The 63,496-nt window shown below is 40.3% G+C and overlaps 2 protein-coding genes across 4 annotated transcripts in view; both read left to right on the top strand.

The window, feature by feature from the left end:
* The first annotated feature begins 7,006 nt into the window (after positions 1 to 7,006).
* Positions 7,007 to 36,746, top strand: hnrpkl (heterogeneous nuclear ribonucleoprotein K, like). Of its 3 annotated transcripts, XM_061927294.1 has the most exons (16): positions 7,007 to 7,148; positions 10,177 to 10,248; positions 12,766 to 12,863; positions 12,962 to 13,018; positions 19,886 to 19,929; positions 20,954 to 21,026; positions 22,632 to 22,745; positions 22,832 to 22,960; positions 23,088 to 23,386; positions 23,474 to 23,518; positions 23,608 to 23,647; positions 28,810 to 28,825; positions 32,655 to 32,684; positions 32,772 to 32,839; positions 35,016 to 35,185; positions 35,272 to 36,746. In XM_061927294.1, the coding sequence occupies exons 2-16, from the start codon at positions 10,188 to 10,190 to the stop codon at positions 35,300 to 35,302; spliced, it is 1,275 nt and encodes a 424-aa protein (XP_061783278.1). In that variant the 5' UTR covers positions 7,007 to 7,148; positions 10,177 to 10,187; the 3' UTR covers positions 35,303 to 36,746. The 3 variants fall into 3 exon arrangements, with proteins under 3 accessions (XP_061783278.1, XP_061783279.1, XP_061783280.1); XM_061927295.2 differs by lacking the exon at positions 32,655 to 32,684 and having other exon boundaries at positions 7,014 to 7,148; XM_061927296.1 differs by lacking the exons at positions 7,007 to 7,148; positions 19,886 to 19,929 and having other exon boundaries at positions 10,197 to 10,248.
* Positions 36,747 to 55,814: 19,068 nt separating this feature from the next.
* The window catches only part of LOC133574918 (guanine nucleotide-binding protein G(q) subunit alpha-like), a 39,524-nt gene continuing 31,842 nt past the window's right edge, over positions 55,815 to 63,496 (top strand). The window contains exons 1-2 of the mRNA XM_061927267.1: positions 55,815 to 56,103; positions 56,241 to 56,401. Coding sequence (XP_061783251.1) covers positions 56,266 to 56,401 — 136 coding nt within the window. The 5' untranslated portion in view covers positions 55,815 to 56,103; positions 56,241 to 56,265. The remainder of the gene's footprint in view (positions 56,104 to 56,240; positions 56,402 to 63,496) is intronic.

Below are 63,496 nucleotides of genomic sequence, written 5' to 3'. Positions count from 1 at the left end.
ATTTAATTCCTATATGACATATTTCTGCTCAAACTCTTAATGGATCTGTCCCAATACAACATCTACATGTACACATAAATGTACATAAAGTAAAAAAGATAAATAAATAATTTAGAAAATACCTCCCTTTACCAAAATGTAAAAATAGAGATTAAGACATCATGTAATGAAAAAGCTGACATGTTGATACTGAACTATTAATGAACAAAAAAAACTAATACTTGTCTTTAGATATATGGATAACGTTTATGTATAGCCTTTTTATTACACATTACATGATGGTATTACGTTCACACCCCAACACTGTATTACCTAGCAATCAGTAATCATGATTTCATTATTGATAACAAATAATCTTAATTATTATTTTGGCCATAATTGTGCAGCCCTATGTGTAAGACTAGATTTCATATATGAACACTGTTTTTATCTACATATCCTTGTCCATGTAACACATGGACAAAAACTGCAGTTATGACTTATGGCCATTAGGTGCCATCTTTCAAGCCACATGTTACATCAACGTGGCTTCATAGTTAAAGAGTGCGTGTACGAGACTGGCCTGCCTGTAGTCCAGACCTGTATCCCATTGAAAATGTGTGGCGCATTATGAAGCCTAAAATACCACAACGGAGACCCCCGGACTGTTGAACAACTTAAGCTGTACATCAAGCAAGAATGGGAAAGAATTCCACCTGAGAAGCTTAAAAAATGTGTCTCCTCAGTTCCCAAACGTTTACTGAGTGTTGTTAAAAGGAAAGGTGATGTAACACAGTGGTCAACATGTCCTTTCCCAACTACTTTGGCACGTGTTGCAGCCATGAAATTCTAAGTTAATTATTATTTGCAAAAATAAAAAATAAAGTTTATGAGTTTGAACATCAAATATCTTGTCTTTGTAGTGCATTCAATTGAATATGGGTTGAAAAGGACTTGCAAATCATTGTGTTCCGTTTATATTTACATCTAACACAATTTCCCAACTCATATGGAAACGGGGTTTGTATATATATATATATATATATATATATATGTATATTATATATATATATATACCTGTATGTATGTATGTATGTATGTGTGTGTATATATATATATATATATATACCTGTATGTATGTATGTATGTATGTGTGTGTATATATATATATATATATATATATATACAAACCCTGTATGTATGTATGTGTGGGAAAAAAATCACAAGACTACTTCATCTCTACAGGCCTGTTTCATGAGGGGTTCCCTCAATCATCAGGAGATTTTAATAGAAGCATTCACATACCATGGTTTATATAGGGCACAGAGTGGGTAGGTACAGGCTGGCTTAGGGGCTTGGTGATTGGCTCATGTGTTACCTCAGAGGTGTTTCCGTCTGTGACGGCATGCTGATACAATTTCGCTGCGCTTGTTGAGGGATGACAGGTCTGGACGGTATATAATAAACAGTTTCTCTTTCAAGCATAGGTTGCAAGAAGCGCATATGCCAAATTTTCAAAGAGAACGGCCTACGGATCATATATATATATATAATGCAGCAGCTGAGATAGGCTCCAGCACCCCCCGCGACCCCAAACGGGACAATCGGTAGAAAATGGATGGATGGATGGATGGATATATATATATATATATATATATATATATATATATATATATATATATATATATATATATATATATATATATATATATATATATATATATATATATATATATATATATGTATGTGTGGGAAAAAAATCACAAGACTACTTCATCTCTACAGGCCTGTTTCATGAGGGGTTCCCTCAATCATCAGGAGATTTTAATGGAAGCATTCACATACCATGGTTTATATAGGGCACAGAGTGGGTGGGTACAGGCTGGCGTAGGGGCGTGGTGATTGGCTCATGTGTTACCTAGGAGGTGTTTACGTCTGTGGCGGCATGCTGATACAATTTCGTTGCGCTTGTTGAGGGATGACAGGTCTGGACGGTATATAATAAACAGTTTCTCTTTCAAGCATAGGTTGCATCTTTTATTACCACTATTGTAAGGTGTGCTGGATGCAAGAATTTGCCATGTTATTGAATATTCAACATTATTGTCTTTGAGGTCCCAAATGTGTTTGCTGAGTTCTGTGGTATTCCGCAGGTTTTGGTTCCTGAAAGAAGCCTTGTGATTGTTCCATCTGGTTTTAAACTCTCCCTCGGTTAATCCTACATATGTGTCGGATGTGTTAATGTCCTTGCGTATTACCTTAGATTGGTAAACAACTGATGTTTGTAAGCACCCCCCGTTGAGAGGGCAATCAGGTTTCTTGCGGCAGTTGCAGCCTTTGTTGGTTTTGGGGTCGCTCTGTCTGGGGGCCGACGGCTCATTTGCAATTGTTTTGTTGTGGTTTGAGATAATTTGTCGTATATTGTTCATACAGCTGTAGCTCAATTTAATGTTGTTCTTGTTGAATACTTTTCTTAGGGTGTTGCCTTTGGGGAAGTGTTTGTCAATCAGAGTGAGGAATTTGTGGCCAATGTTAGTTGAGACGTTTTTGCTGTATGGGGGGTTGTACCAGATGATGTTGTTTCGTTTTCTGTTCTTTTTTGGTTGGTTTCCTGGCGTGGGTTCATAGGTGAGGGTGAAATTGTATCCGCTTTCATCAAGTGCTTTTTGGTACGGGGGGGTTGCTTGGTCAAATTCAGCTTTGCTAGATGACAGCATCGATAGCCTTTTATTAATTCCGGTAGGTATTCTTTTCGTGGTAGTGGGTGGGTGGTTGCTGTCATGGTGCACGTATTGGAGTGTTGTGTTGGATTTCGTGAATGGTTTGTAGCTGTTATTTCTCAGGTTGAAAGTGACGTCGAGGAAGTTGACGGTTTGCTTGTTGGCTTCGATCGTGATCCGTAGGCCGTTCTCTTTGAAAATTTGGCATATGCGCTTCTTTGTATTCTCGCTGCTCCTTGGCGAGGCGCAACACACTGCCAGTCCGTCATCACGGTAAATACCAAGGTTCAGGTTGAGGCTAGCGAGCTGGGAGAGGAGGAAACTCCCAATGAGTTCACACGTTTCCGCTCCGTCAAAACTTCCCATGGTGACGTCAAATGTTGAATTGTTCTTTTTTTGCCATGGTGTACTTCCTCGACGTCACTTTCAACCTGAGAAATAACAGCTACCAACCATTCACGAAATCCAACACAACACTCCAATACGTGCACCATGACAGCAACCACCCACCCACCACCACGAAAAGAATACCTACCGGAATTAATAAAAGGCTATCGATGCTGTCATCTAGCAAAGCTGAATTTGACCAAGCAACCCCCCCGTACCAAAAAGCACTTGATGAAAGCGGATACAATTTCACCCTCACCTATGAACCCACGCCAGGAAACCAACCAAAAAAGAACAGAAAACGAAACAACATCATCTGGTACAACCCCCCCATACAGCAAAAACGTCTCAACTAACATTGGCCACAAATTCCTCACTCTGATTGACAAACACTTCCCCAAAGGCAACACCCTAAGAAAAGTATTCAACAAAAACAACATTAAATTGAGCTACAGCTGTATGAACAATATACGACAAATTATCTCAAACCACAACAAAACAATTGCAAATGAGCCGTCGGCCCCCAGACAGAGCGACCCCAAAACCAACAAAGGCTGCAACTGCCGCAAGAAACCTGATTGCCCTCTCAACGGGGGGTGCTTACAAACATCAGTTGTTTGCCAATCTAAGGTAACACGCAAGGACATTAACACATCCGACACATATGTAGGATTAACCGAGGGAGAGTTTAAAACCAGATGGAACAATCACAAGGCTTCTTTCAGGAACCAAAACCTGCGGAATACCACAGAACTCAGCAAACACATTTGGGACCTCAAAGACAATAATGTTGAATATTCAATAACATGGCAAATTCTTGCATCCAGCACACCTTACAATAGTGGTAATAAAAGATGCAACCTATGCTTGAAAGAGAAACTGTTTATTATATACCGTCCAGACCTGTCATCCCTCAACAAGCACAGCGAAATTGTATCAGCATGCCGCCACAGACGTAAACACCTCCTAGGTAACACATGAGCCAATCACCACGCCCCTACGCCAGCCTGTACCCACCCACTCTGTGCCCTATATAAACCATGGTATGTGAATGCTTCCATTAAAATCTCCTGATGATTGAGGGAACCCCTCATGAAACAGGCCTGTAGAGATGAAGTAGTCTTGTGATTTTTTTCCCACACATACATATATTGCGCTCTACTACGGTATCGAGCACTATTTTTTGGATAACCTTATTAAGACATATATATATATATATATATATATATATATATATATATATATATATATATATATATATATATATATATATATATATATATATATATACCTGTATGTATGTAGGTATACATATATATATATATATATATATATATATATACAGTGTTGGGACTAACGCGTTACTGTAACGCCGTTAGTTTCGGCGGTAACTAGTACCGTAATCTAACGCGTTATTTTTTTTTATTCAGTAATTTAGTTACCGTTACTACATGATGCGTTACTGCGTTATTTTACGTTACTTTTGATGTAGTATCGGCTAGAAACAGAAGCGCTGCGCGGTGTCGTTCTTCTGAATCTTCCTCTGTCACAAGCCGGAGAGAAGAAAAGAGGCGCGGTCTATGTGTGTGTGTGTGTGGGTGTGGGGAGGGGATGAGGCACACAAGTTTTTTTTGTTTCATACATCAAACCGCGGATCACGTGATCCGCGGTTTGATATATGAAACAAAAAAAAAAGTTGTTGGCACGTTCAGTCCACACACAGCGTGGTCATGGCGAGCGGAGTAACGGAGGAGCTTGAACGCCCCCGCAATTGAATCGGTGTGTTTATAAGTGCAGACTCGGTTGTGCAAAACGAGGGTTTTAAACACATGCTGAACGTGCTTGAACCACGTTACGACATCCCATCGCGCACCCACTTCAGCAATAAGATTGTGCCAGATCTTTATGAGCAGGAGAAGAAAAAAGTTGTGGATGAACTATCCCGAGCATCATCTGTTGCGCTCATGACAGACGGGTGGACGTCCAGCGGAACTATAAGCGCTCACTTCATCACAGCAGACTGGGAGATGAGAAGACACGCCCCCTCTACGAGAGTCACCTTGCGCAGGTACTGACACAAGCAGTGGAGGACTGGAAGATAAAGATATCCCAGTCACACGTGATAATGCCAAAAATCAAATAATGACAGAGAATGAGGCAGGACTGGGACCACAGATAGGTGCTTTGCACATGTAGTGAATTTGGCATCACAGAAGGGAATCTCAGTCAATAGGATGGAGCGCCTCTTTGGGAGGATCAGGAAGGTTTCTTACTTCCACCCAAGCACAACAGCTGCTCATGTGCTTAAGACAAAGCAAGAAATGCTAAAGCTGCCTGCTCATACATGATGTCCCAACGAGGTGGAACTCCACTTATGATATGTTGGAGCAGCAGGCAGCTATATACTCTGCATTGACCCACAACACCCTGAAGACAAATGTCACCCTGTCTGATGATGATGTGAGAGTGGCAGGTGAGGTCCTCCAGGTGCTTAAACCCCTCAAAAGTGTTCCATCTCTACTGAGCACTGAAACTTCACCATCTGTGTCAATGATCCTGCCACTGAAAACAAGGATTCTACAATCCATGGCTCCAAGTGTGGAAGACAGCAGCATCACTCCAGATGTCAGGCTTTATGTTTCAAGGAAGATGATGTGCCTTCTTATGTTGCACTTTAACTTGTTTTTTATTCATGGTCATTGGTCCAAGTTTAAAGAAAGGAGGAATGCCTTTTTATGTTGCACTGTTTTTCATTAATTATGTTAAAAGGAAAATAAAAATGTATGTCAAGTTGATCAACAGATTGTATTATTCTCCAGTGCAATAACAGTACTGAAATGAAGGCAAAAAGGGCATTAATGGGAGCTTTAAAAAAAGAAAAAAGAAAAAAAGAAGTAACTAAATAGTTACTTTTCACAGTAACGCATTACTTTTTGGTGTAAGTAACTGAGTTAGTAACTGAGTTACTTTTGAAATAAAGTAACTAGTAACTGTAACTAGTTACTGGTTTTCAGTAACTAACCCAACACTGTATCCATCCATCCATCCATCCATCTTCTTCCGCTTATCCGAGGTCGGGTCGAGGGGGCAGCAGCTTAAGCAGGGAAGCCCAGACTTCCCTCTCCCCAGCCACTTCGTCCAGCTCCTCCCGGGGGATCCCGAGGCGTTCCCAGGCCAGCCGGGAGAGATAGTCTTCCCAGCGTGTCCTGGGTCTTCCCCGTGGCCTCCTACTGTATATATACACTATATTGCCAACACTATATTTGGCCACCTACCTTGACTCACATACGAACTTGAAGTGCCATCCTATTCATAACCCATAGGGTTCAATATGATGACATATAACTTAATTTAAGCAGAAACATTATGCACACAAGATGTTTACTGGATTAGTTCAATGCCGCCTGGTCATTGTCAGGGGACTATTATAGTTAGAACACAAAACAACCGATTTCTTTGAATTTTTTTATGGATTTGTTTTACTTGAAACTATAATGATGTATGTATAAATTATCTGTCCCATGGTCATACTGTGACTACAGACAGTTTTATATGATATTTTAATAATTTTCATACAAATAAAAAAGACGTTAAAGGCTCTTCAAAACAATATATTGAGTATTTCAGAGAAACATTCTACTTTTAATAGGATAAACTGAATCCATCCCACAATGGGGAAATTATGTGGTTGCAGTGCAGATTCCAAAAGTCCACAGAAGCACATAATTAATCAGATTTACCTTTGTGGCTATCGTGCATTTTTATACAAAAATTAAATTAAATGCTATTATTAAACCAACATGTCAGTCAAAGTGGAATTGCCTGCCAGTCCTAAATCGGGGAAAATCAACAATAACACATTGGTCGTTTGATAAAGCACTTCGTGTAATCCGAAAAGGCGGTGAGGTTCACAGTCTGACAAATGAGCGCTGTCCCCGCCTGCCAATGTTGCCCTTTTTCAACCTAACAAGCAAACCATTGTGCCAGCTCTCCTCGGCGCCTCCATGCTGTAAACTCTGTGAACGTTTCAAAGCAAGACGCAGTGGAAGGCGGTGGTTTCTTGTAAGTATTTGCGCCATGCATTTTTTTCGGTTAATATACCGACGTTGGTAACATATTTCATCGCTAAAAAACCTCAGAAATGTCAACGTAATGGTTCCGCACAGTCGCAACGTATGAACGGTAGGGGACACGCCTCGCGAGCTCACGAGTGGCTAGCTTAGCTTAGCTGTTAGCATTAGCAAAGTCAACTTACCCGCTGAAAAACATTAGCTTGCTTGTACTTGATGTGATCGTTTGACACTCATACGCGATAACTTTGAGTCTGTAGTGTCGTTATACTGAATAAACATGAACGTCTATATTAAGTAGACTTTTTCAAGCTATATTAAGGGTGCGCTTGTTTTGCTATCGAATCCACAAGTTAGCCTCGTTTCTGGAGGGGCGGGGCTGCTTTTGTTGTGGTGAAATGGCAATAGCGTGTTGTAATGTAATAGACTTGTATTTCTTACTAAAAATACTGCTTCGCTTTTTTTTCCTGACATTACATTATATATGGGGCAATTAGGGCTGGGCGATATGGCCTTTTATTAATATCTCGATATTTTTTGGCCATGTCTCGAATCACGATATATATCTCGATATTTTGCCTTAGCCTTGAATGAACACTTGATGCATATAATCACACCAGTGTGATGATTCTATGTGTCTACATTAAAACATTCTTGTTCATACTGCATTAATATATGCTCATTTTAAACTTTCATGCAGAGAGGGAAATCACAACTAAGTCAATTTACCAAAACTGTATTTATTAAACAATTAAGCAGTGGCACAAACATTCATGTCATTTCCAAAACAGAAAGTACAAGATTGTCAGAGACCTTTTAAAACAAGCTATCAGTGCACTTTTGTGCATGATGTCCATAAGATGACATATCAAAACAACACTAAATTAAAGTGCACTTTTTGTACAGAACGCCACTGCAATAGTTTAAAACAAAGTGCACTTTTGTGAAAGATGTCACACAAGATATTTCAATAACTGTCAAATAAAAATTAGCTCCATAATAGGAAATCAAATACCGTATTTTCCGCACTATAAGGCGCACCGGATTATTAGCCGCACCTTCTATGAATTACATATTTCATAATTTTGTCCACCAATAAGCCGCCCCGGACTATAAGCCGCGCCTACGCTGCGCTAAAGTGAATGTCAAAAAAACGCTGCGCTAAAGTGAATGTCAAAAAAACAGTCAGATAGTTCAGTCAAACTTTAATAATATATTGAAAACCAGCGTTCTAACAACTCTGTCCCAAAATGTACGCAAATGTGCAATCACAAACATAGTAAAATTCAAAATGGTGTAGAGCAATAAATAGCAACATAATGTTGCTCGAACGTTAATGTCACAACACACAAAATAAACATAGCGCTCACCTTCTGAAGTTATTCTTCATTCGTAAATCCTTCGAATTCTTCGTCTTCGGTGTCCGAATTGAAAAGTTGCGCAAGCGTGGGATCCAAAAATGGCCGGCTCCGCCTCGTCGAAGTCATCGGATTCAGTGTCGCTGTTGTTGTGCAGCAGTTCTGTGAATCCTGCCTTCCGGAAAGCTTGGACCACAGTTGTGACCGAAACTATCTGCCCAGGCATTTACGATCCACTGGCAGATGTTGGCGTATGTCGACCGGCGCTATCTGCCCGTCTTAGTGAAGGTGTGTTTGCCTTCGGAGCTGTGTGAAAAAAGCCACCCGGCCTCTTCGCGTAAACTTCCCTTAACCACTCGCTCATCTTTTCTTCATCCATCCATCCCTTCGAGTTAGCTTTTATGATGACGCCGGCTGGAAAGGTCTCTTTTGGCAAGGTCTTCCTTTTGAATATCACCATGGGTGGAAGTTAGCATGGCAAGCTAGAACGTCTTTTTATGAACCGGATCCTTGTCGCGTAGTAGGAGCCATTTTGTGGTCTTTACAGATGTAAACAGGAAATGAAACGTACGGTGATATCCGCGCGTTTTTTCTTCTTCTTCCGGGGGCGGGTGAAGCGCTTCCTGTTCTATGGGGGCGGGTGCTTTCCTTGGCGGTTGCTTGCGTAGAAGAAGAAGCGCTTCCTGTTCTACCGGGAAAAAAGATGGCGGCTGTTTACCGAAGTTGCGAGACCGAAACTTTATGAAAATGAATCGTAATAAAGCGCACCGGGTTATAAGGCGCACTGTCAGCTTTTGAGAAAAATTGTGGTTTTTAGGTGCGCCTTATAGTGCGGAAAATACGGTAGTGTATGTCCTTCGCTATGTGGTAGGTTACTGCGAATGTTATCTCCTTCTGTTGTTGACTTTTTTTTTCATATGTTGTTGATCTGGAAATAGTTGCTTCGGCATTTTGTTGGTGTGGCACCCAACAGAGATGTTGACATGCGGAGTTTCAAGCACACTCCTCATTCTGTAGGGGGTGACTTTTCAAATGATGCTACAAATTAGCAGTGTTGCTACTTTTTGTAGCAAAGCTTTTGCCGCATACTTGACTTATTACGGTTGTCTGTTCAACATCTTTCCGCTTGAAGCCAAACCACTGCCAGACGATGGACCCTGTGCTGTTTTTCTTGGGAATGAATTCTTCCTATGTTTGTTACCAGATTGGCACCTTCTTTCTCTCGTATTACCACTCGTACCGCTCAACTAGCACCACAGCTAACGTTACCTATGTCGTTACCTCTCTGCTCCGCGAGAGCGTATGACAGTATGTGACGTATGTAAGAAGGTGCGCTTGTTTTATGTCTCTGTGAGAAGGAGAGACAAGAAAGAGTGAGACAAGCCTGTAGTCTAATGCCCGCAGCTAAAAGCAACTGCGTGAGAACGTATACTCGAATATCACGATATAGTCATTTTCTATATCGCACAAAGACAAACCTGCGATATATCAAGTATATCGATATATCGCGCAGCCCTCGTTGCAATATGTGTTTATTGAGATGGGTTGCCACACAAACATAAAATATGTCCTACTTAACTTACTGTTCAAATTAAAATATATGCTGTGATGTCTTTGCATGTTTTTGATCAATACATTATGCCCACTTTATTTCCACTGCAGGTGCAGAAGCAATGGAAGTGCAACTTGAACAGTTGGACGAAGACCTCGCATTTAGCAACGCAGATGCTAATGGTGAGATCAGTGAGTTTGGTTGTTTTATGTTTTTTAGATATATGGTAAATGAGTGCACTCTTTGTTCTTCAACCAAACCAAAACAAGCGAGTCTACTCATGGGAGGAGAATACATAAAAAAATCTGGCTGGTTCTATGTAGCATGTGGACCTGCTGTTCTGTGGCTCCCAAGCCTATTTTTTAATCCAGGAAGGGAACACGGTGAATCTGAGTGTACTCCAGTCTGTTTTTGGCTGCCCAGTGAAAGCAAGTCACTGGGGTGGAACATACTGCAGACACAGCACTTCATGTACAGTATATTTCCACATTAGTCAAAGTAGTACCCTTGTACAATTACTGTCTCACTATGGGTACTATTTCTAACATCCCCGTAGTTGTCTACAGACATATTTTTGGTTTAAAGGGGTCATATCATGCTTTTTTTCCTACATTGTAAACACCTCTCCGTGGTCTGTATAACATGTAATGGTGGTTCTTTGGTGAAAAATATAAACCAATCTTCAAGCCAATTTTTGCTCCCTTTTAAAACTTTGAGAGGTGGAGTTGTTAGATGCAATTACAAATTGCATGATGGTATTACGTTCACACCCCAACACTGTATTAACTAACAATCAGTAATCATGATTTCAGTATTGATAAAAAATAATCTTAATGATTATTTTGGCCATAATTGTGCAGCCCTATGTGTAAGACTAGATTTCATACATGCACCCTATTTTTATCTACATGGACAAAAAGTGCAGTTACGATTTATGGCCATCAGGTGCCATCTTTCAAAATTCTTACATTGGTTTTTATTTTTGAATCTTTTATGTCCATTAAGTGGTATCTTGCACAATTTTCACATTTATTTTAGTTATTTGTTTTGTTTTTTTCTGCCATATTACTTTTTTTATAAGGCTTTTGTTGTTTTCATATTTACATTCAATTTCAGTATATTTCTGGTTTAAAGGGGTCATATCATGTTTTTTCCCCCTACATTTTAAACACCTCTCTGTGGTCTACATAACATGTAATGGTGGTTCTTCGGTGAAAAAAAATAGACCAATCTTCAAGCCAATTTTTTGATCCCTTTTTAAAACGTTATGAGAGGTGGAGTTGTTAGATGCAAATTAACCTTTCCTCACCACGCCCCTTCACGCTGTGAGCATTCGCCCCACCCTGCAGCAATCAATCAATCAATCAAAGTTTATTTATACAGCCCTTAATCACAAAAACCCACATCAGGGCAAGAAAAAACTCAACCCAATGGGAACAATGAGAAACCTTGGAAGCGACCGCAGATTTATTTTGAGTGACTTTCACCACAACACAATATCCCAGTTAATATATGTAGGCCAGCGGCTCACCGTGGTTTGTTGTCGGCACTAAGGAAGGAGGCGATGCGGGCGGACGAAAGAGAGGAAGGAAGCTCTGCTGACGTACAGGTCTGGACCTATGCGCTGACTAAGGTTTAACTTCTACTAAGTCCAGCTATCTAATGCTAGGTTCTGGACGTATACATGTGTATATTGACAATAAAAGGCTTTTCTATTATATATCATGTAAATAGCTGCACGCTGCTTCGAGTTGGAAACAAATAGAGGCTCAAGGCTATAAAGTAAGCTACGTGCTACATGGCGAACGTACTAACAGATTATATAACTTACTTGTCCATTACCAAACACAGTAGGCACTGATTTAATTAAAAGTGGTTTTTAGAAAAATCATTCTTAATTTTGCCGCTGGACGATGACGCTATTGTCTTACAGTAGAAGGTAAGTTAGCTACACAACAAATCGAGCTTACGTTGCTAAAGTGCCATTCACACATTTCTAACCTACTGTTATTACAATTTCATTGTGTCCTTCATTGCCTTAAATAGTTGGCACCAAGCACCCCATTAAAAGTGTTTTTCGGAAAATCCATCTTTTTGTGAAGGTTTGTGGGTGAAGCAGGACCCTCGGAACGACTTCTTCACTGTTAAAGGCACATTGCTGCTAAACAAAAAAGTTAGCCAGGCCCTTTAACTTCTTCAGATGAGACTGGAGGTGTGAATGGTGTCCTGAGTTGGGTAACACAACCAATAACATTTTCGTTGTTGGGTTGTGTTTTAGGCATTTTGTCGTCTTATCTACAGATGCGCGCGCATAAACTAAAAATGGCACACGCGCGCAAGGCAGTTTGTGTAGTTTTATGTTATATATGGACAATCCACTGACGATGTTCCCAATTTGTGCACATTCCAAATGGGCAGTTTGGAGGAAGTAGATAGGAAAGCAAAAGTTGTATACATAACTATGCAATTCCTCCACGCTTTTGATTTTCGGGATTTATGCAGATCCCAAATGCACAGCAGCAGGTACCAATAGGTAAGAGAAGTTGGTGTTGCATGATAGGGCCTCTTTAAAACCGCATTCTAGGTGCTAATCGTAGCAAGCCAATATTGATCACCCAAAGCCTTGTTTAACATTCAGTAGGCCCTAATTGTCCCCCCGGTGGTATTCATTACCTCTCATTGACGGTCTTTCCTCACAGGTAAGCGGCCGGCAGAGGACATGGACGAGGAGCACGCCTTTAAACGCTCTCGCAACGCAGAAGAGATGTTAGAATTGCGCGTGCTGCTCCAGAGCAAAGTGAGGACAGGTTCCACCTTCTTCGCACCGTTGTTTGTTTTTGTCTGTCCGTTCAATTTGTTTCCTCTTTCTGAGAATGACCCCCTGCCGTTTCACAGAATGCCGGCGCCGTTATCGGAAAGGGCGGCAAGAACATCAAGGCCCTGCGCACCGACGTGAGTAAACAGACGAAACACTGCATTTAAGTTGCAGCATCTGTTAAATTATTTTTTTAGGCACAATAATACCACCTTGCTGGCTAATTCCCCTAATTAGTTTCCCCAGTTTTTTAAATGTAAAATCCAAATAAAAGAAAAAGGGGTACTTCTAATACATGACATATTTTATCCCCACAAGGTTGAAGATTTAATGAATCAACAGGTTTTCCAAATTAATTTTATTACAGGAACTTAAATGTTTTTAGGGATTTGGATGGTTAATTGTATCCCACCAGTATATATTTGATTTAAACATTTGTACTTTTTGTTGAGGTGGAATCTTGGGCCACCTCACGATTCAATTATAAATCGATTTTTTTATACATGTTTTTTATATTGTATATTATTTTATTGTATGTTATATATTATAAATGCATTATATCAATAATTTTGAAAGGCTTCTCCTTTGGCTGCTGACGTATGCAGTATTGCGTTGTTTCTGGCTATTAGATATGAGCGCGCACAGCATTGCTCCACAGTGGAACCTCGATTTACAAACTTAATTGGTTCTTGAACTGGGTCGTGAATCAAAAAGTTTGTTTAGCGAAGCAAATTTCTCCTGTATTTCTGTCTTGTATGCCCTGCTCTGCCAACACGCGCATACAAACAGAAATCTCTTTGGTGCCCTCACAAATGACCAGGAACCACAAAAATCCTTAACTTTAACAACCATATCGCTACAATAATGAACATTTAAAAAAGATGCATACAAGGAAGGGGGGCGGGGCGAAGGGGCCGTGTGTGTCTGCAGAAAAAGCTGAACAAGAGGTATCTCCTCTTCTCCTTAGCTGTGAACGTAGTCTGCTCTGGCATATTTTTCCAAAAAAGTTTGGTCTCTTCACAATTAAAATTTGCTGTGGTATAAAGCATGCTTTGTCAGTTCTTCCATACTTGCAAGCGCCATTAATGTACTCTTCATAAAATGTATTTTTTTTTTTTTTAATTCCACAACGATTCCCTCCTTCTTTCCATGCTTGCTATCTTTTTGGGACTCATTTTGAGTTAGCAAAATGGACAAAACTCGTCAAAATGGGGGGGAAAATACAGAAAAGGCACACACACAATGAAGCCCTGAGAAGTGACCAGTAGTGTACTGTACTGGGCAGCAAATGACGTGGACGGCCCTGCCTCCCCAAAATGGCCGAGGCCTGCGACACAAAATGGCTGCAGCCTGGACACAAATTCAATGAATGAATGAAGCGTTTATACACAAAGATATGGTTGACACACGGAGGCATATTTGGCCCAATCTAAAAGTTCGGAAACTGAGAAGTAACAAATAGAGGGGTTTGTAAATCGAGGTTTCACTGCTGCCTCTTCAATCGTTCCCTGGATTGACGATTCAGGGACAATCATATTTTATTTAAAACGATGAGCTCAGAAATGATTCAGTGAGTTGAAATCTATTCTTTAACTATTTGGACAAACATTTAACCAATGAGACTGTGAAATAAATACTGGCTACTGAACACTGTAAGTGACGTTTCCTATATTCCTCTTATTTCTTGTAAGGGAATTAGATATGCATGAATTATGGATATAAACAAGCAAGTAAAGTCAAAATCATCTTTAATGTTATTTTGGCAACATGTGCTGGACATACAAGAAAATCTAAAAACAAAACAAATTTATTTTGAACCACGGTCTGAGCTGACTGGGAAAAATGAATTCATGAGGGTCAGGCCCATTACAGCAATTAATGTATCAATAATAATTGTTAGTGTCTATCTCACGACAACATAAACACATCAGGTTTAGCATTAGCATTCGGTTCACTCGGGTTGAGATGATCTACTCAAATGGCGTGTCACTGACCACTTTTATAGCATGTAACAAAGTAAATAGTTAATATTTGATGTGATTTACCGTTGTTTCACTCGTCCTTCATTTCACATTTCTCCAAACTACAAAGTTCCAGTGAGCTGTTCGCCTCGTGGCTCTGAAGTCCGGTTGAATACTTTATAATCCTCTGTAAATACGTTTAAGAGTCCGTTCATTTCTCGTAGCTTTGCGTATTAAAATTAAGTTCGTAAAAATTCATAAACAACATAAACTGCATACTAGTTTAAAGATTACGGCAAAACAATGCAAGATAGTCCCACTGATCAGCGTTCTTCAGCACACGGATCCATCACAAAAAAAGTTTCTGCGAGTCGAATTTCTTTCGTTTTTCTTTCTTGTCGTAATGTATTTTGTAATAGAAATACACAAACGATAAGAAATAAACAAGTCATCTCGCCTACTGTAAAGGCAGTCGTTGTGTTCGAATACAACGTTTTAAGGAATGCCCCAACTGTGTTCAACCAATTAGCCGATGACAGCACAGCCCGCCCCTCGAAGGTTCTTGGAGAACTTTGCTACCAGAAACTAAAAATAGTTCCAATTAATCTAAATCTACTTGGGTAAATTTTGTTGGAAACACAGATGGGTACTTTATTTTTTTTACCCAGCCTATTTTCATTTGTGTGCCTTCTAAAGCCACAGAATATCCCCAGTCAACGAAATATTCGACTTTGCCATGAACACCCATTCATATCTATGGCTGACAGCATTGTCACATTGTGTGGATATTAATCTGTCCTAATTTATTAATCTATTTGCTAATTTCCTCTTCGTAGCAGATTACTCTGTTGTAATGTGGTTCCTGTAAGACTTCTGTTAAACTTTACAAAGCATTTATTTCACTATTTCACATTTAAGGTAGTGCAGCGTCCCTGCTAGCATAGTTTGTCCTTTCCTCTTCCCTCCTCCATGTGTGTCTGCATTAGATCTGCATTTTAGAACAGTCTATTACTTTAACAGATGTGAAAAATAAAAATATTTGGACAGTTGTCCATCGATTTAGAATCGTCCACGTTCCAATCGTGATGCATTGAATAATCAATATTTTGTCTACCTTGATTTGTTTTGCAATATCATTGTAAATGATATTTTAGGCGGAATATTCTGAACTCTGTTGACATTGCCTCTGCTGATTGCAGTCCACTTAATGTTTTCTCAATGGCTTTAATACACAACTTATCAACAATTAAGTCCACATAATCAACAGACCAATAAATCCGTAATTATGCCCAGCTAAAAAATTATATTTAATGCAATGCACCAGTTGCTGTTTCACTAATATCCATTCATCCATTTTCTACCGCTTGTCTCGAATATTGAAAACATAATTTGTACCATAAATGGGTCTTGAAGAAGAGAGGAGGGTGTATGGAGGTACTATTGTAGCAAAATTATTTGCAAACGTGTATCTGAATCTGTGCGCGTCTCATCCAATTTGTGTCCGTGTGTTCTAATTTGTGTGTCTGTATATCAATCAGTGTGTGTATTCAGATCTGCGTTTTTGATTCATGTGCGTGTGTTTTAGATTCGTGTACGTGTGTTTTAGATTTGCGTACATGTGTTTAAAGCTGTCTGTCTGTCCCTAATCAGAAATAACCCTTTATTGGCTGCCTTTTTTACAAGTGACTTTTGCGACAACTCTGCGCATTCAGATTCGTGAGCGTGTAATACAACGTGTGCACCCCCATTCAGAAGTGTGTGCATGTAATACAATCTGCGTGTGCGTTTCTGAGTTGTACCGTCATTTAACCAACCACGGAAGACACCACGCAATTAAAACCAATCAGAAACAAAGTACAGCTAAGGTGTGTGAAAGAGAGCCGCCAAGACACGCATTATGTTGTTTCCGATTGGTTTAAATTGCGTAGTGTCTTCTGTGGTTGGTTACATGTATGCACAGTGGATTGATGGCTTGGTTTGGGATTGGTTATTCCAGTGATTTTTAACATGTTAAGAGTTGTCTGTCTGTAACTTATACTCCCACTAGTCGGCGCCTTGCAGCCACTGATCATGTTATTCTGCGTTGAAGTAAACAACGATGGACCACACTCGAGCACTTGCTCAGAGCTACCAATCTTCACGTTTTGAGCGTGACAGTCATGCAATTTAACCCTTTCTCATGTGACATCCCACACATGTTTCACGCTTATATTTCATATTCACTACACTATATTTTTTTCATAGTAATAAACTTTTGTTTTTGCACCTTGTTGTAGTTTGAGTAACTCTGATTGATTGATTGAAATAATCATTCCCAGACCAAGCCATCAATCCACTGTGCCTACATTTAACCAACCACAAAAGACCACTACGCAATTTAAACCAATCAGAAACAACGTAAGGCGGGTCTTGGCGTCTCTTTCACACCCGTCAGCTGTACGTTGGTTCTGATTGGTTTAAATTGCGTGGTGTCTTTTGTATTTGGTTAAACGTAGGCACACATCAGATACGCATGCAAAGATTGTATTTAACGCATGCATTTCTGAATGTGTGCGCACGTTGTATTACACGCTCACGAACATGGATGTGCTCCCTCAAATCTTACATGGCAAAAGTGTTGCAAAAGTCATGTCTAAGTAGACAGCCTATCGAGGGTTCTTTCTGATTAGGGGCAGACAGACAACTTAAAACACACAAACGAGGCTCTAAAACACACGGGCAAGGATCTAAAACACACGGACGAGGATCTAAAACACACGGACGAGGATCTAAAACACACGAACGAGGATCTAAAACACACGAACGAGGATTTGAAACACACGTATGCAAATCTGAATACACACACTCAAATTGATACACAGACACACAAATTTGTACACACGCATACAAATTGTATTACACGTGCACACTTTGAGATACACGTTTGCAAATAATTTTGCTACCATAATACTTCCATAAGGGTGTCATTATGGTTAATGTGGTACATATTTCGTCAATAGGGTTGATGACTGTCATTCCCTGACTTTGCCACTAGGTAGAGGTAGTTGTTTCTCATTGGGCCCCATTCACCCACTTGCCCAAGTGGAAAAAGCTGCAGAGCGGTGCAGATTCTGGTCTTACAGGCTTTATACAAGCTATGCGCTTTGGGTTGAGCCCCGAGATGTGGGCTTTCCCTGTCATAGCCAGCCTCACACATGTTCTCCCATTGACTAAAGTACCACCTCTGTGGCTGGAATAAGTGCAGCACCCCTGGAAGGTGAAACATTATATTGCACTTAAAGTTTGGATGCAGTGTACACCACACATAAAATGGTGAAAGAGACAGAAAGCGATCAAATCTAATCTGATTGGGAAAACGTGCAAACATCCTTTTGAGATTAGGATAAAAGCACAATGATGCTAATATGAATTAACAATTAAAAATCAAAATGCACGTCTTTTACCTGGCTCTGTCTCTGCTCGAGTGGAAGAGAAGGAGGGTACGACCATGGCGGAAGGCAGCACACATACATCCAGTTACATTTGGACATCCTTGGGCTATTTGAATTTTAAAGCATACGATTTCTGCTGGACCGTGAGGTCATCATTGAACTATGTGACTATTAGTAGTAGGGCTTGGCCCATAAAACAATATCAATATATATCACGATAGACATGTAATCATATCAATATAAAATACAATCGATAGATTTTTTTTTTTTGCCGGGAAATTAACAGAAACAACAATACTTGGATGGTTGCACCAACAAAGGCACTTGCGGTCTGGTAAGCTTGCCAAACAGGAAGTGGTCGTGAAATGGGAGGGACACGCCAGCCAATCGGGCAACAATATCAACCATCACGTTTGGTTGCACCATCTTGCTGTCGATTTTTTGTACAGAGCGAAATAAATAAAAAATGAGTGCTGCAGAGAGCAAAAACATTGTGGATAAAAGAGGAAAAGTCACTTCCATAGTATGACAGTTTTTTGATTTTTTCAAATGGATTGTCGTCCTTCACCACGCTCCTCTTTTCTTATCAACACATGTTCGTTTTCTATTCGGATGTACGTAAACAGGTATGAGCTAAAGTGCAGGACTGTATAACTAAAATAAATAACAAAATATAACACGTGGTGGCGACTTGTCCAGGGTGTACACCACCTTCCGCCCGAATGCAGCTGAGATTGGCTCCAGCACCCCCCGCCGAGCATAAGGGACAAACGGTAGAAAATGGATGGATGGAAGTCACTTCCATAGTATGGCAGTTTTTTATTTTTTATTCGGATGTACGTAAACCGGTAGGAACTAAAGTGCAGGACTGTATAACTAAATTAAATTAAATATAACACGTGGTAGCGACTTGTCCAGGGTGTACCCCACCTTCCGCCCGAATGCAGCTGGGATAGGCTCCAGCACCCCTCGCGACCCCAAGAGGGACAAGCGGTAGAAAATGGATAGATGGATAACACGTGGTATTTTTAAAATAATAAAAATAGCATGGGAGACTACGTATAAAATAGTAACTCCAAGCCTGTAGAAAAACACTTCAGCGCTAAGGGTAGAGTAGGGCCCATTGTGCTTTCATCCGCTTGTCTTTGACTGCATGAGAAAATCCAGACGCTGTCCAGTGGGATACATTGTGGTCATCCGCAACCACATCTCTCTTGTTGTATTTATTTTTGTCCAAGCCACACTTCCTGCTCTTGCTGACAGACTCACATATAGTAGAAAAAAATCAAAAGTTTAGCGTGCTATTCAATTAAAAATGTATTCCTTCTCCCCCTCTTTCCCCTGTCCTTTCCTTTTTTTATTTTATTTTTTTATTTTATTTTTGGCCACCTTCTTCCCGTTTGCCCATGTACTGGACCGACATGCCCCTCCACCTTGACGTTGGCCCAACGTCCGCCCACCCCCGAACGCCCGCCCAACTGCCACTCCTGGCCGACCCTGCCCGTTAACTGTGCCCCACCCTAACTGGGCACCTAACACGTGATTGAATCCCCCATCCGCCCAATGCCAACCACCTCTACCACCGTCACCTCCACCACCACGGCCCATGCAGTACAATGCCAGTGTATCAGTCCCAGACAGCAGTGGCCCAGAGCGGTATGTCCCACCAGTTATTGCCTCACTGCCTTATTAGAACATAATCAATAACCTGCCTTCTGTTCCACTGTAACGTATATTATACACATGATCCGCCCCTCCCCCAATCCCCACACACTTCCCCACATGTATTGTCCATTTCTAAGCACCTTTGACACGTTGAATATGATATTTGCTTTGTCCGCTCTAGAATTTCACCATTAAAGGTGCGGAAGGCAGGCCTACTTTCTCTTTCTCTCTTTTCTATGACTCTCACCTCTCTCCCTGTTCTTCACCCTACTGTTCTCCCACATTGCAACCCATGATTTATCTCCATGTACGCTACCTCCTGTCCGGAAATTCTGCCCCCTTCTGCTAATTCTTGGTTGTCGCTTTGCCCCCAAAAACCCGCTAATTAACATGTGTCTGAGTGACCTGATCTCAAGTGCACACTTCTGAGTACAAAGTGTTCACCCCCACCCTGGGATGTGTTTTCTCCTCAAGTGGCCACTTGAGATCTCATCACCATCACCATTGTGCCGCCTTCCTAAGCAGAACATCCAATCAGCATACTTTCATTCCTGTTCCGTGCCAACATCAAGTTGGTAACTTCTTTCCAACGTTTTGCTACTGTGTCCTCTTGCCCATATCGTCTCTGCCTCACCCCCCTTTCCCCGCCCCCTCCAATGAGAAAGTGTACTAGCATCGTATGCCGAGGTTTCGGACCGCTCTCCCTCCCCAACTGTGTGTTACCTGTCATTAATTGTAGCCATTCTAAAGCCCCTACCCCTTCCCCCCCAGACCTCTCAGACTTATATGACAATATTGATAAAGTGCATGTCAGAAGCTCATTTAGTATTTGGGGGAGACAGCCCAGTGGTACGTCGCCGTCTTCATTTCCTTCCCACCTCGACCCCCCAATTTGAAGCCTAGCCTAAGCCATTTTAAATGTTGTCTTTGACATTTCTTCTTCTTTTACCGTGTCATCTATGTGTCCTCTTTGTAACGCCTTGCTTCATTTTGGCCCAACTCGCTTTGCCGACAGGATCCTGAGTGTGAATGCCAACATTGACACAATCGGAGAGATTCTACTGAAGATCATACCGACTTTAGAGGAAGTAAGACACCTTGTTCAACACTCAAGATGTGTACACAAACACACAGATGATCTTTAGCACTGTCTGTGGTTTGCTGGCAAGCCAAATTAAATTATAAAAGCATTTTAAATTTCATTACATATACCATGGAATATATAATTCATAAAATTTGATTTAGATACAAAAAAATTGTTTTATTACACAATAATCATTTAATTTGAGTTTATTTTTAATTGTCTAAATTCTTCAATAGGAACTAAGAAAATGTTTTCTCTATCAGCCCATACACTTATTTAAAAAAAAAAAAACTAACAATAAATTGACTCGTACCAAAATAATAGTACCGTACTTCAAATATATTTTATTATGAAAGCATAATATATCTGCTTACTGCCTAAATGTAGTTGCAGTCGTCCCTCTCCCCAACGCGCTTCAAATATTGTGGCTTCATCACATTGCTGATTTTTTTTAAAGATATTTTTAAGCATGATTTTAGACACTGTATCAAAATTTTGCATTTTCAAGCATTAAATGGCTAAATATCCTAAAAAATATCAATACTACTGTAGTGTTGGCCATTAAAGTAGACCAAACCAATCAGTATTGTGTCCAATGAATCACTCAGCCTCTGGCAGAATTATTATATCGAATTAAGAGTGTAAAGGTGACTAAAGGATGTTATTTAATTTCTAGAGTGCTTATAATCTTAAAAAAACATGTTTAGAATGTCATCAACATTCTTTTAATATTGTAGCTGTTAAAATATTTGATTTATATTGTGGTGTCAGAACTGTGCCAAAATTCTTGTGAGTAAAAAAACACTACACAGGCTCATTTTAGGCACGCGTGGTATCTTTTTGCGCTCATAATGGGCTTTCTCTTTCTCTAGGCGCTCAACGTCCCACCCTTTTGGCATGTAGGGGCGGGTATTGAATACATCCCCCAGTAACGCCCCTATTTTTTAATGGGTCACTTTAAACACTTACTGTCTCCTAGTCAGAACCAATATGGGGTAGAGTAAGGTGGGTCATCATGGCGGGAGGTTTTGTGTGAGGATCCACGTGTCAGAGGACAAAGAAAATTCTGAATTTGTATAAATGCCTGTTCCTCAACTTACCTCATTTTCCAGTGAGTGGGTGATGTGGATCCTCAATTTTTATACAAATCCTTCGCCCTGATGACCCACCTTACTCTGCCTGGAATTGGCTTGGAGATAGTTTAAAAGTGACCAATCAGAAAGGAGGGGGGTTTCTGGGCCGTGCATCTAATGCCTGTCCCTAAGTGCCAAAAGGGTAGAACGTCTTGCGTATTGAGAAAGAGAAAGACATGGCAAACGTAAACAGATTCCGTGTGCGAGTAAAAAGAGGTCGCACAGGCGCAAAAGGAGTGCACGCAGAGTGTGTTTTTACGTGCAACTATTTTGGCACCGTTCTAACGCCATTTCATAATTAATGATTTCTACTTAATGGAAATGGAATTATTGTGGTAGTGTTAGCTGTCAAATAGATGCCAAATAAAATGAGGATTGTTCATGTGTATATAGCACATACAATTGAAATGCACATTGGTGACATGCACTGTGATCCTACAAGCATTTGCACGACTAGTTTACTGTTGCCTGTGCAGTACCAGCATTACAGCGGTGTTGACTTTGACTGTGAGCTGCGCTTGCTGATCCATCAAAGCTTGGCCGGCGGCATCATCGGCGTGAAAGGCACCAAGATCAAGGAGCTGCGAGAGGTAAGATGAGACCCTAATGTCCATTACTAAATTATTATTTTTTTATATATTATAACACTTTATGTTCTTTTCCCCTTCTGTACCAGAATACGCAGACCACCATCAAGCTGTTCCAGGAGTGCTGTCCACACTCGACTGACAGAGTGGTTTTGGTGGGGGGGAAACCAGAGCGAGTCATCGAATGTATCAAAGTTATCATGGAATTGGTGTCAGAGGTTGGTTCACAGATTTGAGATCAACCAAGAGTCTTAAAGTTAAAACACTTTTCAGAATCTTGTGAGCATAGATTGATGTTTAGTTTCCCCAAAAAGCATATCAGTTCTTTTTTTATTTATTTAACAGGCAACAATTAAAGGTCGAACTCAACCCTACGACCCAAACTTCTACGACGAAACTTACGACTATGGCGGGTTCACCGTGATGTTTGAAGAGCGAGGCAGGCGGCCAATGGGCAGCTTCCCCATCCGTGTGCGAGGTGGCTTTGAACGCATGCCCACTGCGCGGGGCAGCCGACCCCCGCTTTCCTCCAGACGGGATTACGACGACCTGAGTCCCCGCCGGGGTCCCCCGCCACCATTGAGCAGAGGACGCGTGGGTAGCAGAGCCCGCAACCTGCCTCTCCCCCCACCGCCGCGAGGAGGGTGAGGAGCCCTGCACCTGCGCTGTAGATGTGACACACTTCCACTTTTTTTTGTTTTTTTTTGGCTAATATTGTTCCTCGTTTCCAGGGGCGACAGATTCTCCCACGGCAGCTACCATGATGACAGACCAAGGTTAAGCGGACTTCTCAAAATATCCTTAAATATAATCTTAACAGCTGTGTCATACCATATGCTAAATTGATAATCCTCTTTGTCTGCAGTGACAGAAGAAGCCGAGGAGGTGACCGCTATGACAGCATGGTGAGCGCCCACTTTGTACACATTTGGTGAATTCTCTCTCAACAACAAGAGGTGATTGGAATTCCTTGTCTGAGCGTAGTATAAACGGAGAGGCTCGGACCGCTGACGCGTTTTCGCTGTGTATGCACACTGATGGAGGCCCGTGGTTGCCTGGCAACGCTCGTCTCCTTGGTTACCTCCGAGCAGCTGAGTACGTCGTTCGGAGAGCCGCCAGGCTAGCAAATGAACTTGAGCTGCAACCAGAGCCATCTCTTGGCAGGTTCCCTTCAGGTCTTTAGCTGCAAGAGAATTGTGTTTTTCTGCCACTTAGCCAACAAAAAAGCCATCTTATGATGGATATCAATAAATATCAGCGGTATAAGAATTAATTTCATGGGTTTTAATGTAATCATATGCCTTGGTAAGGACAAACATGGTGGGATTGTGGATATAATACCAAAATGAAACTTCCACACCATTACCCTGGTAAAATGTCTATATCTAAAGGATAATACAAAAGATTGAACTAGGCGAAATATTATTGAACATCACTCTCTGGATGTTGCTAACATTAATGGTAAAAAAATTGTTTGAAAACTCAAATATATATTTATGTGTGTGTATATAAATATATATATATATATGTGTGTGTGTGTGTGTATATATACAGGTAAAAGCCAGTAAATTAGAATATTTTGAAAAACTTGATTTATTTCAGTAATTGCATTCAAAAGGTGTAACTTGTACATTATATTTATTCATTGCACACAGACTGATGCATTCAAATGTTTATTTCATTTAATTTTGATGATTTGAAGTGGCAACAAATGAAAATCCAAAATTCCGTGTGTCACAAAATTAGAATATTACTTAAGGCTAATACAAAAAAGGGATTTTTAGAAATGTTGGCCAACTGAAAAGTATGAAAATGAAAAATATGAGCATGTACAATACTCAATACTTGGTTGGAGCTCCTTTTGCCTCAATTACTGCGTTAATGCGGCGTGGCATGGAGTCGATGAGTTTCTGGCACTGCTCAGGTGTTATGAGAGCCCAGGTTGCTCTGATAGTGGCCTTCAACTCTTCTGCGTTTTTGGGTCTGGCATTCTGCATCTTCCTTTTCACAATACCCCACAGATTTTCTATGGGGCTAAGGTCAGGGGAGTTGGCGGGCCAATTTAGAACAGAAATACCATGGTCCGTAAACCAGGCACGGGTAGATTTTGCGCTGTGTGCAGGCGCCAAGTCCTGTTGGAACTTGAAATCTCCATCTCCATAGAGCAGGTCAGCAGCAGGAAGCATGAAGTGCTCTAAAACTTGCTGGTAGACGGCTGCGTTGACCCTGGATCTCAGGAAACAGAGTGGACCGACACCAGCAGATGACATGGCACCCCAAACCATCACCCAACCATGCAAATTTTGCATTTCCTTTGGAAATCGAGGTCCCAGAGTCTGGAGGAAGACAGGAGAGGCACAGGATCCACTTTGCCTGAAGTCTAGTGTAAAGTTTCCACCATCAGTGATGGTTTGGGGTGCCATGTCATCTGCTGGTGTCGGTCCACTCTGTTTCCTGAGATCCAGGGTCAACGCAGCCGTCTACCAGCAAGTTTTAGAGCACTTCATGCTTCCTGCTGCTGACCTGCTCTATGAAGATGGAGATTTCAAGTTCCAACAGGACTTGGCGCCTGCACACAGCGCAAAATCTACCCGTGCCTGGTTTACGGACCATGGTATTTCTGTTCTAAATTGGCCCGCCAACTCCCCTGACCTTAGCCCCATAGAAAATATGTGGGGTATTGTGAAAAGGAAGATGCAGAATGCCAGACCCAAAAATGCAGAAGACTTGAAGGCCACTATCAGAGCAACCTGGGCTCTCATAACACCTGAGCAGTGCCAGAAACTCATCGACTCCATGCCACGCCGCATTAACGCAGTAATTGAGGCAAAAGGAGCTCCAACCAAGTATTGAGTATTGTACATGCTCATATTTTTCATTTTCATACTTTTCAGTTGGCCAACATTTCTAAAAATCCCTTTTTTGTATTAGCCTTAAGTAATATTCTAATTTTGTGACACACGGAATTTTGGATTTTCATTTGTTGCCACTTCAAATCATCAAAATTAAATGAAATAAACATTTGAATGCATCAGTCTGTGTGCAATGAATAAATATAATGTACAAGTTACACCTTTTGAATGCAATTACAGAAATAAATCAAGTTTTTCAAAATATTCTAATTTACTGGCTTTTACCTGTATATACATATATATATGTGCATGTATATATATATATATATATATATATGTGCGTGTATGTATGTATATATATATATATATATATATATATATATATATATATATATATATAAATGTATGTGTGTGTGTGTGTGTGTGTGTGTGTGTGTGTGTGTGTGTGTGTGTGTGTGTGTGTGTGTGTGTGTGTGTGTGTGTGTATATAAGACAACATATTTGATGTTCTAACTGATAAACATTGTTTTTTTGCAAATAATCATTAATTTTAGAATTTGATGCCAGCAACACGTGACAAAGAAGTTGGGAAAGGTGGCAATTAATACTGATAAAGTTGAGGAATGCTCATCAAACACTTATTTGGAACATCCCACAGGTGTGCAGGCTAATTGGGAACAGGTGGGTGCCATGATTGGGTATAAAAACAGCTTCCCAAAAAATGCTCAGTCTTTCACAAGAAAGGATGGGGCGAGGTACACCCCTTTGTCCACAACTGCGTGAGCAAATAGTCAAACAGTTTAAGAACAACGTTTCTCAAAGTGCAATTGCAAGAAATTTAGGGATTTCAATATCTACTGTCCATAATATCATCAAAAGGTTCAGAGAATCTAGAGAAATCACTCCACGTAAGCGGCATGGCCGGAAACCAACATTGAATGACCGTGACCTTCGATCCCTCAGACGACACTGTATCAAAAACCGACATCAATCTCTAAAGGATATCACCACATGGGCTCAGGAACACTTCAGAAAACCACTGTCACTAAATACAGTTTGTCGCTACATCTGTAAGTGCAAGTTAAAGCTCTACTATGCAAAGCGAAAGCCATTTATCAACAACATCCAGAAACGCCGCCGGCTTCACTGGGCCCAAGATCATCTAAGATGGACTCATGCAAAGTGGAAAAGTGTTCTGTAGTCTGACGAGTCCACATTTCAAATTGTTTTTGGAAATATTCGACATCGTGTCATCCGGACCAAAAGGGAAGCGAACCATCCAGACTGTTATCGACGCAAAGTTCAAAAGCCAGCATTTGTGATGGTATGGGGGTGCATTAGTGCCCAAGGCATGGGTAACTTACACATCTGTGAAGGCACCATTGATGCTGAAAGGTACATACAGGTTTTGGAACAACATATGCTGCCATCTAAGCGCCGTCTTTTTCATGGACGCCCCTGCTTATTTCAGCAAGACAATGCCAAGCCACATTCAGCACGTGGCTTCGTAAAAAAAGAGTGCGGGTACTTTCCTGGCTCGCCTGCAGTCCAGACCTGTCTCCCATCGAAAATGTGTGGCGCATTATGAAGCGTAAAATATGACCGCGGAGACCCCGGACTGTTGAACGACTGAAGCTCTACATAAAACAAGAATGGGAAAGAATTCCACTTTCAAAGCTTCAACAATTAGTTTCCTCAGTTCCCAATCGTTTACTGAGTGTTGTTAAAAGAAAAGGTGATGTAACACAGTGGTGAACATGCCCTTTTCCAACTACTTTGGCACGTGTTGCAGCCATGAAATTCTAAGTTAATTATTATTTGCAAAAAAAAAAAAAGTTTATGAGTTTTAACATCAAATATCTTGTCTTTGTAGTGCATTCAATTGAATATGGGTTGAAAAGGATTTGCAAATCATTGTATTCCGTTTATATTTACATCTAACACAATTTCCCAACTCATATGGAAACGGGGTTTGTACAAACGTAACTTGTTGCATGTTTGTATGTATGTACGTATGTATGTATATGTATGTGTGTGTGTGTATATATATATATATATATATATATATATATATATATATACACACACATACATATATGCACACACATACACACACACATATATACACATGAACATGTGTGTGTGTATATATATATATATATATATACACACATATATATATATATATATATATACACACACACATTTACATATGCATATATATATATATATGTATATATGTGTGTGTGTGTGTGTGTGTGTATGTATGTAAATGTGTGTGTGTGTGTGTGTATATATATATATACATATATATTTATATACATGTTCATGTGTATATATATATATATATGTGTGTGTGTGTGTGCATATATGTATGTGTGTATATATATATATATATATATATATATATATATATATATATATGTATGTATATATACACACACATACACAAAAATGCAACAAACACGGCGAATCATAAACGTAAGAGTTAATGATAAACACCTACAATCTAATACGAAACCATTTTTCTGCGGGACAAATCTGCTTATGTGTCTGTCCTGGACAATAATTTGTGTATCATTCAAAAGCAAAGATTCATTATTGCGGCTACAGTTTCGATGTTAAATGTCTAGAAAATTACTTTACAGTCTTTATTCGAGCTTTAGGCTGCAGTTCATCTTGCTGCCTGTGGGTGGCACATTAGTCAACATTTGTAAAAGCCATTTATACCCATACTTTCAAATGATTAATGTCTAGAAACAGGCGCCAGCTGTGCATTAAGAAAGTGGCTATTATGTCATCATCACATAACCATCGAACTGCCAACACTCAAGGTCGTAAATGTAGTTTTGACCCACATACATACAAGATAAGTTCCTTGATAACAGGAAGTGGTTATGTTGCGGTCGTTCCAAAGTTCAAGTTGTGTCAGAGGCCAGCAGGTGTGACATTTCAGGTCAGTGAAAGAGCATGTGTGAAACGTTAATGTTTGAACACACCCTAAAATGCACCTGGAATATTTCCAGAATCTCAATTGGTGTTATTAAAGCCTGGTCTACCATGTGTATAAGGTAGAAGTATAGTTGGACATAATAGTAAAATTTAGATGATGATGCCTTTATTGTTGTTGAGAGAAAAATGGGATGTGAGCAAACTATCTTTATGACACTAAATCATATGTGTTTTCTTTTTTCTCCCATGTTTCTGAAATACAGAGTGGAGGCGGTTATGGTAAGTGTTGATATTTGTGGTAATACTGTAGAGATACACATTAAAGCAGCATCTTTGAATTGTTGGTCCTTATGTGGGTCACTTGCTTTGTGTAGACACAAATGGCCCATTTTATTATTTTTCAATTTAATGGAATTCTGAGAGTCACCTTCATAAAAACAGGCAACATTTTCAACTCCAGGTATGAAAGTCTGTTTTTAAACATTAGTTTTTCTCGTCAAAATATCACGTCTGAATTTTTTTAAATGAAATAAAAATATGATTCCAAACCAAATTTGTTGAACGCTCGCCTCAGCTGCAAGTACTCGCTGTTCCCCTTGACAAAAAGCCGCACTGAATTACAGGATGACGAGACAGTCAGGAGCACCGAAACAAGCTCGCTAGTTAGCTAACCATCTAGCTAGCAAAGTTGTTGTTACCTCTGATTGCTCTCCGAGCCACAACGTTAACGGCTGACCACTTTGCTGGTTTTCATATTACGATGATTGCGATCCGTTTTGCCTCTAAGGGCCAAAATGAAAATGTGGCAATAGTCCGCAGGCTAAACAGCAATTTTTACCATTAAATAGCACAAGTGAGGAATTTAGCCTCCTAGCGCCATACAGTATATAAATATAAGATGGTAGAGATTGTCACAGCCTAATTCAGTTAACATGAAACGCTGCATCTTTATACACTTCTAACCTCAAAACATTCAAAGGTCATTTTCTGCTGATTTTCAACATTTCCAGGTGTTGTTCTGTAACCAGCTCCTCCTAGATATTTCATCTGATTGCTTTCTACCTTTACCCAGACACATTAGACATACGGAGGACGCTAAACTTCAAATCGTTACTTTTCATTATAAGATGTGTGTTAAGCATGGCGACCAGGTTTATCCTTTTCTATACTGTCAAAAGGTCACAACTTCACCACAGAGCAGGGGTCTAAAATTTAATTTTACGTTAACAATGTTACGACAAAACTAATTGGCAGCTCAGTCACCAGATTTTTACCATACCAAAAATCTGAGACTGAGCTGCCAGGTTTTTCTACAGCAAATTACTGCAAATCGAAAAACTGCACATTAAAATTCTGGTGACTGAGCTTCTATTTTTTTACCGTAAAATCTATGCAATTTTTTTTATAGTGCATTACTATAAATTGAAAAACAGTACCACTGTTACCACAAAATTCTGGCGAATGAGCTGTGACTTTTTTTGCGATAAAATTACGTTCCCTGTTTTTACAGTGCATTAGTGCAAATGGAAAAATGGTACCATAGACAATTTCACGGTAATTTTCTGGCGACTGAGCTCCCAGGTTTTTACAGTAAAATCTACTGACTTTTTACAGTGTAGCCTTGCGGACATGCCATCAATTATTGTGCTGTTTGAAAGAGGACAGTATGAATATGTATTATATTTGATAGCCACCCTTTGTTCAGGCCAAACAAAATCACAAGACGGGCCAAATTTGGCCCGCTGGCCCCACTTCGGGCATCCCCGTTCTAGAGTATGTACTAGTAGCCAGCAAAAATATATATTTTTGACTTGACAATTTATAAATAGAGGTCACAATACTGGAGGTATATTACCCAACGTGGCATGGCTGCAGGGTAGAGTTGCCAAATGAGAAACATTTTCTGAGTTCTTTGCATGCCTGTTTTAGAATTTTACATTACATTTTAATAATATTAGTAAATGATCTAGTAAAAAAACAAAAAATTAATGGGACAGGTGTCAAAAGGACAGGTTGGTAGAATAAATCTAAAGGTAAAATGTAGTGCAGAAATAATAATAAAATAAAATTAAAATTAGCATTCTCCACATGTAGCGCAAACTCAACTGAGGTCAAGACATTGGCGCCACATCATGGAGGCAACAGCTATGCTGTTAAAAGTGTCTTACAAGCTGCAAAATCACAGTGACTGCACCAGTCTTTTTATTTTATTTGAACTTATTACTTTTGCATCATGCTTTTTTAATTCATTGTTGTTGCTATTATTAATTTACTTGTTTACTTGGTACCAATGTATCTTTGGTTCTTTTAAGTTATATTTAAAGTTGAGATTTGGTGGTTCAATAAATACCTTTGTGAATAAATGGATGAATACTTTGGTTATTAATCGGGATTTCAATATCAATCAAGTTAATTGTGATTTATTATTTTTGCCTTAGTCATCCAGCCCTACACAAACAGCATAACACAAAGGTGATTTGTGTTGCAGGGCACCATATGCATCCTCTTTATTTAATAAACACTCTTTTTAAGTCTAAAAAGAAGTTAACCGTTAAACACAATAAGACACTACAACTCTGTTACCAACAAACAAGGCACTGCCACCGTATTTTCCGCACTATAAGTCGCAGTTGTTTTCATAGATTGGCCGGGCTCCAGTGCGAGGTACTTCTGCTGTTTGTTCTCTTGTCACGTTTTTCTATCAACCCCTTTGTTGAGGCTTCTTTTAAAAAAAGCATTGCCATAAAGCCAAAAAAAAAAAAAAGTTAACCCTTTCACCATGACTAAAATGAAGTACACTATGTAAGGCATATGTGTCAAAGTCAAGGGGCAGATGCGGCCCGCAAATGAATGATCTATGGCCCCCGGGATGCTATTTGATTAGTATTAGAACCGGCCCGCAGGCCACAGCCGCCTGCTGCTGTTTTGCACGTACAATACTCCCATCAGTGTTGACGCTAGGAATTTTCAAGTCATAAAAATGGGGTCCCATAGTAAGTTTTTGGGGTCCCACTTTTGTAACCATTTTGAAAACAAATGATAAATGTATGCATTATCCTGTTAATTCTCACATTCTATATTGTTTTGGAAAAAGGTTGTCATAAAGGTTACTTAATTCAAATAAACAAAATAATACAAAAGAAAACAATTTTTTATGCATATGTACATTTATTCAGTTATAAACATTTGTTCACTTTCTTCTTTCCTTCATGGATCTAAACTTTACTGCTGCCGGTATTTTTTTCTATATTTTAATTGTAATATTTTCAGAATATGTTTGTTCTATTTTTGGCCAAAGTAAGACAAAGAAAACAAACTGAAGTTGTCTTTAGTTTTTAGTTTTAATGCCATGATTTTAATAGTCCGGCCCGTGTATGCACAGATTTTCCTCCATGCGGCCCCTGAGCTTAAATGAGTTTGACACCCCTGATGTAAGGTATATGCTAGTGCAGTGATTCTCAAACTTTTTTTCACAAACTGCCACCTTTTAGAAAAAGCTTGGCTTTCCAAGTACCACCATAATGACCAACATTGAAATGCAGTAGTTTAGTAGGCCTAAGTATTCATTAAAAACAAGGCATAGGTTTTACTTAAGTATATTAAATCTTTTTGAACACTTTAACATTACACACAGTTTGAACAGTAATACTGTGTTTGAATATAGGAAAATAAAACATTGTACTTTCATCAAATAATTATTTGGCGTACCACTAGTGGTACATGTATCACAGATTGGGAACCACTGTGCAAGTGTGACGGCTGCCAGCTGCTGTGGCTGTGCACGTTGTGTAAACCGCACTCCCAGGTGCCCTAAGAGCTGCACTGGACAATGACTTGCAGCCCGTGGCTTTTAGCTGATTGGCTAGAAAAGCTTGACTTAGCTCTCAATTGTACAGGCATCATCATGCTCATTGGCAGACCATCCTTCGGGAAACAACATATTTGAAGCTCTAAACCTTTTGGACAAATTCTGACTTGTGCAATGTTGGAGGCGTTTGACCTCAGAAACTGCAGTATTTGTTGGCTCGCAGTATTGTTGGCGGTGTTGTAGTCATGGTAAAGAGCACTGTGGTGTATCTTCAGCTTTGGTCTTGTTTTCTTTTTCAAGACAACAATTCCTGGGATCACTTTCATTCTGGTGAGTGAGTGAGTCTCAATTGGGCTTTCTCGCAATGTAATTCAACACAAGTTGACTTTTTAGGACACTTTCTTTTTTGCTTCCCAGGTGGCCGGGGCTCATACAGCGACATTGGAGGTCCCGTCATTACAACACAGGTCACCATTCCCAAAGATGTAAGTGGAACATAACAAGGAAAAATACGCTTCTATTACTGGTTCATTATATACTATTTTTTTTTAACATTTGAATAAGTCTCAGAAGTCCCACCATAGTGTATTTGCCAAAATTTTGCCTTGATGCTGGAATTTAGACAGTTAAGAAGAAGTGATTTTAGTAAGCTCTACAGGCAACACACCATTTTGTGTCCGTAGATTTAAAGCTAATAAAAAGAAGCGCTTTTGTACACTTTAACAAATGTTTAAACTAGAAATGTCCGATGATATCAGACTGCTGATATTATCGGCCGATAAATGCTTTAAAATTTAATATCGGAAATTATCGGTATCGGTTTCAAAAAGTAAAATGTATGACTTTTTAAAACGCCGCTGTGCGGAGTGGTACACGGACGTAGGGAGAAGTACAGAGCAGTTGCGTCTCCCAGTCATACTTGCCAATCCTCCCGATTTTCCCGGGAGACTCACGAAAATCTCCCGCGGCAACCATTCTCCCGAATATCTCCCGATTTCCACCCAGACAACAATATTGAAGGCGTGCCGGCCCGGTCGCATATTACCTACGGCTTTTCACACACACAAGTGAATCCAACGCATACTTGGTCAATAGCCATACAGGTCACACTGAGGGTGGCCGTATAAACAACTTTAACACTGTTACAAATATGCGCCACACTGTGAACCCACACCAAACAAGAATGACAAACACATTTCGGGAGAACATCCGCACCGTAACACAACATAAACACAACAGAACAAATACCCAGAACCTCTTGCAGCACCAACTCTTCCGGGACGCTACAATATACACCCCAAATACCCCCACGCCCCACCTCAACCCCGCTCACCTCAACCTCCTCATGCTCTCTCAGGGAGAGCATGTCCCAAATTCCAAGCTGCTGTTTTGAGGCATGTTAAAAAAAAATGCACTTTGTGACTTCAATAATAAATATGGCAGTGCCATGTTGGCATTTTTTTCCATAACTTGAGTTGATTTATTTTGGAAAACCTTGTTACATTATTTAATGCATCCAGCGGTGCATCACAACAAAATTAGGCATAATAATGTGTTAATTCCACGACTGTATATATCGATATCGGTTGATATCGGAATCGGTAGTTAGGAGTTGGACAATATCAGAATATCGGATATCGGCAAAAAAGCCATTATCTCTAGTTTGAACCTACAGTTGAACACTAATTAATGCCATATTTTACATACAACATTGTAACATTACAGACACAAATGTTAGCAACACTAGCATAGCTATGTAAGCTACAGGGCCAACAGACACACTTTTTAGCAACATTAGCATAGCTCTGTAACCTATAGCGCCAACATTAAATACATAAATGTTAGCAACACTAGCATAGCTATGTGACCTGCAGTGCCAGCATTACTGACACAAATGTTAGCAACACTAGTATAGCTATTTTAGCTACAGCGCTAACATTACAGACAAATGTTAGCAACACCAGCTAAGCTATGTTACCTACAGTGCTAATATCACAGACACAAATATGAGCAACACGAGCATAGTAATGTAAGCCACAGTGCTAACATTAAGGACACACATGTTAGCAGCTGAGATAGGACCAACCCCCCCCGACAACGAAAGGGACAAGCTGTAGTAAATGGATGGATGGATGGATAATGGCAACACTACCGTAGCTATGTCCGCTAAAGTGCTAGCGTTACAGACATAAATAGTAGCATCACTAGTGTAGCTATGTAAGCTACAGTGCTAAAATTGCAAACACAAACGTTAGTAACACTTGTGTAGCTATGTAAGCTACAGTGCTAATATTACAGACAAATATTAGCAACACTGAGCTACAGTGCTAACATTGCAGACACATGTTAGCAACTATAGAATAGCTAGCTATGTAAGCTTCAGTCCTAACATCACAGACACAAACATTATCAACACTACCGTAGATCTGTGAGCTACAGTGCTAACATTACAGACAAATAGTAGCAACGCTAGCATAGCTATGCGAGCTACAGTGCTAATGTAACAGAAACATTTTAACAGTAACATCATGCTAGGTTAGCCTATTGGCTGAAGAAAAACACAGTGCTGTTGCTGACTGGCAGATAGTTGAGAACCCAGGCTTTATTTGAAGATATATAGTGTAGTGACCTTTAAATTCAGCACTTATGATGATCTTGCAGCTTGCTGGCTCCATCATTGGCAAGGGTGGACAAAGGATCAAGCAGATCCGTCACGAGTCTGGAGCGTCCATCAAGATTGACGAGCCACTAGAAGGCTCAGAGGACCGCATCATTACCATCATAGGAACGCAGGACCAGATCCAGAACGCCCAGTATCTGCTGCAGAACAGGCAAGTGCTCCACACTGACAGACTGGGCTTGAAAGGGCTGAAAAAGTCTTCATTTCTTCATTGACATGTCTTGGTTTTTATTCCAGTGTGAAGCAATACTCCGGTCGGTTCTTCTAGAAAGGAACGAAGAGGCGTGAAGCCATGCTGTACGAACTGTTCACTCCATCCTTTCACAGCCGACATTCCTCGTCTGTGGACGGATCAAACAATCTCTTGTCACAGCTTCTACAGTATCGATAGCACTTTTGGGAAAACCAAGGAGCTGTAACGTCTGATCATTTTTCAGGACATTCTCATTCGTGACACCATTTAAAGTTCAAGTTTGCTGTTGTTTGCCACCCTCAGCCTGCGTTACAGTGCAGCACGCAGAATGCAGATCTTTGTTTTTTTCTACTTCATACTCACCAAAAGAAGAGGTTTGGTTAAAACCATTTAGAATAATACTTTTTTCCCCCCCCAAGTCACGGTGGAAGAGAATGTGTATTTTGTGCTAAAACAGGCTGTGTGCTAACAAATCACATGTTTTTACATCTGCACAGTACATTTGCAGCAAATATCGCCGTGATCAGTTAAGACCGTATTGGCGCCTCAAAACAACTTATTAAAATAGTGATTCTCAAACGTTGTTCACCAAGTACCACCTCTGGAAAAAGTTCAGCTCTAAGCACCACCATATTGACCAACATTACAATACAGTAGCGTTGTAGGCCTACGTATTCATTAAAAACAAGGCAAAGGTTTTATTTAACAAGTATATTTAATACCGTATTTTCCGCACTATAAGGCGCACCTAAAAACTTCAAATTTCCTCAAAAAGCTGACAGTGCGCCTTACAATCCGGTGCGCCTTATATATGGACCAATATTGAGCCACAACAGGTCTCGCAACTACGGGATGCATAACGTAACCCCAGCCTCTACTGTAGCGTCTATTCTGTGGGCCTTATAATGCGGTGCGCCTTATATATGAACAAAGTTTTAAAATAGGCCATTCATTGAAGGTGCGCCTTATAATCCGGTGCGTCTTATAGTGTGGAAAATACGGTATTCTTGGCCTCTGTAACATTACACACGATTTGAACAGTAACAGTGTGTTGGAATATAGGAACATCTGTACTTTAATCACTTTGAGAATCACTATTAAAATGTCTTGTTCCCCTTCTCTTTGCTATTGCTAATATTTTAGCATAAATGATCATTACACCTTCAGACCGCTGAAATCATTTGTGAAATACTTTTTACTTTAATGTTCAATGAATGTGCCAGTTTGATATTTCAAGAGATTTTTTAGATATGTTTTTCATAGGGACACGAGGAAGCTGTACAAACGTGTGTATATATTTACAATACATAGACACCCTTTCATCAAGTTTTAAGTCATCTCGGAAGGAGATTGCGCCAAATGGTTTGATACTACAGTATGTTTTTTGGTTTTATTTTTAGTGATAGTTAATTGTATTTCTGCATCGGGTGCTTCTTATTTTGGTGATCTGTAACCATTTTTAAAATGTATCTGTTTGATATCTTGCAGGTGTTGGCTAAATAAACGGTTTTGCACCGTGTGTCGTTTATTTGCACCGAGGTTTCTGGGTTGGTAAGGAAAAAGAAAACCATATCACTTTTATACCTAAGCTCAACTTGCTTGAAACTACTGTGGTGATGGATAAAATACTCCTCAGTGAGTGTCTGGCAAAATCACTAGCTGTATTGACACAGCACTGATTCTGTGTTTGTGTTCCATAATAGCAACCAGCTTAGATATAAGAAAGAAAAAAAAAAATTGTTAATAAATTAAATTAATAGCATTATAGAAATATTTTTTGGACCTTACACGTCAGGAATTGTCTTTTTTTTAATTTAAGACAAACACATGCCGCTAAGTAGACACTGTCACTTGTGAGTTGAAAGAAGAGCTTCCTGATTACGGTAACATAGTTTGTTGCTTCACAGCCAGCAGTTGTATCGATCATGCATTTTTTTCTTCAAGTGACACACAAACGCATGGAGGGACACAGTATTGATGCTATAGTTTCGTTGGACCCATCACTATTACTAATACTTCTATTGCACCGAAAATACTTGTAATGGGGGGGAAAATATGTATTTAATTCCCTGCTGATTTAGCAAGTTTTGGTAGGAAATGAAATAAGGTACCTTTTATCACAAACCGGTGGATCGTAATGGACTATAATTACTTGGTTACGTTCAATTATGTAACTTTGAGGATAAATTGTACTTTTACTTGAGTATTTTTGTGTGAAAGTCGCTACTTTTACTTGGTTACATTGAGTTTTATTCTAATCGCTACATGTGTTTTTATTATATTCATTTATAATCTATTGATTAGCGATGTGCGGCTCGATACTAAAATATCGGTACAGCTAATACCCGATCTTTGTCAAAATAGCGATACTTTTGATACTTTAGTTCAGGAGTGTCCAAACTTTTTCCAGCAAAGGCCGCATACTGAAAAGTCATACGTACATCATTAGTAATTATCGGAACACTTGTTTTTTTTCTCATTCCATACCGATTTTAATTTAATGTTGCCATATAAGAATCGAAAAATAGGATTGCGTAACTGCATAACCAAGTGGCAAAAATACTGCCTGTACAAAAATATTAATCAGTTACATATTTAAAATTATTATTGTAATTGTTCAAATTGAATACAATAGTATTTTATTTTTTAAACAAAAGTATATTTTACTATTTTGAGATTTTGTAATATTTTTATTGTGGCTAAACTATTTTTTTCATGCTAAACACACACACACACACATATATATATATATATATATATATATATATATCTTTTTTTTTTAAAGACAAAACTAGAGATGTCCGATAATGGCTTTTTTGCCGATATCCGATATTGTCCAACTCTTAATTACCGATTCCGATATCAACTGATACCGATATATGCAGTCGTGGAATTAACACATTATTATGCCTAATTTTGTTGTGATGCCCCGCTGGATGCATTAAACAATGTAACAAGGTTTTCCAAAATAAATCAACTCAAGTTATGGAAAAAAATGCCAACATGGCACTGCCATATTTATTATTGAATCACAAAGTGCATTATTTTTATTAACATGCCTCAAAACAGCAGCTTGGAATTTGCACATACATTACATAGAAACTAGTAATTAATGAAAATGAGTAAAATTAACTGTTAAAGGTTAGTACTATTAGTGGACCAGCAGCACACACAATCATGTGTGCTTACGGACTGTATCCCTTGCAGACTGTATTGATATATATTGATATATAATGTAGGAACCACAATATTAATAACAGAAAGAAACAACACTTTTGTGTGAATGGGGGAGGGAGGATTTTTGGGTTGGTGCACTAATTGTAAGTGTATCTTGTGTTTTTTATGTTGATTTAATTAAAAAACGATACTGATCTTTTCTGATATTACATTTCAAAGCATTTATCGGCCGATATTACCGGACATCTCTTGCCAAAACGTATATTAAACAATTTCAGCTTTCTCATTACATTCCGATGTTTTAGTCTTACATTTTGACAGTTGACTTTTTTATGTTAATCATTTGAAAACACTCCCCCCCCCAATTTAAGCAGTCAATATATATTTGCACAAAGCATCGGATCAGTGTCGCCGATACCAGCCTGAATTTTACTCGGTATCAGATCGACAAGAAAACCAGCGATAATCATTTGGCTTGCGAGAGAGACTTCTTCCAACGGACACGGTCACGTGACACTGTTTCCACCAATCCAACGTAAGCACAAGTGACGTTTGAGTCCATTCCACCAATCACACGGAGCCTGGCAGTCACATGACCTCACTCACACTACCCAACGTTAAAGAGCGACATGACGTCAGACGAGGGAGCGCAACTCTTCAATGTTTAGCTTTCAATCTACCTCTTAACAACCAAAAAGCTGTGAAAACTATGAGGCTGTGCTCCAAATTTTGATTATTTACGGAACTTGTGTGAGCCTATGGCTTTACACAGTGCTACATATATATAGTTTGCATTCTACTTTAGTTGCTTTATTGAGTTTACAACCCCCTAGGGCTGTATTGTACTGTTTCTGTACTTGTTTGGATTATTATTGTTTCTTTACTTGTTTGTAAATGTTGAATATTATAAATAAAGGTTTATTTAAAAAAAAAAAAGTTTAGCTTTCAAACTATAAAAGAACATTTATATATCATATCAGTAGAAATATTCACATTTCTGCCAACAACAATTCCGCTTCCAAGTAAAGAAAACATGTTGCAATAAGTCAGTGGCGGGCCGTGCGTTTCCCACCTAGGCCTTCAGTCATACTTGCCAACCCTCCCGAAATTCAGCGCCTCTCCCGAAAACCTCCCGGGACAAATTTTCTCCCGAAAATCTCCCGAAATTCAGGCGGACTCAGGTCCATGCGGACCTGAGTCCGCTTTCCCACAATATAAACAGCGTGCCTGCCCAATCACGTTATAACTGTAGAATGATCGAGGGCGAGTTCTTGGTTTCTTATGTGGGTTTATTGTTAGGCAGTTTTATTAACGTCCTCCCAGCGCGGCAACAACACACAACAACAGCAGTCACGTTTTCGTCTACCGTAAAGCAGTTCGTCTGCCGTAAACAGCAATGTTTGTGACACTCTTGAACAGGACAATACTGCCATCTAGTGCATTTGATGAAGGCACGTTTGTGCGTGCCACACAGCAATGCATCATCAGAGAGGGTGTTCAGCATGGTTCGAAAAATAGTGACAGAGAATAGAACAAGGATGGACAATTCAACCCTTACCTCAACAATGAGTAGATGAGTGTTATGTGTGTGTATATGTGTAAATAAATGAACACTGAAATTCAAGTATATATATAAAATAATAAAATAAATATATATTTATAGATAGAATTCACTGAAAGTCAAGTATTTCTTATATATATATGTATGTATATATATATATATATATATATATATATATATGTATATATATATATATATATATATATATATATATATATATATATATATATATATATATATATATAAAATACTTGACTTGGTGAATTCTAACTGTAAATCAATCAATCAATCAATGTTTATTTATATAGCCCTAAATCACAAGTGTCTCAAAGGGCTGCACAAGCCACAACGACATCCTCGGTACAAAGCCCACATAAGGGCAAGGAAAAACTCACCCCAGTGGGACGTCGATGTGAATGACTATGAGAAACCTTGGAGAGGACCGCATATGTGGGTAACCCCCCCCCCCCCCCCCCCCCCCCCGAATGCAATGGATGTCGAGTGGGTCTGACATAATATTGTAAGAGTCCAGTCCATAGTGGATCCAACATAAATATACTCCTCCCCTCTTAACCACGCCCCCAACCGAAATCGGAGGTCTCAAGGTTGGCAAGTATGACTTCAGTGACGTCTGACTTCAATAATTACCTCTCAAAATACCATCATTTATGTCACCACATGACCATTGCTGGAGAAATACTATTCAGGAACACATTTACGCCCTCCTGGGCATTGAATCCACCAAGTGTACAAAACGGGTTATTTTCTGGCGCATTTAAAAATCCCTAAACCCGCATCAGCAATTAAAACATATCTAATGTGGTACTGTCAAAATTAAAACTGCAAAAAAACATAGTAAACGTGAAAAAATAAAGAAATTAAATATATGAACTCACAATTAGTAGAACCCATTCAAGCTTCCGGGGTTGGCCGACATTGTCTCACAAGATGTAGTTTCTCTTGAAATATCCTTCTTGAAAATGGCCTTGCAAATATATGTATTGTTTTGTCTAATCATAAAGGACGCAGACGAGGCGTGTTGGCTGAGTTCTTAAAGTTTACTCCACAGCGTGCTCATCAAAAACACCCCATGGCTACATTCAACCTAAACGGAGCTACTGCGCATGCGCTTCACTACTGTGGCATGCTGGGTAATGGAGTCCTTATGTTACCTAGCTCATAACGTCAAAATATATATCTGCCTTAGGCCAGCTGGAAGCCCTTACTGACAACAACTTGTGATCTGATTGGCTATCGCAACTGTCTGTCAACTGTATGTTCACTTAGAGTGCAACGGACGCCAGCATTGTTGATTCTGAAGGCTCCGGGCAGATTTGGTACAGCATGGCAACATAAGCCAGCTGAATTCTAATTGGATAAAAACTCTATAACTTAAAAACAACAGCACTGGAAGGAGCATAATATGACATGAAGAGAATATGAATACTTTTAGATATTTAGGGAAAGTACATTAAAAAAATACTTTTATCTTTAATTATGATCACGATTTCTGGTAGAGAAGGTCTTGCTGGCCCTGACGGCACACCACTGCAATAAGTTACAGATGGTTGTCAAACTTGTTTTCATTGAGGGCGACATGTGGCTGCTCTCAAAGTTCTGCTTGTAACAGTAAATAATATTTCAATTTGCCTATGCCTGTGATTATTATATATATTTTGTTGTACACCGTAAAAAACTTTAGATTTTAAAGTAAAAAACTGGCAACTCAATTAACATTGTTGTCCGCACTGTAGTCAATAAGCTCCCCCTCCTCTTGTGGGGCAGACTGGCTCATACATGGACACACATTCTAATCCAAAATAGTTTATAATTCCAGTTTATTTTGGTACCAAAATGATTCCCGAGCGCAGGCACCGCTGCTGCTCACTGCTCCCCTCACCTCCCAGGGGGTGAACATGGGGATGGGTCAAATGCAGAGAGTAATTTCACCACACCTAGTGTGTGTGTGACAATCATTGGTACTTATATCTCTTACTAGACTCGCTGTGGAAGTGCTAAAAACCACAACATGGCTGACGCAGTCGAAGTGGAGGCACGTAAATAAGACCGCCCACAAAACGAGGCATAATGAAGAAACGTCCAGAAAACGGTCTGTCAATCATAATCTATGCACAATTTTGACCAAATAAACCATCATTACGTCACGTGGTATGTAGACCACAAGGAAGTGTTTTAAATGAAAAAAAAAATCATAATATGACTTTTTTAAGTATACAGGCCCATGCTTCGTGTGTGGAGAGGCAAGTGAGGCTGTGCCTCACCTTGCCACCAGGTGGCTTAGCCATGAGATGTTCAAAAACGAAGTAATAAAATGAAATAAGTTTGAATGTTTCTCTTTTGGTCTATGTTTTCTATGTGATTTTGGTGTGGTTCCTGTATATTTTGATCATTTTCATGGTGAAAAGCGCGGAAATTCTGTGTTTCCTGTTCAAAATAACGCGGCAGACGAGAAGTAAAAGGCAGGCCATGAGGCAGCAAGTACCTCTGTCTCACAGTAGTGGGCGATATATTGTCAACTTGCAGTTCAATGCCTCTGCAGTACTCTGACTCGCCACACTGGGCAGACAGATGTCTCTCCAGCGGAATTCAGCCTTTTAAAAAATAAAAAAAATAAAAAAAATTAAACTGTATTTATAACAAACATGGCATTTTTATTAGCGTAAGCCAGCGTTTGTGGGTGTTTTTTTGTCAGATGCAAAAATATTGTTTTATTGCTTGAAATTAAATTGAATTAAATGCCAATAATCGATGTAAACTATTGAACTATTTTACAAACATGGGGTCTGGTTCTAATATAGAGAAGAGGGTCTTTAATTTGACCTGCTGTTGTACTCTGTTTCAAAGTGTTAACATGTGCTTAATGTTTCTTATGTTGTCTATTACCATTGTTGGTATTTTGTCTATTACCATTGTTGGTATATTCATTATTCCTACATTGTTGATCAAATGTATTGTTACAGTGTAATAATTATTGTTACCTGTGGTAATGCCACCATGATACAACATTTGTATCATAATCCTTAAACAAAGTAACAGTGAAACTCAATGTATTAATCACTGAAATGAGAACTGGGGGTGGGATTAAATAAATTATCTTCTTCCCACTCCCTTTCAGGCAAAACTGGACCATCATGCTTACATACTGTACATTACCTTTTGCATTATATTAATTTATGTTTTAACATGTTGTCTACCTCAGTGTTTCTACATGTTGCTTTATATTGTTTATTTTACTTGTTTTTTTGTCTGGTTTTGTATCATCCCGTGAGATGTATATTACTTTTTTTGTTCAGGTTGTACGTCATGAAGTTTTGCACTTGTTGTGTTTTTTGTTTGTTTTCATTATATTTGGACATATTTGTTTGGTTTGTATGATATCCATTAAATAAGACTATGTATTATGTTGAAGGGGGCAGGAAAATGTAAGATTTTTCTTCATCCTGCTCTTTCTCAGGCATTGGTGTGTAAATGTGTGTTTAGTTTTTGGGGTTTAATTGTCTATTGATCAAAGATGCACATCAATGAAGGAGATAAATTAAAAAAAATGAAATGAAATGAAAAATGAAAAATAGCTATTGCTGCTTCAGATACAAATACAGAAAGGTAAGATACATTTACAATGCTTGCTTTATTTTGTTAAAAGCAAATGGGACCACACAGTATTTAATAACAACTTGATCAAATACTTTTTGGCTCCCATTTATCATATCCTAATACAGACCTGGACAAATTAAGGCCCGGGGGCCACATGCGGCCCGTTAAGATGTTCAATCCAATCCAACTAAAATTAAACAAAGAAAAAAACTCTATACCATCCATCAAGGATTCAGATGGGAACATTACACATGTTCCTGAGGAAATTAACTCCATCTTTAGAGACTTTTACAGAAACTTGTATACACCCCAGATTGACCCATCTCTTTCAGACATTGAGACATTTCTCAATGGTATAGACTTACCTAAATTGAATACAAGGCAGGTATCAAATTTAGATCTTGCTATTTCTGTAGGCGAACTACACGATGCTCTTCAACAGATGCCAAACAATAAAGCACCAGGGCCTGATGGGTTCCCTGTGGAGTTCTACAAAACATTCTGGTCACTGCTAGCTCCGATATTTACGAAAATGGCTTTAGAGATTAAAGAAAACTCATTCCTTCCTCCAAATATGAACTCTGCCACGATCAGTCTCTTGCTAAAACCTGATAAAGACCCAACACTTCCATCCAGTTACCGGCCAATCTCCCTGATTAATGCTGATCTTAAAATTATCTGCAAAGTATTAGCTCAAAGATTAGAAAAAGTCACTCCATATATAGTACATCCTGATCAAACAGGTTTCATCAAAGAGAGACAATCGTCCAACAATGTTCGCCGTCTACTCAATGTGATAGACTATTCTGTTATTCATAATCTAAAAACAGCTGTTGTTTCATTAGATGCTGAAAAAGCATTTGATAGAGTGAACTGGAATTTTCTTCTAGCTACTCTACAGAAATTTGGATTTGGAGACTCATTTATAGAATGGATTAAGGTCCTATATAGTTTTCCTACAGCTTCGGTTAGAACGAACAGCCAAATATCTCCAAGGTTTAATCTTATGAGGGGCACAAGGCAAGGGTGTCCACTTTCTCCGTCACTGTTTGCTATATTTATTGAACCTCTTGCAACCGCTATTCGACAGCATGCAAATATTAAAGGCATCCATACCGCAACCGTTCATCATAAAATAAGCCTTTATGCTGATGATGTATTACTTTTCTTACAAAATCCACATTCTTCTCTTCAAGATACAATCTCACTTATCAATAAATTCAGTTCTATTTCAGATTACTCCATCAACTGGTCCAAATCTACTGTGTTACCAATTAATTTGGACTTTCAGAGCACCTCATCGATTCCACTGCATAAAGGGAACATTAAATACCTGGGAATCAATATTTCCTCCACATTGTCAGATCTGAATCGCTTGAATTACTCCCTAATCTTAAAATCGATTGAGGATGATCTGGCGCGTTGGAAAACACTGCCAATCTCACTTATGGGAAGGGTTTCTACCGTGAAAATGATGGTCTTGCCTAGGGTTAATTATCTATTTTCAATGATTCCAACCAAACCTTCTCAAATCTGGTTTAAGTCACTAGACTCACACATCAATCAGTTTCTTTGGAAGAGTAAACCAGCACGAATCAGCCTTAAAACTTTACAAAAACCCAAAGAACATGGGGGTCTAGAACTCCCAAACTTTTCCTATTATTTCCTTGCAAATAAACTACAATATATATTAAAATGGATCAATCCCACTTTATTAGATAGTTTATGGTTAGAGATTGAACAATCACTTAGCCAGGAGATCCCAATTTCTAACTTGCCCTTTATTAGCCAAATTCTCCGAAAACACAACTGCTTTAAAAGTATTAATATACGCACTACCTTAACAGCTTGGTGGGAGTTTTTGAAAATAGCTGGGTCCCCGCTCACTCCATGCCAATTTACGCCTATTTGGAATAATCCTGATTTTCTTTTAAACAAGAAGCCATTGAACTTTCCAACATGGTATGATAAGGGAGTCGGATGCCTTGGGGATATCATCAATGCAAACAGTTTTATCTCTTTTAAAAGTTTAATAACACAATATGCAATCAATCCTAATAAATTTCTAGAATATATACAAATCAAATCTGTAATCAGCGCAAGATTCAACAAAACAACATGGGAAAGTAATCCTACGACCGTTAAATTCTTCAAAACATCTGCCCCCAAAGCTTTATCCAAATTATATGCTCTCTTATCAAAAATAGATAACACAATAAGTATTCCAACTTCTAAATGGCACTCAGACGTATCAACAAGCTGTGACCCAGAATTCTGGAAACAAATATGCCTCAATACTACTCGTTTGATTAAGAATCCAAATGTACGACTGATTCAGCTCAAAATACTTTACAGAATACATTACACCGGTCTAAGAATGTATAAAATGGGTTTAGCTGACTCTAACATCTGTGTACACTGCTCAGATAATAAGATAGATAATTACTTGCATTCAATGTGGTCCTGTGCTCCCGTGAGTAACTTTTGGCTTGGAGTGTGCGAGAACCTATCATTAGCGTTAGAGATTCCTATTCCCATCTCCCCCGCACTCTGCCTGTTGGGTGATCTCTCCGCAACTGATCTTGATATAAACAAAACATACCTCCTTATAAATGCGTTAGGCATCGCCAAGAAAACTATTCTCATAAATTGGAAATCAAAAAATAATTTATGTACAAACCTTTACAAAAACATTTTATTAGATTATGTAGTTATGGAAAGAATGTCTGCTGAATCAAACCAACAACTGACAGAATTCCGATCTCTTTGGGCACCGCTAATTAATTTTCTGACCTGACTCCCTTGGGGGGCGGGGCTGGGGCTCTGTCCCGGGGGTCTTGCTCCGTGGGTGGGGGGTCCTGGGTGCCGGGGGGGCCGTGTGCCGCGGGGTCGGGTGGGCCTGGGGTGTGTTTCCTGGTTCCGGCCTGGCGGGCCGATCCGTGGGTGGTCTGGTGGCTGGGGGTGGGTGGAGGTGCCTGGGCGGGTGTTGGGGTGCGGGTGGGGCTGTGGGCGGCCGCCTTGGGTTGGTTGGGGGGGCTGTCCCTCCCGTGGGTGGTTGGGCGGGGGGTTGCGCCCGTGGGGCTGGGGTCTTGCCGCTGTCGGGCGGGGGTCGGCTCGTGCCCCTCTGGCTCCGGGTGTCCGTGGGCTTCCTCCTTCCCCTGGGGCGCGGGGCGGGGTCTGCCCGGGGTCGCCCTGCGCTGCGGCTGTGCGGGCCTGCCTGGTGCCGGGTTGGGGGGACTGCTTGCCTCCCTTGTTGGGGCCCGGCGGTGCTGCCCGACTGCCCTGCGGGAGTCCCCCTCCTGTGTTTTACTCTGCCCTTATTTTTTTATTAATTTTATTTATTTATTTTAATTTATTTTATGTGTATATATATATATATGTATGTATGTATGTGTATATATGTATATGTATGTATGTATATATGTATGTATGTATGTATGTATGTATGTATGTATGTATGTGTATGTATGTGTATATATATATGTGTATGTGTGTATGTATATATATATATATATATATATATATATATATATATTATTATTATTATTATTATTATTATTTTTTTTTATCTATTTAATATATTTAACTTATTCTGTTAAATTATATATGGGTACGCGTGTATGTGGGTGTGTGTACGTTTGTATATATGTATGGTGAAATCTGTGTGTACCGGTATGTATGTAGGTACATATGTATGTGTCGCTGCCCCGGTGTGCATTGCTGATCGCGGCGCCGAGTCTGCTGAGGTGCCGTGGCATGCCGGCTGTGGGCGCAGGGCTGGGCCCTTATGGCTTTTTGCCGGATGGGATGCCTGGTGGGTGGTGGGCGGGGGGGGCCTGGACGTACGGGAGGGGCTGCGGGGTTTGGTGGCGTTGGGCACTGTTGGCGACCAGGCCTCTTGTTTATTTTTATTTATTTTATTTTATTTAAAGGGTTTATTTTTATTTTATTTTTCTTTTTTTCTTTTCTTTCTATTTTTTTTAAATTATTTTTTTATTATTTTTTTTATTTTATTTATTTATTTATTTTTTTTTTTTTGTTTTTTTTTGTGTGTGTTGTGTATGTATGTGTTTGTGTATATGTGGGCTTATGTATATGTGTGTGGGTGTATTAATGTGTATATATGTGTGGATGTGTATGTTTATATGTATATGCATGCGTGTGTATATGTGTGTATGTGTATGTATATGTATATGCATATATGTATGTGTGTATGTATGTGTATATGAATGTGTAGGTGTGTGCATGGGTGTGGATGTCCGGTGGCTCAATTGGCCTGGCTGTGGATGAGTTGGGGTAGGTGGGTTGGTGGCCTCGGTGGTAGCCGGGGGTGTGCGTTGTTGTGGTTTACGGGGTCGGTCGCTTTTTTGTTTTGGTTTCGGCGGCCGCGGGTGTTTACGCTGCGGACGGGCGGTGGTGGTGATGGTTGCTGCGGTGATACCAGCGGTTGGCATCGCTGTGTTGGGTTGGAGTGGTTGGGGGACTGTGGCTGGTGTCTGTGCGCTTGTGGGGTTGTGGGGCTGGCTGGCGTTGGCTTGCCGGCTGGTTTGGGGGCTGGCGGGCGGACGGGATGCATTGGCTTCTTCCCCCGTTGGGGGGCTCCTTCCCCTGGCCGGGACTCGTATGGGCACGTTGCTGTGTGGATGGCCGGGATGCGGTGTTTGCATTGGGCGTGGGGGCTGTGCGGTTTTTCTGCGTTTGGTTGCCGGTATGGGCTCTGCAGGGTTGGGTTGGGGCGGGCGGGGGCTGGCTTTGTTTGGCGGGGGGAGGGGCTCGCGTGGCGTCACGTTAAAGTGGTCTGGTGTGGGTCACGGGCTGTGGCGGGGGGTGGCGGCCTCCTGGCCGTAGTTCCTGGTTGTCGGCCGCGTGGACTGGGGGGATGTCCGGGCCCTCTACGCCTCCTACTTATAGCGCACACAGTCACACATATATAGGACTTTGGGGATTGTCCTGCGGGGAGGCATGGCGGGGGGTTGAGGATGCCTCCAATGGGGCTCCAGTCCTCCTGTCTTGTCCCCTGCTCGTCCATCCCTCAATCTTAGCTGCATATTAGACACTTAGGATTTGGGGGGCTTGGTTTGGTTGGGACCCACCATGACCTTGATGTCCCCCAATTTTAATCGCATTATTAGTTCCCACAAGCATACATATCTCACTCACGCTACAGTACACACATCAATAGGGACTGGAGGTCGGCTGTAACGGCTGACCTCCTAATTTTAACTACACAGTAGACACTCTGGGGGCCTTGTACACATGCATGGGGGGTTTGGGGTTCGGCGCACCCCTCATTGCCTCGTCGGCCGGCGGGGACTGCGGTCTGGTGGCCTGCCAGGCTTTTATTAATTTATTATTGTTATATATATATTTTTATTTTTTTGTATTTATTATTTTTATTTTTATTATTTACTTATTTTTATTTTATTTTATTTTTTAAATTTTATTTTTTATTTTATTTTATTTTTTTATTTTTTATTTTTTTAATCTTATTATTTATTTGTGTGTGGCGTCGCGCGGGTCTCACTTCCTGTTGGGTGGGGTCCGTGCCCGTGTGGCCCGACCTTGCGCTGTGGGGTCTCTGTTGGTGACTTGGTGTGGTGGCGGCGCAGCCCCCGTGTCTGGTCTGGATGCTATGTCTCGGTTGTTTGGGCGGTGGTGTGTTTGTGCGGGTTTGGGTTGGGGTGGGGGGCCTTTTGGTTGGGGGGGTTGTTGGTGTCTCTTGTTTGCGTGTTGGCGTTCGGGCTGACCGGCGGGCTGGCGCCGGCTGGTCTCCGTAGCCCTGGTGGCGTGTGGTTGCTGGTCGCAGTTTTTTTTTGATCGCTTTGATTTGATTGGCTGGTGCTGGCTGTCTGGGGTTATTGCGGCTGCTGTTTCTGCTGCCGTTTGTTTGTGGTGTGGGCGCCCGTGGCTGCTGGGTCTGGTGCAGGGGTGTGGCTGATGTTGTGACTGGTGGCAGCGCGCGCGCGTGATGGCTGTCGGGGCTGACGAACTGTGTATATGTATGTATATGTGTGTGTATGTATGTATGTTTATATATGTGTATGTGTACATATGTGTATGTATATGTATATATGTGTATGTGTGGGTATGTATACGTGTATGTGTGTATGTGTATGTATATATGTATGTATGTATGTATATTTCTGGGGGTACGCTCTGGGCCTGCCTGTCAGACGGGGGTCGACGCCTCAGGCTACTGCATCCGAACTGCGTGTCTGGAGCTCCTGGGTCCCGCTGTCCATCCCTTCCGGGTGCCCGTCTTGGTTGGGGCCTGTTGGGCCTAGTCCCTGCGTCTATTGTGGTAGCTTGGTGCTGCAAGGTATTCCGAGGTGCTGCGAGTCGGCCAGTTGCTGGGGTAGTGACCTTGTTTGTCAGCATGTCTGTGATCTTCTTTTAATTCTTTTTTTTTAAATTAATTAATTAATTAATTAATTAATTTATTTATTTTTTAATATATTTTATTAATATTATTTTTTAATTTTTCCCCTCCCTCAGGGGGAGGGCTCGGCGGGGCGGTTGCTGGTTGTTCCATCTCCATCGTTGGGGTCCCTGCGGGTGGGGTGGGTGGTTCCCGTGGCCCTGTGCCTGGGTGGTCCTGCGGCGGCCGGTTTGGGTGGGGTGGCCGGGGGCTGGCCTCGCCGCGCTCTCCGGGGGTGGGGGGTGGGCTCGTGGGGGCCCGGTTGCCGGTGGGGAGGGGGCGGTCTTTCCGTCCGGTTGCGGGGAGTCTCTGGGTCCCTCGGGCGGGGCGTCTCGCCTTTCTGCCCGTGTGGGGTGTGGTCTCTCGCTGGCTTGGGGTCTGGCTGTCCCCTGCTTTTCTCGTGCCCTGTCCTCTGCCTCGTGCGTCTGTCTGCGGCCTGCTGCTGGCCCTTGTGGGCGGTATGGTGGGTCGGGCTCTGGGGTTCCTGTCGCTGGCCGGCTTGGCTGCGTGGGGGCGGTGGTCCCTGGTTCCCTGGGCACCACGCCTCCTGTTTGTGGGTTGGGCTCTCGGGGGTGATGGGGCCGTGCTCTGGCTCCCACGCACTCTGGGAGTCGAATGTATTGTACATGCAAATTCACATATGCTCACATACGTACATAGGTACCTACGCTCCCACATACATACACAAATACAGTACATATTTACCTACCTAATGTTCGTACATCCACACGCATATTCAATATACAAACATACACATACACATACTGTACATATACATTCACTGTACAAACACATATACACATTCTGTACATATACATTCATTGTACAAACACATATACACATTCTGTACATATACAAGTACATATGCATACTTACACTCATGCACATAATCACGTTCATCACACATATATTAACGTTGTTGCCCTAGGGTAAACTGGGTGTAACACATGGCACACTGACAAAGCTTAACCTATTGTGACTATAACAATCTACAAGGTTAATGTAGGTTGCTTCTCTTTCTCCCCCTCCATTTTTCTGCATTCTTTCGTATCTCAAGTTATCATTACGTATATGTATTGTTGCATTTAAACAACTGTATTGTTGATAATAAAGGTAAATTATTGGTATTGTTCATTATCAATAGCGCTATTTCTATTGGTATTTGTATTGATCCATTTGTAGTGTAATAATGCTCATTGTCATTTCTGTATTATTTTTTATTTTTCGCTAACTGCTTATTTGCTATTACTTTTACCATCATATTTGTACATGTCATATTTGCTGATGTTGCTCTATTGTTGTTGTTGTTGTTGTTTGCTGTTGTTGTTTTTGTCTCTCTGTCTAATCCCCCTCTTGTCCCCACAATTTCCCCCTCTGTCTTCTTTTTTTTTCTCTTTCTATCCCCTCCTGCTCCGGCCCGGCTGCACTAAATGATAATATAAATACATTTAATAAAGTCAAATACAAATAAGGCAACAAGAGAAGTATCCTACACTTCTCTTTTGTAAAGTCAATCTGAACAGCCGACATGGGCATCTACATCAACTATATGATTTGCCTGAGAAGCTGGACAGGACATTAAAAAAAAGAAAAAAAAAAAAAAAAAAAAAAAGATGTTCAATCTGGCCCGCCGGGCATTCCCAAATAATTTTTTTAGATCTTTAAGATGAAAAGTGTAACTGCCATTAGATTCAAGATTCAATATTGTTTATTGTCATATGCACAGTTAAACAGACAGTTTGCCGTACAATGAAAATTTTACTTTGCTAGTCCACCCTTCAACAAGTCACGCTGTACTTAGCTAAAAATAAAAAATAAAAATAAAAATGTATATACAAGGCACAGTAAGTAACATAACATTATTGCACATTCTGATTGACAGTCAACAGTATAAATATGGAGGTGACATTTGGTCACAGCAGCAGTTCAAAGTGTCTTTAGTGATCAAAGGTGAAAAGTGTCTACAGTGATGGTTCACAGTTCGGGGGTGGTCATGGCAGCTGTCTTTTGTTCAAAAAGACAAAAGTAAAACGGGGGGTGGGGGGGATGTGTGTGTGTGCAGTGATGTTTTCTAATGACCGTAAGTCTTGAACTATACAAAGCATTTCTATGGTTGAAATCTGTGCTTTTGCATGATATTTTAGTGACTCGTGTTGTCCTGATACCAATATTATTTCGATACTTTTCTAAATAAAAGGGAAGAGAAAAAGCGTCATTATTGGCTTTATTTTAACAAAAAATCTTAGGGTGCGGCGGACAGGTACTTTTCAGAGGCGGTATGGTACTGAATATGATTCATTAGTATCGCGGTACTATACTAATACCCGTATACCGTACAACCCTACTAGTTACTATGGTAGTCTACGTCACAGCAGGTCAGACAAGGCACCAAGCAGTGTGGGTGTGGCTTGATTGTAAAATATATCAATTGAGAGGGGGTGTGACGTTCATATGTTCTCAATATTCAGGGTTTTATCGTTCATTGAAAAATTAAAAATTCCATTCCGTTTTTAAGGCGGTCTGTCATAACATTTTTAGCATTCAATCAGACTTTATTGTGAGGTTTTGTATTAGTTTTCCTAAAAAATAGATAGCCCCCAGACACATTTTTATTCTCTAAATTTGGCCCCCCGAGTCAAAATAATTGCCCCTGCCTGTCCTAATATCATTGTGATAACGTTTTTATGAAAGTAAAATATTCCTTTCTTTTTCCATCCATCCATTTTCTACCGCTTGTCCCTTTTGGGGCCGCGGGGGGTCACTGGAGCCTTTCTCAGCTGCATTCGGGCGGTAGGCGGGGTACACCCTGGACAAGTCACCACCTCATCGCAGGGCTCCCTTCTTTTTCCTGTTACTCTAATGCAGTGGTTCTTAACCTGGGTTCGATCGAACCCTAGGGGTTCGGTGAGTCGGGCTCAGGGGTTCGGCGGAGGTCAAAACCCACCCGACTCATCTTGTAAATAAAAACTTCTCCCTATCGGCGTATTACGGATACGGCAACAGCAGAAGTCAGACTGATTTGCAGGTGTGTAATTTGTTGTGAGTTTATGCACTGTGTTGGTTTTGTTCTTTGAACAAGGTGATGTTCATGCACGGTTCATTTTGTGCACCAGTAAAAAAACATGGTAACACTTTAGTATGGGGAACATATTCACTAGGGATGTCCGATAATGGCTTTTTGATGATATCCCGATATTGTCCAACTCTTTAATTACCGATACTGATATCAACCGGTACCGATATCAACCGATATATGCAGTCGTGGAATTAACACATTATTATGCCTAATTTGGACAACCAGGTATGGTGATAAGGTCCTTTTTAAAAAATAAATAAAAATAAGATAAATAAATTATAAACATTTTCTTGAATAAAAAAGAAAGAAAAACAATATAAAAACAGTTACATAGAAACTAGTAATTAATGAAAATGAGTCAAATTAACTGTTAAAGGTTAGTACTATTAGTGGACCAGCAGCACGCACAATCATGTGTGCTTACGGACTGTATCCCTTGCAGACTGTATTGATATATATTGATATATAATGTAGGAACCAGAGTATTAATAACAGAAAGAAATAACCCTTTTGTGTGAATGAGTGTGAATGGGTGTAAATGGGGGATGGGTTTTTTTGGGGTTGGCGCACTAATTGTAAGTGTATCTTCTGTTTTTTTTTATGTTGATTTAATTAAAAAAACAAAAAAACAAAAACAAAAAAAACGATACCGATAATAAAACAAAACGATACCGATAATTTCCAATATTACATGTTAACGCATTTATCAGCCGATAATATCGGCAGGCCGATATTATCGGACATCTCTAATATTCACCATTAATTAGTTGCTTATTAACATGCAAATTAGCAACATATTGGTTCTTAACTAGTCATTATTAAGTACTTATCAATGCCTTATTCGGCATGGCCTTATTATAACCCTAACCCTCTAACCCTGGCCCGAACCCTCTAACCCTAACCCTAACCTAACCAAATAAATCTAAATTAAGTCTTTGTTACTTCGAATATGTTCCCCATACTAAAGTGTTACCAAAAACATACAACTTTGTCTTGAATTTGAGAAAAATCAACATTTTATTTTTCACTAAAGAAGGGTTCGGTGAATGCGCATATGAAACTGGTGGGGTTCGGTACCTCCAACAAGGTTAAGAACCACTGCTCTAATGTGCAACCTAAATCAACAATGATTAGAGCCGCACATATGAATTTAAAGGCCTACTGAAACCCACTACTTCCGACCACGCAGTCTGATAGTTTATATATCAATGATGAAATCTTAACATTGCAACACATGCCAATACGGCCGGGTTAGCTTACTAAAGTGCAATTTTAAATTTCGCGTGAAATATCTTGCTGAAAACGTCTCGTATAATGACGCCGGCACGTGACGTCACGGATTGTAGAGGACATTTTGGGACAGCATGGTGGCCAGCTATTAAGTCGTCTGTTTTCATCGCAAAATTCCACAGTATTCTGGACATCTGTGTTGGTGAATCTTTTGCAATTTGTTCAATGAACAATGGAGACAGCAAAGAAGAAAGCTGTAGATGGGAAGCGGTGTATTGCGGCCGACTGCAGCAACACAAACACAGCCGGTGTTTCATTGTTTACATTCGCGAAAGATGACAGTCAAGCTTTACCATTGGCCTGTGGAGAACTGGGACAACAGAGACTCTTACCAGGAGGACTTTGAGCTGGATGCGCAGACGCGGTACCGTGAGTACGCTTCCAAACATTTGATCGCTTGCCTGTACGTGCGTGCCGCTATGTGCATGTCACGTACGTAATTTTGGGGACTTTGGGGAAATATATGTGCTGTATGAACTTTGGGGAGGTGAACGGTACTTTGGGCTGTGGGATTGAGTGTGTTGTGCAGGTGTTGGAGTTGTATTTGCGGGTTATATGGACGGGAGGGGGGAGGTGTTTGTTATGCGGGATTAATTTGTGGCATATTAAATATAAGCCTGGTTGTGTTGTGGCTAATAGAGTATATATATGTCTTGTGTTTATTTACTGTTTTAGTCATTCCCAGCTGAATCGCTCCCACTGCCCTCTAGTCCTTCACTCTCACTTTCCTCATCCACAAATCTTTGATCCTCGCTCAAATTAATGGGGAAATCGGCGCTTTCTCGGTCCGAATCGCTCTCGCTGCTGGTGGCCATGAATGTAAACAAAGTGCAGATGTGAGAGCTCCACAACCTGTGACGTCACGCGCATATCGTCTGCTACTTCCGGTACAGGCAAGGCTTTTTTTATCAGCGACCAAAAGTTGCGAACTTTGTCGATGTTCTCTACTAAATCCTTTCAGCAAAAATATGGCAATATCGCGAAATGATCAAGTATGACACATAGAATGGACCTATCCCCGTTTAAATAAGAAAACCTGGGGTGTGGGGGGTTATGTGTGTATGGGGTTTGTGTTGGGTTGCTGTTCTTGGAAGTGGGTGGGAAAAAAAGGGGAAAAAATAAAATAAATAAATAAGAAAATCGTATTTCAGTAGGCCTTTAAGTATAAAAAGAAGAAGGAAAAAAGCCTCCAAAAGTATCTATCTATCTGGTGTATAGTTCACCGCACGCCACTCATATGCAGAATTATGACCAAAGAAACCGCCATTGCGTCACGTGGTATGAATACCACAAGGAAGTGTTTTAAATGTAGAAAAAAAAATCATATTATGAGTATTTTAAGTATACAGGCCCATGCTTCGTGTGTGTGTGTGTGTGTGTGTGGCGCATGTTTACGCGTTTATCCATGCATGGCTGTCTGCTTGTTACCGGAAATGAGTTAATGTAATGAAGAAGAACTCACACTGCTTCCCATCAGAGAGCTGCCCCTCCGTCACATGCTGCCTCTCCAGCACGCCACCGGAGACACTTTCAAGACACTAAAACCAACCTGTGGATATTGTTTTCCCCCCTCTATTTAAGGAGCGGCAACTATTTCTTTGTTTCCTTTTTTTTTTAATGGCGCCATGAAGTAAAACTCCGCCATATTCATCAAATCCACCACACCCGTCAACAATAGCGCGAATCAGTAAAAACTTTCGAATTAACTCGATTTTCAACGACAAACAACGGGGAAGAAGGTAACAAAAAAAATTAACTTTGTTTGAATGATTTGCGCAGTGTTTCTCGGGGGAATGTAAAAAAAAAAAGAGAGAGAGAAAAAAAGCGCTGGGGATCTGGTAGACTTCACCGGCATCATGTTTGTGTCCCTGCCCAGGGAGGTGACTCCTCAGCCGGGCACGATGACCCTGATGGCGGCGGGGGCTTGTTGCCTCAGCCCGGAGGCCAAAGAGGCTCGCAGGATCAACGACGAGATCGAGAGGCAGCTCCGCCGCGACAAGAGGGACTCCCGACGGGAATACAAGCTCCTTTTACTCGGTAATGAAAAAGCACAGTTAAAGTTGTTTAAAAAAAATACGAAGTTTTCATAATTATTTAGCTGCTTGCAAATGTTTAATAAGCTAATTTTGCGTGTTTTGGTTGCACTACAATGACTACGATTGCATAATAGCAGTCTATAAATGTGATGCATGACAGACGAAATCCAACATTGACATTGTTCTCGCCAGCCTTCAAAATAAAAGCTTTCATGGTTCCAAAAGGGAATAAGCGGTAGGAAATGGATGGATGGATGGGTTCCTTACATCGGTGTTCAACCGTTTTTGAGCCAAGGCACATTTTTTTGCGTTGAAAATATCCGGAGGCACATCACCAGCAGAAATCATTAAAAAATTAAAGTCAGTTGACAGTAAAAAGTCGTTGTCGCAATTGTTGGATATGACTTCAAACCATAACCAACCATGCATCACTATAGCTCTTGTCTCAAAGTAGGTCTACTGTCACGACTAGAGATGTCCGATAGTGGCTTTTTTGCCAATATTCCGATATTGTCCAACTCTTAATTACCGATTCCGATATCAACCGATACCGATATATACAGTCGTGGAATAAACACATTATTATGCCTAATTTTGTTGTGATGCCCCGCTGGATGCATTAAACAATGTAACAAGGTTTTCCAAAATAAATCAACTCAAGTTATGGAAAAAAATGCCAACATGGCACTTAGTGATGGGATCGGCAGTTCTTTTGACTGTACTGAATCACTAGAATCAGTTCCTTCAATTGAGTCGTTCAAAAAATTTGTTCACCGAATTCCCCCCCAAAAAAAATAGGAGAGGGGGGGGGGCGTAGTACAGTACAGTGCAGACATTCGCGGGAGAAGCAGCAAATAGGGTGAACGCGAGTCCCTACACAGCTCTGTGCATGCAGTACACCAGGCAGTGAGTGACTGACACAGCGCCACAGTCAGCACAGTTCAGTACGTGAACCTGAATCCCTTCTGCAGCAGCAGTTCTGTGCGCAGGTCGGCGAATCATGAGTCAGTCAGTAACAGCTTCCCCAGCGGCAGATCTCGGTGTGTGTCAGTTTGCGAACGACACAAGCCCTCAGCACCCAATGGACGACGCGCACAGTGACTGAACGAGAGCCTCAATGTGACGTCCTCCTCCGCGACACAGTCAGTTCTCTGTGTCAGTAGGTTCGCGAGTCCTGATTCTGTCGTTCACTGAGTGATTCATGTCGTTAATCCGCGGTGAACGAATCGTTCGCTCAGTCCCCCCCCCCCCCTCCCCCATGATGAGTAGCTGGCTGCGTCGTTCGCCGACGTCGAGGGTTCAGTGAGTCACAGAATGCGCCAGTTCCACTCATACCGGCATGGTCGCGGCCGAGCTCAACTGAACTGAGAAAGGAACAAATCAGTTCATGAAGTGATTCGGTTCAGTACATTCACTCAAAAGATTCGTTCGTTCGAACGATTCGTTCACGAACGACACAACATTAATGGCACTGCCATATTTATTATTGAAGTCACAAAGTGCATTATTTTTTTTAACATGCCTCAAAACAGCAGCTTGGAATTTGGGACATGCTCTCCCTGAGAGATCATGAGGAGGTTGAGGTAGGCGGGGTTGGGGAGGGGCGGAGTTGAGGTGTGGGGGGGTGGGTAGGGTGTAGCGGGGGTGTATATTGTAGCGTCCCGGAAGAGTTAGTGCTGCAAGGGGTTTTGGGTATTTGTTCTGTTGTGTTTATGTTGTGTTACTGTGCGGATGTTCTCCCGAAATGTGTTTGTCATTCTTTTTTGGTGTGGGTTCACAGTGTGGCGCATATTTGTAACAGTGTTAAAGTTGTTTATACGGTCACCCTCAATGTGACCTGTATGCCTTGCATTTACTTGTGTGTGTGAAAAGCCGTAGATACTATTTGATTGAGCCGGCACGCAAAGGCAGTGCCTTTAAGGTTTATTGGCGCTCTGTACTTCTCCCTACGTCCGTGAGGCGTTTTAAAAAGTCATACATTTTACTTTTTGAAACCTATACCGATAATTTCCGAACCGATACAAATAATTTCCGATATTACATTTTAAAGCATTTATCGGCCGATAATATCGGCAGCCCGATATTATCGGACATCTCTAGTCACAACCTGTCACATCACGCCATTTTTTGCTGTTTTCCTGTGTGTAGTGTTTTAGTTTGTGTCTTACGCTCCTATTTTGGTGGCTTTTTTTCTTTTTTTGGTATTTTCCTGTAGCAGTTTCATGTCTTCCTTTGAGCGATATTTCCCGCATCTACTTTGTTTTAGCAATCAAGAATATTTCAGTTGTTTTTAGCCTTCTTTGTGGGGACATTGTTGATTGTCATGTCATGTTCGGATGTACATTGTGGACGCCGTCTTTGTTCCACAGTAAGTCTTTGCTGTCGTCCAGTATTCTGTTTTTGTTTACTTTGTAGCCAGTTCAGATTTAAGATGCAATGCATTTTCTTAGGGGCACTCACCTTTTGTTTATTTTTGGTTTAAGCACTCGATACCTTTTTACCTGCACACTGCCTCCCACTGTTTCCGACATATACAAAGCAATTAGCTACCGGCTGTCAACTACTGATATGGAAGAGTATTACACGGTTACTCTGCCGAGCTCTAGATAGTACCGACACTCAACAACAACACATAATTTGCAGACTATAATTACTGGTTTGCAAAAAACATTTTAACCCAAATAGGTGTAATTAGATAATCTCCCACGGCACAACAGACTCTATCTCACGGCACACTGACCGCGGCTCAGTGGTTGAAAAACACTGCCTTACATTACAGCAGGGATTTTCACCTACATCATTTGGGAGCCACATTTTCTAAAAGCTAAGGACCGGGGGCGACTTTTCACTATTAGTCTTATTTTGTATATTCCTAAGAACCAGCATCCTGGACAGTGGACATTTGATTTTTGTCTATTTATTTCATCAGAGTTCCAGAAACGCTTTGTTGTTCTTAAGGATCTCTATGACAGCACTCTAGTGTTTTTGACAGTCTGCCGCAAAAATATGTGTCTCTCCCAAGTTTTTTTAAACTGAACTTGCAGGTCACCAGTTGACGAGCAAAAATGATTTAAAAGAAAGGACCTAAAATGGAACCTTGAGGAACACCACTAGTATAACTAAAAAACAACTAGGGATGATATTTGATAAGAAATGATCGAGTTCGAGCCTATTATCGAACCGATTCCTTATCGATTCTCTTATCGAGTCCAGATAGATTGTTGTATATGGAAACAAACACACAATATTTTAAGAAAAAAAAAAAATCTAATAAATAAATAAATATTGACTGTTACCCCCCTAAAAAAATAAAATAAATAAATATTGACTGTTGTTACCCAAAGTATATTAAGTGGGATTTTTCAGAAAAACAAATATATACAGTAACACAAAAACAACCTGTCTCTGTGATCACTATAGGTGTATAAATAATATAGTGTTAAATAAAATCAGTCCCTTGGGCACAAAACTGAAAATAATACAGCGCTCCAAAAAGTGCACTTCTGCTGCTATTTGACATAACTGTTTGTTATGATGCTTTGACATTTTTGCACTTTATTTCTTTATTGAAAGAAAATTCTATGAAGAGAAAAGTGGTTTGCAAATGTGGTTACAATGCTAAAAAATGAAAAGTTAAAACTAAAAAAAGAAATACACTTTATTGAGTTAACATTATTTCTTTATAAGGGGAAATATGTTATGAGCTAGGGAATATAACAACTACACTACCCAACATGCAACGGGAGTGACAAGCATGCGCGGTAGCTCCGAAAAGTGTTGTTGCATGTCGTCATCCGGCAGCTAAGAATGAGGTTATGAGCACGCTGTGAAAGTAAACGTCAACAACTCAGCCAACACGCCTCGTCTGCATTATTTATAATTAGACAGACAACACATATACAATGTGATTTTGTTTTGTTTACAAGGAAAGAAAAACAAAAGTTAAAAATGGGAGATCATGTCATATATGTTGTATATATATGTATGTGCTGCGCTTGCTTTAAGAACGTTGCGACAGCTGCCGTAAAGGAGGTGCGTTGCTACCCTGGTTGCTATGTTTCCGGTTGGTCGTAAAAGTGTTCGTCATGTGTTTGTACCCTGCTCAAATCTCTCAGTAAAGTTATTCATTGGATTATACCTTTTGTTTTGAACTTTATTACACCTTGGAGCGCTATTTCCGGTCCATTTTTTTCCTGCTTTCGCTATCTGCGCCTAATGACTGAGCTACGTGACGTCATTTCTTGTGATGTCACACGGAGCATTTCTGGTCGGGACGGGATTCGTTCTGAGGGATTCGAATAAAGAACCAACTCTTTTTCTTTACTATAGTGGTCTCGATAACGGGTACCGGTTCTCATAAAGGGATTCGAGTCCGAGGACTCGGTTCTTTTCTTATCGAACAACCGGGAAAATCGGTTTCGAGTATCATCCCTACTACTGACTGTATCTGAAGTGAACAAGCTATAGCTACACCTTAGTTGCATAAATCGCATTACGATAAAATGTACCAGCATCCTCTACAGTGGACATTTGATTTTTGTCTATTTATTTAATCAGACTTACAGGAACGCTGTTGTTTTTAAGGACTTGCTGCAAAAAAGCTAGCCAAAGATCATCTCTATGACAGCACTCTAGTGTTTTTGAGAGTCTGCCGCAAAAATGTGAGTCTCTCACAAGTTTTTTGAACTGAACTTGCAGGTCACCAGTTGACTAGCAAAAATTATAAAACAAAAAAAAGAAAGGACCTAAAATAAAACCTTGAGGAACACCACTAGTATAACTAAAGAACAAAGGACTACTGACTGTATCTGAAGTAAACAAGCTATAGCTACACCTTAGTTGCATAAATCGCATTACGATAAAATGGACCAGCATCCTCTGCAGTGGACATTTGTTTTTTGTATATTTATTTAATCAGAGTTACAGGAACACTGTTGTTTTTAAGGACTTGCTGCAAAAAAGCTAGCCAAAGATCATCTCTATGACAGCTCTCTAGTGTTTTTGAGAGTCTGCCGCAAAAATGTGAGTCTCTCACAAGTTTTTTGAACTGAACTTGCAGGTCACCAGTTGACTAGCAAAAATTATAAAACAAAAAAAAAAGGACCTAAAATAGAACCTTGAGGAACACCACTAGTATAACTAAAGAACAAAGGACTACTGACTGTATCTGAAGTAAACAAGCTATAGCTACACCTTAGTTGCATAAATCGCATTACGATAAAATGTACCAGCATCCTCTGCAGTGGACATTTGATTTTTGTATATTTATTTAATCAGAGTTACAGGAACACTGTTGTTTTTAAGGACTTGCTGCAAAAAAGCTAGCCAAAGATCATATCTATGACAGCACTCTAGTGTTTTTGAGAGTCTGCCGCAAAAATGTGAGTCTCTCACAAGTTTTTTTAACTTAACTTGAAGGTCACCAGTTGACTAGCAAAAATTATATAAAAAAAAAAAGAAAGGACCTGAAATAGAACCTTGAGAACACCACTAGTATAACTAAAGAACAAAGGACTACTGACTGTATCCGAAGTAAACAAGCTATAGCTACACATTAATTACATACATCGCATTACGATAAAATGTTTCACTGCCAAAAAGGGGTGCCTTGAGGAACACAGTTATTTAAATCCCAAGTTATGACCCCAGTGTTCTGTGTTTGCCAGCAAGGTTATAATGTCAATGCAAGTATCTGCCAATGTGTTTACAGTGGTCCAAGTCCCTCTATACAACAGAAGCACTCTCGTGTTTTTAGGAGTTTGCTGCAAAAATGTTCTGTCTCACATGTTTTGAACTGAACTCGGGGGGCCGGTATGGTGTCATTCCTGGGCCGGATATGGCCGGGCAGCCCAGTTCTATTAAAATTTCCTGTACGATAATGTTCCGTTTTAAAATCATCCCAGTAGTGTACATCTAAAATGGGCATTATCAAATAGTCATAAAGCATTATAGTGCAGACCAAATAGTCGTCGCACAATGTTGTTATTATATTATGTGCTTGTTGATAACGTGAGTGTTTCCAAATGGCTTGCTGGAGTGATGAGGACAAAAAGGTCTCCACTGGTGGGCTCGCTGGAGCGTACCAGATTTTGGTACATTTTTGGAACAGAGAAAGATGTGAAGGGTACCAAAACAAATAATTTTTACCGCATTTGAAACCCTTCTTTTTATTTTGAGTTACAACCATCGTCAGATTGTGTTTAAAGGTAAAGCTTGCTGAATGTTGTGACGTGTGCCAAAATAGTGTCTTTGTACTTTTTTGGAACCTATGGTACCTAAAGGGAGCATATCCCGAAATCAGAAGAGAGGTGGCAATAGTTGGGTGTCAAGGTTGCTGATCCGTATTACGTTTGGAGCGCTTCTGTTCCACACTGGTATGGTATCTAAACTAGTATACTTCCATAACAGTGGTCCTCCTGCACAGTCCAGAAATGTGCAGTGCTAGCCAATGAGCTAAAAAGCATCAGGCTGTTATAGTTTTGGCACCTTTTAATCCATGCCACTTTTTAGTCACTTTGGTTGGGTACCAACTGTAGTGGTACGTTATTTAAATTGGGGAGCTCCTTCATTTCAGAGCAAAGGTACCAAAATACAAAACCCAAAACCAGTGAAGTTGGCCCAATGAGTAAATTGTAAATAAATACAGAATACAATGATTTGAAAATCATTTTCAACTTCTATTCAATTGAGTTCCACTTTGCATCAGTCCATCTTTGATGAGCTCGGACCCAACGAAGCTGGCTGCGTTTCTGGGTGTTGTTGATAAATGGCTTTCGCTTTGCATATTAGAGATTTAACTTGCACTTACAGATGTAGCGACCAACTGTATTTACTGACTGATTTTCGGAAGTGTTCCTGAGCCCATGTGGTGATATCCTTTACACACTGATGTCGCTTTTGGATGCAGTACCGCCTGAGGGATTGAAGGTTACAGGCATTGTCGCTTACGTGCGGTGATTTATCGAGATTCTCTGAACCTTGAAATCCCTAAATTATTTGCAATAGCTCGTTGAGAAATGTTGTTCTTAAACTGTTGGACACTTTTCTCACGCATTTGTTCACAAAGTGGTGACCCTCGCCCCATCCTTGTTTGTGA

The sequence above is a fragment of the Nerophis lumbriciformis genome, linkage group LG32 (genome assembly GCF_033978685.3).
Source record: "Nerophis lumbriciformis linkage group LG32, RoL_Nlum_v2.1, whole genome shotgun sequence".
Lineage (NCBI taxonomy): Eukaryota > Metazoa > Chordata > Actinopteri > Syngnathiformes > Syngnathidae > Nerophis > Nerophis lumbriciformis.
This window is presented reverse-complemented; position numbering and strand designations above follow the sequence as displayed.

Coding starts and splice junctions, on each gene's coding strand:
- hnrpkl (XM_061927294.1), top strand. CDS start 10,188: ATGGAAGTGCAACTTGAACAGTTGGACGAAGACCTCGCATTTAGCAAC. Junction 21,027..22,631: donor TCATACCGACTTTAGAGGAA/GTAAGACACCTT, acceptor TTGCCTGTGCAG/TACCAGCATTACAGCGGTGT. Junction 32,685..32,771: donor CTGGGATCACTTTCATTCTG/GTGAGTGAGTGA, acceptor TTTGCTTCCCAG/GTGGCCGGGGCTCATACAGC.